General features: G+C 40.9%; 1 protein-coding gene across 3 annotated transcripts; it reads left to right on the plus strand.

Moving 5' to 3' along the window:
- The first annotated feature begins 5,655 nt into the window (after window positions 1-5,655).
- On the plus strand, window positions 5,656-46,255 carry LOC148027304 (uncharacterized). 3 transcript variants are annotated; one of them, XR_015692969.1, is made up of 5 exons: window positions 5,656-5,870; window positions 6,092-6,349; window positions 6,514-6,623; window positions 6,857-7,227; window positions 7,379-8,008. XR_015692969.1 is itself a non-coding variant. In XM_087691874.1 (4 exons), exons 2-4 carry the CDS (start codon window positions 6,226-6,228, stop codon window positions 6,938-6,940), a joined length of 318 nt encoding a protein of 105 aa, XP_087548000.1. In that variant the 5' UTR covers window positions 5,656-5,870; window positions 6,092-6,225; the 3' UTR covers window positions 6,941-8,008. The 3 variants fall into 3 exon arrangements, 2 of the variants coding, with proteins under 2 accessions (XP_087548000.1, XP_087548001.1); XM_087691874.1 differs by having other exon boundaries at window positions 6,857-8,008; XM_087691875.1 differs by lacking the exons at window positions 6,514-6,623; window positions 6,857-7,227; window positions 7,379-8,008 and adding an exon at window positions 46,011-46,255.
- The last annotated feature ends 25,834 nt before the right edge of the window (window positions 46,256-72,089 follow it).

The raw sequence follows: 72,089 nt of genomic DNA on the forward strand, positions 1-72,089 counted from the left end.
CCAAACTTCATTGAAGATGATGATGATATTGATGATACTTCAGATACTTTACCAAGTATGCTAAATCCTCATTCATTATTAACAATGAAATGTTTTGTGCATGGTCAAGAAAAGATTATTTTGCATGATGATGGAAGCACGCATGATTTTATTTTTGTAAAGTTGGTAAAAGAATTGAATTTATCTAGTGTTTCAACTCATTATCGCATAAAGGATGCATTCTTAGGCACTAGATACAATGGTACACAAGAAGTGTATGATCTAGAGATTAAAATCGGTGATTATATTGAGCATAGAAATTTCTTGGTTGTGCCTTTGCAAGCTAGTGATATTATTTTAGGAATGCCTTGGCGTCACAAATATAATCCTGACATAGATTATTTCATACATTCCGTGAAAATTCATTTTAATGGAAACCAAATCACATTACATGGATTGCACACCTTTGATAATTTTCCATTGCTTAGTCAATCAAGATGAGAATGAACATTGTGAATATATATCTTTGGTTTTCAAATTGTTAAAAGAGAATCAATTATATGCTAACCCTGACAAGAGTGAATTTTTCCAAACTCGGGTTGAATACTTGGGTCACATTATTTCTTTTAATGGTATTCATGTTGATCCTAAAAAGATAGAGGCAATTTTGAAATGGCCAATCCCTAAAAATGTGCATGAGTTACATTCTTTCTTAGGCCTTGCCAGCTTTTATAGAAAATTTGTTGAAATTTTTTCATTGCTTGCATTGTCTTTTACAAAATTTTTAAAGAAAGGTGTTGTGTATCAATGGTTTGACAACCAGCAAAAGTCTTTTGATTTGTTGAAACATGCTTTAACACATGCACCTGTCTTGTAATTACCTGATTTTAGTCGACCATTCTTCCTAGTAGTCACTAATGCTAGCGGATCAGGAATAGGAGCTATCCTCGTACAAGATTCGCATCCCATAGCCTATTCTAGTTGCAAACTTAAACCTTCTGAATTAAGATATTCCACCATTGATAGAAAATTGTTAGCTATAGTTCAAGCCTTACGTTAATGGAAATACTACGTGATGGGATCCGAATTTATGATTAAAACTGATACGCAAAGTATTAAACATCTCCTTAGTTAGCCACAAATATCTGACTGCCATATTAAATGGACTACTTTTATTCAAAGTTTTCATCCACTTATCCAATATCAACGAAGAAAAGAAAATATTGTTGTCGATGCCTTGAGTAGAAGACTAAGTATTCCTATGAAGGATACTTATGACCATAACTCCACTTTTCAAGCTGATTTGGAACAAATTAGTTGTTAACAATTGGATTTCAATTTATTATTTATATTATTCTGATGGATTTATGTTTTATGATAAAAGATAATGTGTCACTGTTTAATTTAGATCATTTGTGTTGCACGAAATTCATTGTCCTTCATATCAAACACCATGGTAAGCAATATGGTTTGTTAATGCCTTTACCAATTCCTGACCGTCCATGGGAACATATTTCAATGGATTTTATAACTGGTTTGCCTGATACACAGGCTAATCATGATATGATTTGGACTATAGTAGATCAATTTAGCAAATAAGCATATTTTCTACCATGCAAGAAAACATTAACTGCATCTTAAACTACACAATTGTTTTTAAAGAATGTTTTCACTAATCATGGTTTTCCAAAAGTTATTATTTCTAATCATGATTCTAGATTTTTTAATAATTTTTTTACTACTTTGTTTTCTGATTTGGGTAGTAAGATTGATTTCTCGTCTACATTCCATCCTGAAACCAATGGACAAACAGAAGCTACTTTTGGTACAATTCTAGATCTTTTGCGTGCATACATAGTTTCAAAACCCTAAATATGGGACACACAATTACATCTACTTCAGTTTGTATACAATAATACACCACATACAACTACTCATAAAGTACCTTTTGAAATCGTTTATGAACATAGATTGCCTACACCTATCACATCATTATCGAATAAAGTTAAAGCTGCTCATGATATGCCAATACGCATGCCAGTATTTTTACTCAAGTTAAATATATGATTGCGAAATCCTAGCAATCATACACTAAACAAGCTAATAAGAAAAGACAAGTAACGAGTTTCAATATTGATGATTATGTTTGGTTACGTATTGAAAAGAGAAGATTACAAAGTGTTGAGAAACACCCTGTTGTTAAATTAACACCTAGGTTTTATGGACATTTCAAAATAATTCACAAGATCAATGACAATGCATTTAAATTAGAACTACCCAAACATTGGAAGATCCATAATACTTTTCATATCAGTTTGTTACGACATTTTAGAGGTCAATTACCTATCCACCCTGTCAATCCTCCTTTATTAGAAGAAGAAACTAAAATCCTTGAACCTGAAACTATTCTAGACATTGACTTAATGACCACTAGAACTGGCCGTAGATATTCTAGATATTTGGTTAAGTTTAAAAATCATCTTGTTGAAGAGGCCCAATGGATGCACACTCATGACCTAAGTGCTTACCCCTCACTATTTGCTTTACATTGAGCTAATAACAATTAAGGACAATTGCTATCCCACCCCGGGGGTATGATGCCAGGAGGCATATTCCACAGTGGATTCTGTGATTATATTTATTTGCCAAGGCTCGTATACAAGGTGGATTTCTTGTGCGAGAAGCTGATAGAGATGCCTGTCCTTTTTGGGCGTCAGATTAATTTAATGTGCACGTGGGTGATTCCATAGCGGGTGATTTGGTAAAATACATATTAAATTAATGGAAGTTTATGAGTTTAGAGTGCGCACTCGAACCAAATTAAGGTTAGGACAAAGTTCCAACCTATTTAATTATTTTGTAGTTGAAGATTGCTAGGTATTCACTTTTCTTGGATTTTATTTAATTATTTTCTAACAATTGTGAATGTTTCAGTTGAACTATAGAGTAGGTGGCGGTGGCATTGGGTAGCACTAGGCGATGACGTGAATCCAAATGCCCGAAAAAATTACTATTTTTTATGGGTGCGTGCCTTATCACTAAAGTTATAGCACCGATATTTATCTAAGCACACTTATTTATTAAAACAATTGACAAAACATTTATTATCTTGTATGCGCAAAGATGCTCAGTTGAATATTTTATTATTTGATATTTTTATTTGGGCACATTCCGACTTTTCGACACGTGCCCAAACGCCTTACTCTATATTTGGGCAAAAGCAAACACAAAAGTAAAATCATACTATTTGTAAAGTTGACTATTTTTAAGCTTAAAGATAAATAAATCTATAAATATATGCCTTGTGAAGCACTCACACAAGACATCGGGAGGGATTGAACCCAATTTGTCTTTTTGTCTCATGTCGTGCAAATTTCCTTTTGCTTTTTACTTGAAACTATGAAAGACTGTAGAGTTCTTTGTTCTTGGGAACCTTCCGGCATTCACTATGCATGCATACAACATCCAATCTACGTACCACAATATGTATCTTCTTCTAATTTTATCTCACCCTCTCCTCTATTGTTATCATGTCCTCCTCTCTCTCTCTTTTCCTCGCTTTCTCCATCTTTCACTACTTCAAAAACTCACACACACAACACACACACACACACACACACACACACACTCTCTCTCTCTCTCTACAGAAGGGTGCCATATAAAGGACTTACTTACATATTGAATAGAAAAGGGTTATATTTTATTAAGGGAAATTTCAAAGATAAGGATGTATATAAATAGACCTTGGAGGCATGTGATATAGAAGGTACACATATAGTGAATCCCCCGAGTTTATGATATTTCTCCTCTTGTAGCCTCCTCTCTTGATGATTCACTCACTCACTCTCACTCTCTCTCTCTCTCTCTCTCAAATTTTGTTATGAAATGCTATGCCATTGAATTTTTTTACATTTTTTTACCATAATAATGCAGTGTTATTTGCATCTCAATAATTGTTGGTGTATGACTTGCAATAAGCATCAGTAAGTGAGTCAAAATAAGTATCTGAATAGGCATCGGTATAATACTGACACTTTTAGTGATGCCAAAAGAGAAAGTCACTAGTGTTTTTCGCTATGCTCTATACCCTTGTACTAAGAGAGCAAGTGAAAAACAATTAGATTTATAGCAGTTATATCTAGAATTTGTAAGGCGTATCCATTTGACCTTAAAAAAGTTCCCAACGGAGAGCTAAAGACCAATCCCTAGAATGAAGAGAGGATCCATCTAAAACAACCTAGAGGAGGATACAAGACTGTATAAACAAGAGCTAAAGGCCCCTATCACAATGATACATGGTGATGATATTACATCCTTCACTACTAAAAGTATCACAATAATAATCAATTGAAAAGACCGCAAAACATCAAATTCAACTTGGCAAATCATCAAAACTCTAGGAAAATAAAACCTATCCCTCTTCTAGACAAAATCAACCATTAAGAGAACTAGGTGACCATCTCTTATAGTATAGTCGACATATGAAATATCTACAAGATCAGTTGTTGACATATATGATACCTACACCTCAACATGGAAATTGTATTCCACCCCTTGAAAAGTGTTAAAAGCACCTCCATAAGCCATAATACACATGACACATACAATGTTGAGATACAAGCAAAATAACAACAGTACGAATTCCTCAATAGAGGCTCCATGATTGTAGGATCCCCAAGTGCTAAAGCTCTCTTTTCTCACTCTCCTCCCCCCAATAATCTCACAATTATGCATAGTGATGAAACATGCTTGTGCTAGAAGTGTGTGTGTATATATATATTGAGAGAGAGAGAGAGAGAGAGGTGTACATGTGCACACACACACAAAGGGGAATCGACACAAAGAGAGCTGGTGAAAAATAACCACCTCATGAGTTGCATATTGATTCAAGGAGCAACACCCTAGCTACATAGCCAATAATGAAAGATAAGAAGGGTTCTATGAAAAAATCATAAAGCAACAACGAGAAATGTCTAAGACGGCCAAAAGTCACCTAGAATGGCCAACTTATACAAGTTTAAGCACATGACTAGCATGCCAACAAAGTATACCTCCATGTGTCCAACACTAGAAGCATTAGAACTACACATGATACATAAAATATAATGTTAATCGAACAAAGGGAATACAACTAACTCGTGCTTGGTGTGTGGTCATAGCCAACAAATGTCTTACTACCGGATCCATGTTACATGTAGGTTGTATGCCAATTTCTCGAGAATAGATGTGCTCACCGAGGGATTGGGAAAACATGACGTGCACACAGGGGGCACATGCGAATAATAATTGATGGCATGGGTAGAATATACAAAGAAGAAATCTGGTTCATTCCACACATGCTGAAGCCTGTGCATGATGTGAATCGACAAGTATCCATTTTGGTGAAGGTAGTGCGCACAGTAGCGGACTAGCCATGTCGAATTACTTTAGGGTTGGTAATCAATAAGTAAAACGCACCAGAGAATTATCGAGAGGGACCAAGCTTTTAAAACGCGGCAATTATGCGCATAAACATGTGGGGTTAGTAAATTATGCGCACAAATTAGAAAACACATCAACATATGGCTTTCATAGAGCTAGTGGGCACTACTTCCACTGACTTGGCCAAGACGTGACAGCAGACTACAGCACGCCTGCGTGGCACACACACGACGGCTATATAAGAGCCGACCCACACAACGGTATATTCAGTACGCCGAATAACATCACGAAGCAGCTGGCGAGCAGCAGTCTTGGTAATCATGGGGGAGATATTAAGATCATCGACGACGTCCTTCTCAATGAAGATAGTAACGCTCTTACAGCTACTACTGGTGATTAATCATGTACTTGTGCATGCAACGGTAGCCACTAGGTCGGCGGACGTCGCGGAGAGTCATCAGACTAATCAGGTATGACAAGCGTACGTCGTCGTCACGTACACACGTACTGGATTAATCAACCCCTTGTTGCGATACTATGATCAGGATTCAGAATTCATGAGGTGGAGTGGCAAAAAGGTTATTTACCTGCTTATTATTGCAGTGATCAGATCATCGTCATCAGAACTCTTGCTGTTTTTTGTTTCTGATTAACTTCCTTTTTCATTAATGGTTTGATCTAATTTGTGCAGGCCCAGACAAGTACGGTTCCTTGGCCGATTTAGCGCAGGGGCCCATGGGACGGAGACGGAGGCTCTGAGTTCGACGACTTAAGATCCATACCATCAAGCGCAATCCACGTGCTGGGGATACAGACGATTAAGCTATGGCACGGGGAGAAGTACATCCGTGGCATCCAAGTGCAGTATCAGGTCACGGATGGTTTCCGAGTCTACTCGTACTGGGCACAACTTCACGGCCAGCAGTCCGACGACAACAAGCACGTAGAGGTGCGTATTACTTATACGTCTTCGTATTAAGCACATAGGAGTCGCTTATTTCAATGCCTTATTGTGTGAATACATATAATATTGATCGTCGGTCTACAGATACATTATATGTTTTACGTTTAGCTATAATTGCTTGTACCTTCAATTCGGTGTTTTGCAACCAGATCTGTGGGCTCCCACTATCAGAAACAAGCAGAGAAAGCATGATCGAGAGGTATATCAGAGACAGGGTGCTGAACTTGGAAAAGAGAATAGGCACACAGAATTAGTCGAGGTAGATGATCAATTTATCAAAGTATTGCATACATAAATAGAAACTGCTTTGCATGATATGAAAGGATGTCATGCCTTTTCAGTTCTCGAGGCTTTCAGGTGTATTTACACCAACACCCCCCCTCAGCTGAATGCCGAGAGAGGATTTTATTTCATTACTTTGAGCCTAGTACAAGTGCATGGTTGTGCCTATATGGTATTGAAATGTGCTCTCTTTTTTTTTCTGCTAAATAGCAAAGGTGCGAAAAGAAAAGGATTATAGTCGATAGCTTTATACGAGATAGCTATGACTTTACATCGATTAGCCGGGATCGATAAGAAAATGATGGAATGTTGTGAGTTGTTGTAAGCTCTTCATTTTGAAGTGTGGCTTCATGTCGTATGTGCATGACTTGATGATCATTGTCGAATGTCGAGGTCGAACTTTTGCATTAGCAACATCAGCAAATCTTCCCCCCTTTCGACCTTGACATGAGAAGAATGAATGGCTGCATGTAGAAGAATTCACTTGGGAAGGGTTGTCAAAAGTGATCACCATCAGGGAGAAGATGTATGCCAATTCCACAAGTGGAGTAGCACAACGAACAGCCACTGCTACATGAAAGGTGAGATTGATGAGGGTAGCCACATCAGCAGGAACAAAGACACTGTAATCACGATCAACATCATATATTGGAGAGAAAGAATGTTGTTGTTATTGATTTAGTTCTCCATTGATTGCTTGGTCTACACTGACAAAAAATGAATGTATTGCAGCAAAGATTGCTGATGGCGCTGCTTTGGCTTCTTTGACTTCGACCATATGCTTAGGGTCGGCATCCACCAGACATGTGGTGGGTAGCGGAGGCAAAACATCTATGGATGTGGCTTTATCACATCTGCAAGCTACGAGAGTGGCGACCTCCTGATCAAGTAGCATAATGATTAATTTGAGAGGCAGGATAGCCAAAGCTTCATCTTCTCCTTCTCTTCCTTCGTTTTTTAACCACTCAGAGAAATAAGTTCATGCAGTAAAGAATTCCGGGGCAGGAATAGTATCATCTGCCGAAAAACTTGCCAAGGCCTCATCATCTGCTAGTGCGCGTGCTGTGCCTTTGTTAGGGCGCACAAAATTTGTGTTGTGGGTTCCATTCACTTCTCCCCCTTCACTTGCAGGAGATGCTAGATCATGTGCATCATAGTTGGCATCACCCTTGCTGTGGGTGGGATTGAGAGGAATGACCTCTCTCAACAGAATAGGAAGGGGGATGAGAGTAGGGTTGGGCATGAGAGTCGCGGCCTCTCTGGCTAGAGTGTCATCATGAAAACCATGCTTTAATGCACCAAGAAATGTGTTGATAATCTCCTCATCATCTGTATGATCAAGGGGTATGAGGGCGCCATGACTTGCTGCACGAATTGCATATTCCTCTGCAGGCTTGAATACTTCATCTTCCTCATTGTGGATGTTGGGAAACAGGCCCCAGGCCGTACTGAGGCCTCTGATACCATGTGGGAAGCCAGGAGGCCTCCCACTATCAGAAACAAGCAGAGAAAGCATGATCGAGAGGTATATCAGAGACAGGGTGCTGAACTTGGAAGAGAGAATAGGCACACAGAATTAGTCGAGGTAGATGATCAAATTGTCAAAGTATTGCATACATAAATAGAAACTGCTTTGCATGATATGAAAGGATGTCATGCCTTTTCAGTTCTCGAGGCTTTCAGGTGTATTTACACCAACAAGATCACCTTGCAATATCCAAAAGAGGTCATCAACCAAGTGAGAGGATTCTACGGAAAGCCAGGCCATTACAACGCCCTCACCTCCATAAAGTTCGTGACCAAGCAAGGCACTTATGGTCCCTTCGGAGACCAAGATGGCATCTCATTTACATCCAGTACTACTAAGCCGAATGAATTCATCATCAGCATCTTTGGTAGATCGGGATCGGCCCTCGACAACATGTTACATGGGTGTCTACATAAAAGACAATCTCTTCGATCGCGGTGGGGACTAATACCTGCAGAACTGCACAACAACAACAACATGGAGTGATCACCTAATCATGCTCAAAATCTCTACAATGAGCTGGAAGTGTACTCGCAACAATAATGAGTAGGTAGGTAGGTGTGCAATCGTCGATGATCGCCGCCACCACCACCCCTAGGATCGCATTTCACACACGCTCCATATTGTTATGAATGTAACGGTCAGCCAAGAAAACATGCAGTCGGCCCTTTTCTAATTTCAAATTTCTTAGAAATGTGTCCCCTCTCTCCCTCTCTCTCACATGCTGGCTCATGTTTAGAAAAACCTTCTCAAAATGGTGCGAGAAGCAAAACGCCCTTTTTAAAAGCTACACGGTAATAATTTTGCAAGAGCACCAAAACAAAACTAGTTCAACCGGTGAGAAACCCCCTTACATAGGACGAGAATGATTCTTGTAAGGTTCAATTAAATGTATATATCACACAAGTTGCTCTGATGCACCTGCTTGAGCTAGCATATTACTAACATCTTTATGGCAAAACACTCATGTGCGAGCTAGACACACCTTACTTTCATTAGCTACAAGTACACTCCAAAAGATCCTATCCCTTTATAATGGTACTCAACTGATTCTAACATGATTTGGATATTGGCAAACCTTATCATCTCCTTGAACCATCCGTTTAGCATTGCAAGTAGCAGCTAACACCATATCGGGGAATATGGGAATTTCCCATAAGTTTGGGTCACGTGGTCAAATCTTTGGATTTGTTATAACTTGAACACTATAACTCCAAACTGAGCGCTCTATAGCTCGATAGATTCTGTTTTTTTAGCGCTTTCCAATGATAGGTCACATCATATGGTTTTGAGAAACTTATGGGTATGTTATCCGGGTGCCACCTTTTTAGTATTCAAAAAATGGGAATTGGGAGATTTCCAAACTCACCAATATTGTGTTAGCTCCTGAATGGAAGCCTTAAGTGCCACTCCTCCCTTATTCACATCACGCTTAATGTGTTCCTTCACTATTATAAATAGTAAGTTAGTTCTAGGTCCTCATTCACCGATAGCAAATGATCATCAATATCCTCTTCGACCATGGATGTACTCCTCAAGCATAAGTATATCTAGCACCAAGTATTACCCGTACATGTGATGTCTTGATATATCTACCTATCAAAAGTGTTGCCAAGAAGTACCTACACAAGGGAATGAGTGCCTTCAATGGTTCTCCCTTGTGTGCCCATTGATGGAATGAGTGTCTTGAATGGTTCTCCATTAGTGCGCAGCAGGTTCCTAAGAGTGAATTAGTTTCCATCTTGGATGGAAGGTTGATTAGAAACGTCTTTCCTTTCTGGGTGTGAGACTTGCAAGTGTGAACACGAGGGAGTAAAGTTGTATGTGGGTGATGGCACAATATTCATATCTCAAGTGATAACATTTACGTGATTTGATTATTTAATGAAACTCCAATGATTAGTTGATTTATTATGGCTATTTTTAAAGAAGACTTCTTCATTAAATTATTTTAAATAGATACACCCTTGTTTATTCAAAGGCATGCCTATATCCTCTTTGTAAAAATTCATTGATACTTGAGATTTTTAGAAGATATTTTAGAAATATTTTATGGCTCTCAGCAATTGTGAGTTGTGCAACTGATTGTAACCATCTCTTCACTTAACTCAAACTCTTTTGCAAAAAGGGTGATTGTAAAGAGCCCATCTTTGGGCAAACAAGATTTCTTTTAATATTATAAATACGGCATGGAGGAGATGCCCACTCCATGTTCGGGGGGAAATTGCACCCAATATTGAGTCGCTCAATTTTGCTTTACTCTTCTTTAAGTTTATTTTGAGTTTTATGAGTCGTGCTTTCAATTTTAGTAAGAAAAGAGAGTAAGGGAGAGCTTCTTTTGTTCGCTACATGTAAGACTCGCATCCGGTCTACGCAATAGTTGGTATCAGAGCTCAGCTTACATTTGAGCCTTCCAATAGTCTATCATCTTGTGCGAAGGCGAGCTCTTTGGAGCAATCTGGTTCTATGGTCCACTACGCAACTAGGTTCCAAGGGCCTCAAAATCCCAAACCCCTCTATCTTTGCTCATAAATTTTGTAGCTCAATCAAAGATTGAAAATTTCAACTCTCCTACCATGGCGCCATCATTCTATGTGTTTCAAGCCAAAGAAAGATTAGTAAGAGATTAATTGAGCTTTGTTATTAATCATTGCTTAAGCTTTAAAAATCTTAAATATTATTTTTGCAATTCACGGCACACACGTCAATTTTTTAGGCCACGGTGATTAGTCATGGAATGTTTTTGTCCTAAGAAGCCAAGTTTCTTTTAAACTAAGTCTTAGAGCCTTGATTAATATCTTCCTACTTAACCAATTTAATCTTATTCTACTCCAAGTCACTCGCAAACTATCAATCCAAATTATGATTGGCTTCTAGCCTTGTATTTTGCCAAGAAGTCGCTCTTTATTTTGGTACTTATATGCCAAAATGTTATTATCATAAGCAAAGTGTCTGTTAACTTCAAGGCACCTTTATTATTCAGATATCTTCATCAAGCCATCTGCAATCATAATGTCTTGTGAAGGACTGTCCAGTACTACAAATTTTGATTCCGCGTGGCTATTTCCTAAACCAAGCATGGAGCAATGCATGGATTTATTGGCCATGCAACTAAAAGGAGAGCATCAATGCGGAGTCGAAGCAAGAGTTGTGATCTCTCAAGCGTCCATCCTCCAAAATTTCCTCTATTGCAATGACACTATGGTCCGCACCATCAATGCTAGCAGTTTTTATTCAACATTGCCATTTCTTGAACCAACCATGGAGAAATTCATGGATTTATTGGCTATGTAACTAGAAGAAGAGTGTTAACATCGAGCCCAACTAAAGCAAGAGTTGCAATCTCTCAACCGTCCGTCTTCTTAAATTTCCTCTATAAATGATGCTATGATCTACACCATCAATGCCATCCTTCAAGCACAATCCAACCATGAAGAGACAAAGATAAGTAAACATACATTTAAATTTGAGACTTACGATGGTATTAAAGATAGTCGTAAGGTTCTCTCTTGGGTAAGTTAATTCAACTCATATTTTGATGATGAAAGTTATGTTGAAAATAATAAAATCAAGTGTATTTCATCTTATTTAATAGATAAAGCTTCTTTATAATGGGATATCACATGCAAGGGCATTAATCATCCTCTTACATGGGAAGCATTTCATAAGAAGGTTCTTACAAGTTTCTTCCTACCCAATTCGAACTTTGCGTGCAACAACAATGGAATATCTTTATGCAGCAAGAGCGAGAGACCATTCCTTAGTACACTGAAAGATTTTGGAATACTTTGTTGCAACTTCAAATCGTCGACCCTATAGCTAAATTTACTTTTAAAAGAAAGTATATGTTCGGTCTTCTTCCATTTTTCCAAGTTGAAGTCAACATGTTTAAACCCAATATATTGGATGAGGCTATCTCTTTAGCGCATGACACCAAAAAGAAACAAACTAAAGATCGGTGATCATTTCTAGCTTAGAATTGATGACCGGCAAATCAGTGCAAATAAAGGCACAAAAATGTGCTCACATGGAAACATCCTTTGCAAAATAACACTTTGCTTTTGTACCCCCTTGTCAAAAATCAAATATGAAGCAATGTAAAATGTGTAGTCCAAAAGAGACACTAAAAAAATATTCCTAGGAAAAGGAAAGGTCAAACCCTTTTGTCTCATTCCAAAAATTGAAAGGTCCTTAGACCTTAGCCATGTATGCAAATTTGAATTTTATAATTCAAGAAAGGAAAAGGAGGTGGTTGCAGTCGTGGGATTTGAGGAGGTGGGAGGGTGAGGTGGTTACACCCTCTCTCTTCCTTTATCTTCTTCTCTCACGGTTCATTTCTCCCTCTCTCATTTTGGCACAACTCTCATCTTTCTTGTTCTTGCTTCCCTCTCTTGTGCTTTCATTGCAAGATCTCATGGAGAGTGAGGAAGAGGAAGAGGGTGAGGATGGAAGAATTGTCCAATTTCTTGTGTGTCTTCCTCTTGTGTGTTTGGAGAGCATGGTTCTTGGTGAGAAGAAGGAGAGTTTTCTTGCAGGTTTTGTGGCCAGCAAATGTATTTGCAGCCTCTCTTGGCCGGTTCGTGGTTCTCTTGGTGCCGTGGCAGGGTGCTCTTCATTTGGTGCACTGGCCGGGAAAAGAGGTGGCTATGGAGTTTGCAAGAGAAAGGGTTTGCAGTTGCATTTTGGCTATAGAAGGTTTCCATCATTTCAGTCTTTCAAGGCCTAAGAAGATGAGAAAGAGAGATTTGGTGCTGTTGTGAATTCATGCTATGATGAAGAAGATGATGAATCATGGCTTCGTGGATTGTTGGCTTGCCCTTGGATTCAACCTGCCTTGAAAGAAGAAAATGTTCTACCACTTTAATCCTCATACCCGACACTCTTTCTATCCATGTCCTCTCACCTTCTTTGCCTTACCTCCTATGCTGCCCCTTCCTTCCAAAACAGCGTCCCTGTCCATGCAGAACCTACCATATCTCCTGTTTACTTCCCACGCTATCACATTCTTGATTACCTCCTTCCTCCCTTAACCTCCTAACATATTCACGTTTCGACTTCCCTATCTCACATTGCAGTACCATCACGCGGAAATTTCCTGCAGCCCAAGTGGTAGCATGTAGCTTGGCAGCCAATTCTTTTGACGACGCTGATTCATCAACGATGCTCCTCATTATCCTACACGCAACACGATCAACGGCCTTATTTTTCACACGGCGGCAGTTTCAACACATTATCTTCTCACTTTTCATTCCAGTGGCAACGCGATGAGCAACGTCATCCCTTCTTTCCCTATCCCCATCGGACGTTGCACATACAGATCCAAGAAAGGCTTTAGAATTATTAAAATGAACCTTAATTGTTAATATTTTAACAAATACTATGATGGTTGTTCATATGGATATCTTCTTTTATCCTTAATTCCCTCCTTTTCCCACCAACACTATCCTCCTTAATACCCAATGATTTTAGTTTTGTTCTCTTTGTTTTTTTTTGGTTTTCAATAAAACTTACCTCTCTTTTCCTTTTAAATTGGGTGGAGAGCTCTAATTCAATATCCTTAGTGACGGTTCCTTTATTGTGATATCTTTTCTGGGTTCTCTTTTTTGTGATTAATGAGTGGTTGTCTTTAAGTTCATGCTAAGTGTGAGGTCTTTGTGTTCAAGTTGTTGAAAAGCCCTATTTTGTGTGTGTCATGATGTGGCTTTATTTGGTGTGCCTTATAACCTAGGCTCAACGTCCTAGTTGTGTATTTCTATTTTTTGTGTTATTCCCCTTCTTATCCAATGGAAATTCAAAGATCCAAGAAGAAAATGAAGACCGAAGATGAAGATGAAGATTTATCCAAGAGCTGATCGTGGTTCTTCTTCGAATTTGTTCGCGGGGACGCTTCACACTTAAGCATGGGAGGAAATGATGACCGGCAAATCAGTGCAAATAAAGGCACAAAAATGTGCTCACATGGAAACATCCTTTGCAAAATAACACTTTGCTTTTGTACCCCCTTGTCAAAAATCAAATATGAAGCAATGTAAAATGTGTAGTCCAAAAGAGACACACTAAAAAAATATTCCTAGGAAAAGGAAAGGTCAAACCCTTTTGTCTCATTCCAAAAATTGAAAGGTCCTTAGACCTTAGCCATGTATGAAAATTTGAATTTTATAATTCAAGAAAGGAAAAGGAGGTGGTTGCAGTCGTGGGATTTGAGGAGGTGGGAGGTTGAGGTGGTTACACCCTCTCTCTTCCTTTATCTTCTTCTCTCACGGTTCATTTCTCCCTCTCTCATTTTGGCACAACTCTCATCTTTCTTGTTCTTGCTTCCCTCTCTTGTGCTTTCATTGCAAGATCTCATGGAGAGTGAGGAAGAGGAAGAGGGTGAGGATGGAAGAATTGTCCAATTTCTTGTGTGTCTTCCTCTTGTGTGTTTGGAGAGCATGGTTCTTGGTGAGAAGAAGGAGAGTTTTCTTGCAGGTTTTGTGGCCAGCAAATGTATTTGCAGCCTCTCTTGGCCGGTTCGTGGTTCTCTTGGTGCCGTGGCAGGGTGCTCTTCAAGAATTGACCTTGGGCTCTTTTTGCATAGCCCCTAGTTATATTTCTGCTTTGGAACTTATTATTCCAAGGCTTATTATTTCTTGGTTTGGACTAGAGTTCCTATACAATAGGTCGTGGTCTTATTAATGTATTTTCGAAGTCGGATGGGGATCATCCAATTTGTGGCAAAACTTGGATACTTGTTGCATAATATCCATAAATGGTACATACTTGAGAAGTGTTACAAACTTTGAGTAATAGGCTTCTAGTGTCATTCCCAGTTGCTTTAGATCAAAGAATTCATTCATCTTCTGCGTGTAGTATGCTAGCGGAAGATACCGGCCTCGCACTGCATTCTTTAATATGTCCCAACTAACAAGCGCTTCGGAGATTCCTTGGTCTTTACACCATTATTTCCACCAAATTCGGCCTTCTCTTGTTAGCTTTAACTTGTTGATCATTGATTGATTAGTTGGGGTAATTCCAGCAGTAATAAAATAATCTTCCATGGACTCGACCCATATTTCTACTTCAACCTCGACGTTTTTTCATTGGCCATCAAACTCATGTGGTTTGATTTTCTTAAGCAGGAACTTCTTTTCTTGGATATCAGTAGTATTAAGGGTAGAAACAACTTCCTGTGGTATCGTAAGATTTTCTCTAGTCAGCTCTACGAATGTTATCATACAATTTGCTTGTATCTTTTCAAAAAGAGAAATCATTTCACAAGGATAGAAATACTTTATATTTAAGTTTCAAAGAAGGTTACATCATGATAGAGTTTTTTGAATTAACTTAAGGAATCTAACCATGGATTTTAGATATATCTACCAACTCGTAATTCTTAATTGCTAGAATGGTGACCAATTTCATATTCAATGGATAGACAAAATAATTTCTTTTTTTTTGTGTAGTAAAAAAATACATGGTTTATTTTGGGATGGCTGGTTATTTGGGAGAGAATATTTCTCTAATACAATCTAAGCGTGGCATTTGGATACATCCATTGGGTAATATCAGGCTTTGAAGAATGGATATCTAAAAATCGGTACTTTAAAGGAAGATCAAGAAGTCCATCTTTGATGTAGTTGCAACGTTTAGAGCAATCAACAACTATAATTCGGTCCGCTGGGATGACCTTTGTTGCTTCCTCGTAAGTATATCAATTTAGTTTAACCTCCTGGCCTCTAGTGAATAAAGTTGAATTCACTCTAGCTTCATGGAATAAATAAACCTTCACAACTTTAAGGTTTTCCTTCCATCTTATCCTCTTCAAATTGGTCTGAAGGAAGGAAAGATGGCTAGCATCGATATAACAATATCCACCGCTTATCATCCTACATCTTTCCTAGTATAGTGGAGAAGGATCATAGATGGGATCCAGAATCCGCATTACTTGCATTCTCCATCCATAATCCGTAAAAAATGCATTGCCGATGTAAACATTGCTTGGAAGACTAGCAACTGCTCCCAATCGTCATCTCTTTGCGTAGGATAAAAACACATATTAGCAAGGGAAGGGAAAAACAACTCATATCTCAGGCTACAATTACCAAGTTTGGGATTTCTTTTGGCTTTGATACCAGTTGTAATGTACCCGCTGACGAGTAATGTTTTAGTAGTTGCCCAGAGTTTACCTTCCAGTTGTCACTATCCATACTCTAACCAGACTGATTGGATTTTGTCTGGCTTTATAACCCTAGGTCTACCCCGTAGGGGAAGTGTCCTGTCGTTACCCACTGAGGACCGACTTGAAGATTTCTAATTGACCTAACAGTCACCTATCAATAACTAGCTAACATCCGGAGGTGTCCTTAGAGAGGCTTCTTGTCCGGAAGGAGCGACTGCCATTACCCTTGGTTCATGGAGTACAATGCTTTTTTCCAGTAGATAGCAGACTAAGGATGTAAGCTAGCACAACTGCTATACCTTTCCCCTAAGATAATTTACAATTCGGGTTTTGAGACCAAACCCTTGGTAAGTCAGTGAATCGGTCCTTCCTAGAGTTTCTTCCTATATTTTTTTTTTGGGAAAACCTCTCAACTAACTAAGACCACCCTTCCATAGGATTGGATTCGTCGGGAATCCATACACCCGCTTCCCTCTATGGAAGTTCTTAGTTATCTAATTATCCACCACATTACGTGAAACATATTAAAACATCTTCATTAATTAAAAAGAATCCTTTTATGCACACTTGTTTGTTTGCGTAATTTACTCACAGACATAGAATCATAATAATAATAATTCATTGATTATGTTCCATAATGTGTGTTCACTCGCTAATACATGAGAAAAATTACAATTTCATGTGCTATCTCATTCGGTGCATCTTCACGTCACCAAGATCAAATCCACCTATAGCTAGTGTTTTTAGGTGTCCCAAGTAGAACTTGGGCCATACAAGGGACCAAGTAGTTTCTAGGTGTGTAAAGGATTTACTAGCCAAAGCCCCCCTTGCACCCTAACCACCTCCTACTTAATGCGATCCCTGCTGGGAGACCTCTCACCATCGAAGTCGGTCCATGCTTCCACCGCAATAAAAGCATCCCCTCTTGGTATGGGGATTTAACACTTATCCTTGGGGGAGGTATAGGGCTCCTCAATTTATATATATTCCAATACTTAATTCAATCATGATCTAATCTAGAAAATCACAAACAAGATTGATGTCTTCAGGAAATTATGGCTTCAATCAATCATGCTTCTTTCAAGTGATGATTAATCTAGTAGAAATTGATACTTAAATTTCACATAATGAACTCTTCCCCTTGGAATTTAACTAAGGGTATCTAGATTTTGGGGTCTCTACCTTCCCAGTTTAAGGTTTATTCTTGTAACCAAGTTTCTTAGCCTTAAGTCCATTTCTTCAACTTAGAGATATTTTCGATCTTAAAATATTTTATCAAAGCTTCTAGATTAAACTATATCCAAGGTTGTAGGAATATCAAGACAATAAGATCCTTTTGAAGCCTCAAATGAGAGGCAAAGAGATGCAAGAATCATCACACTCAGGCACAACTTCTTCAAGAAAGATAAACCTTGACCTCTACTTCCATAGAAGGAGGGGTTGCATTGACTTCCATAGAAAGAGCTTCATTTTGCTTCATTAACAACTTTAGTCATCATAAGCAACTATAGTTCTTTTTTAGCAACAAATTCAACAACAACAAGGCATAAAGTTTTTATTTTTCTAACTCAATCTACATTTTACACACTACTTTAGTACACATCTCCCTTCTTTGAAAGTGAGATTTACAATCTATAGTCGGCCTTTTGATCTCTTATATTTCAAAATTCAACTTTGCAAGGTTGCAAACAAGGTTGTTTGACACTATATTTTTTCAAAGAAAAAAGAAGAACAAAACTGAAGAAGACAAGCAAAGAGAACAAATAGCATAGGCACTCACAGGCACTACATCACACCTACGAATTTTGAACTTCAATACATCTAGGGACCTAGGTCAACTAGCTCATGACCTAGGTGAACTGGCTTTGTCACCAAACCCCTAGCCTCTCTTTTCCATTTTCTTCCACATCTACTCATTGCACATCAAGGTTAGGACATATAAAAGGATTCATGACTCTTCTATGGTTAGAAATATCTCCCTAAGGAGTCAGTCGCACAATTTCCTACTTTAGTACATCTAGCAATGACCTAGGTGCACTAGCCCTGTTGCTAACCCCCTAGCATCTCTTTTTGATTCTCTACCACATTTACTTAGTACACATCAAGGTTAGGACATATAAAAGGAGTCTTGAATCTAACAAGCTGTGAAAACATGGATCTAGGACATGGCTATGACAGAAGCTATGGAGGTTGAAAGAGGAAAAATGAACTCATGAAGACATTGACACTGACAATAAAAATTTTCACACAAGTGAATTAGGTTCCAAGATTGAGACTTGGACTAATAAACACAATATTTTGTGTGGACAATGACACAGACACTTTACTGGAAAGAAAAGAGTAATATCATTGCATTAGAAAAGAGAGCAAGTACAATGCTTTATAGGAAATTGGATGGTAGCACTTCTCTTACTATGCATATGGGATTCTAGTCATGAACCCTCACTGCTCCTTATAAAGAGACTAAAGTAGGTGTGATTGCAAACATCTCAACACCCCTCCTCAATCACAACCAGAAGTACAGAGCATATAGAGGCTTTAGTGAAAGCAACACCTACAAAGTGTGGGCACACCATAAACATGGCAAAACACCAGAGACTGTCACAAGAAAGGCTAAGTGTTGGTATCATAAACATGATGGACATCTAGAGGCTATAATAGGGGCCTAACAAAGTGTACAGAGGGTGTAGTGCAAGGTCACAGAGAAGCTTATCTTTCTTGCCTTTGTACTTGTTGCCAACATATAATTCTTGTTCATCTCTAGAGGTGCTTGGTTCTTCCTTAGTTTTTAACTTCTTTTCCTCCTCTAACAGTGATGCCTAGATATCAACAAGCTTAGGGTTTGGCATATTGATTAGAGTTGTTGATACATTATTATATTCAGGAGGAAAACCTTTAAGTAGAACACCAATGCAAACATCTTCTTTCATTTTAATGTTGATTCCTACAAGTTGGGTTAGAAGTCCTTCCATGTAATTTAGATGTGTGGCAAGTGATGTGCTGGACTTCATTTCAAGCCAAAAAAATTCAATCAACAGACCATACTTTGATGACTGTACACCAAACAAGGTGTCAAGTCTCTTCCATGTATCCTGTGAAGTATCACAGTTATCCACATGGTGGATATAGCTATCATCTAGCTCTAGTTTGATAATGGCCTGAGCCTTATCTTCATTCTTTTGCCAAGTGACTGCAAGGTCTGCATCACGAGGCTTCTTTTCTTTTCTAGTGGTAATGGCCCAAAGGCCCTTCTTCATCAAGATGAGTTTGATGCGGGTTTGCTAGGTGTGAAACCTGACTCCTTTGAAGCGAGCAGTTGGAGAGTCTTTGCCCATGTTAGATGGTTGGAGCAATAGTAAATCAGCACCAACATTCTCAGATTTTGAGTATCACAAGAGATAATCTTGAGTGTGCTAACAAGCACAAGTGCCAAAAAACACTAAGTGACTAGTATCACGAGATACTAGTGGATCCAAATGCTTGGTAAATGCTCAATAGGTCTTTTATTCTCCTCCTTGATTTGCTTGCTGAACTGCTTGGCTGGAAACTCAAAGTGGCAGAACCTTGAGTAGGGTAGAAGAATGAGAAGGATGAGATGTAAGAGGTTTGATTTCTTTAAGACTTCAAAGGATCTTCAAGCACTTCCCCTCCTCAATGATTTGATGGCCCAAAGTTTGCTAAGACCTCTGTTTTGAAGCAAATCAGAGTGAAAGATGTTAGTTTTTCCCAATGGGAGTGAAAGAAGAAGTGGAAAATGAGCTTATGATAGAGTGGCTATGGTAGACTGCTTCTAGCGTTTTAGACCCATTTTCATCTTTGTTTGCAGCGAGTTTCAGGAGAAGGCATTTGCCACAAAACGTAGTGGCCAAGGAGCTCAAGCCATGGGCTAAAATTTTCCTATGCTCAGTCGCGAGATTGCGCACTGTAGCTCCGCCACGAGAGGTATATGACAATACAGGGAGCAGATCTATGTTGCGATGGAGAATGTTGCCAATGCTAGACCAAAACAACACCAATGTCAAGATGTGGCATAATAGGATGCCATGCCCTGAGCAAAAGAACACATTCAGAGAAGGAAGCATGATGTATTACAGCCTCTAGAGTGAGAAAAAGAGGCTCCAAGCAAGGTAGGTTCTATAGGCTATGGCTACCATGGAAGGTCAAGTAGAGATAGGGATGGAGATGAAGTTAGATACTCACCCTAAGCTATAGGCTATGGCTACCATGGAAGGTCAAGTAGAGATAGGGATGGAGATGAAGTTAGATACTCACCCTGAGCTTGGACTGAGCTGGAGAGGGACTGAGAGAATAGAGAAGGAGCTATGCCATGCCCACTGATACCATGTGAAAAAATGGATCTAGGACATGGCTATGATAGAAGCTATGGAGGTTGAAAGAGGAAGAATGAACTCATGAAGACATTGACACTGACAACACAAATTGTCACACAAGTGAATTAGGTTTCGAGATTGAGACTAGGAGTAATAAACATAATCTTGTGTGTGGACAATGACACAGACACTTTACTTGAAAGAAAAGAGTACTATCATTTCATTAGAAAAGAGAGCAAGTGCAATGCTTTATAGGAAACTGGATGGTAGCATTTCTCCTACTGTGCATATGGGATTCTAGTCTTGAGCCCTCACTACTCCTTACAAAGAGACAAGTAGGTGTGATTGCAAACATCTCAACCACACCCACTGATACCATATGAAAACATGGATCTATGGCATGGCTATGATAGAAGCTATGGAGGTTGAAAGAGGAAGAATGAACTCATGAAGACATTGACACTAACAAGACAAATTGTCACACAAGTGAATTAGGTTTCGAGATTGAGACTTGGACTAATAAACAAAATCTTGTGTGTGGACAACTCGAAAGAAAAGAGTACTATCATTGCATTAGAAAAGAGAGCAAGTACAATGCTTTATAGGAAACTGGATGGTAGCATTTCTCCTACTGTGCATATGGGATTCTAGTCATGAGCCCTCACTACTCCTTACAAAGAGACTGAAGTAGGTGTGATTGCAAACATCTCAACATAAGCTCATGAAGCCCATGGTGCAATGTATAATTACATTGAATATATACTATCATTGCATGACTCTCTCTCTCTCTCTCTCTCTCTCTCTCTAGATACACATTGAGTAGCTGACTTCAGGGATGTATGACTGATATGGATGAGAGATCATTTGGCCATTTTCTGGGAGAGGCATGGCGCATCAGAGAGCAGAGCACACAGCGGGTCCCAGTCAGAGAGAGGCCTACCCAAACAACTATTACACAGTTCTTTCAGACAGATAGAGTGAGAGCTACTGTACCAGCCTCCAGCCAGACCTCCGGTGTAACGTGTCCACTAGAATCATCTAGGACACGTCTTAGTAGTCCATCGGGAAGAATGTCTAGAAAACTCCGCCCGGCACTCCCTTGGAATGTTACGGGTTTTGCAATCTAGGTCTTCCCGCGTCTACCACGTAGCGGAAGTATCCTGGCCGTTTCCCACTTAGGATCGACCGGAATTAGGGTTTCCCTGTTTGGTCATTAGCTAACAGCAATTAGCGTCAGACCCGAGCGAACTACTTTACGCAGGAACACCAGGTCCGAAGCGGATTCACGCTGCACTTGGTTCAAGGAGAATGGGAAACGAGAGGGATGCAAGGCTCAACCTCTCTGCCATAAAGCATAGTCCCATTCCCTTCCCCTAAAACACCGTAAATCGGGTAGGATGTAACTCTAGGTCATCGTTCTCATTATTAGCTTTGATGATGATGATCATCCCGCTACTCGTCGAGTGATTTTGAGAAAAGTTCCCGGCTAACCGGGACCACCCAACCATAGGACGGGCCCATGGTCCATCCTCCGCACTTTCCTCGGTTTGTTTTAGTTATGTAATTACCTAACACATTAATTTGACATATAACAAACAGCTTCTTTGATTAGCCTTGTTAAGCACTGGTTCCTTCACGTAATATTATCACGTGACATAGAAAAACAATATCAAACAACTTCTTTATTATCATATCATCATTTTATCTTTGAAATACAGAGGGTTCCGCCCGTAGGCTTGTTCATAATCCGCCCGAAGGCTATCAGTGATCCGCTAGGGATCACTATTCCAAGTTTCTACCCGTAGACTAGTATGCGGGCTTCGAGATCCAATCCCGAGTCACGTTAGCCTCTTGTGCAGGACCTGGAAGGCGAGGGATTTACGGCCAGAGCCCCCCCTGGCACCCAAGCGTCCTCCTGCTCCAAGTAGAGCTCAACGGAAAGACCTCACGCGGCGGGTTCGGTCCACGTTCCCGGCGCGGTCAACAACCCCCTTCGTTAGGGTCAGGCAGGCAGTCGGGGGTAACTGAGCTGCCACTCCCTTCAGGCCTTCAACCTGAAGCATTTATATATCTTTCATCCTTTACTTCCTTGAACAAACAATGCAAACAGTGCTTTCTAAACTGTTACAAACACAATCAATTCCAGTGGTCGTTTAGTTGGCAAACTGTTAAGGAGTGAATCCTTCTCTCCGAATGCATCCAGCATTCGATCCGGAATCAGTTGCAACTTGGCAAGATTCCTATTGTCTTTGGGTTAGGGTCATACCCTCTTAACCCAACATAACCAATGCTTTAGGTTTTATTAATAGTAAATCCCGGCGGCCATGTCGCTTTAATTTATTGATTAATCATTTGCGTCCGAGCAATTACTTAACTTCCCTTAACTTGGCAAATTTTTCCTAATGAGGGCGATGTAACAGGATGACTAACCATCCCTTTTGCAAGTTAAACTTGCCCAAGAACCTGCCAACCACATTCCAAGGAATGGCAAAACTTTCTTGCGATCAAACCACAAGGCTATGCGACGTTGCAACTTGTTGCACAAGTGTCGTCTCCATTCCAAGAGATCATTTCACCTATTGAATGGCGTTTTCTGGTCACGGAATTATCTTCAGACGAGATGCAGGGTTTAGGGTGTCTTTTTACCCAACCCATCCCTAAATTTTACTAGATCGACAACGTTTGGTCCTAGGGGTTCCAACTTAATTCGAGTTTCATCATTTTGAACGATTAATCCTTAGGGTGGAAACCCTAGATTATTGTTTGCATGAGCATCCAATTGACTCAACATTTTGGGAATGTGGGTAGGACCATTGGGCATGAAGGTTTCGACTTAGCGATAATTGGAAAACTTGGCCGAGTCCTTAACGTGCTAATCCCTAGTTAGTGTTTGGGGTATCTATCGTGTTGACTGAACCATGCCATACGAATCCCTTGCGTCTAGGTGATTTGGGTAATTCACTATGCTTGTCTCGCGACAAGGATGAATCCTTCCCTAGAGATAATAACTAGATCTAAGGAAGAAAAATAGTTCCGACTATCACCATACATGTAAACATGCGACTCACTCTATCTTTCATTGGTAAAGTAAAAAATACATGATAAGCCGGATACCAACTTTCTTAGGACCTACTAGGACTTACTTCAAATAATCATGTCTACTACCTTGTTATCTACACTTTAGAATCTCATGCTTTGTTTAAACCTTGCAATCCTTCCCAAATGCAACATTTGATGAATGAATTTTATGCACGATGAAGGTGCAACACGCAACCCTTTCATAACTACAATGTAGTTAAATGAGGTTATTGTAGAGTTAGTGTTGGTATATTCTTTCTTGCAAGCACATGCCACATACCAATCCATAGATTCATTTTTGATACACCACCATTACTTTTCGGATAACCTCCTACGGGTGTTAACAACTTTTCCCCAAGAACCATTACAATAAAGATTTTTCCTAAATTGCGACATATGCCTATTCTTTCCATGACTAGTCAAAAATACACTTAATAACTTTAGCCATATAATGATAGGCGGTAGGTGTTCTAGGCTCGCTAATGATAGGCGGTAGGTCTTCTATTCTCCTCCTTGATTTGCTTGCTGAACTGCTTGGCTGGAAACTCAAAGTGGCAGAACCTTGAGTAGGGTAGAAGAATGAGAAGGATGAGATGTAAGAGGTTTGATTTCTTTAAGACTTCAAAGGATCTTCAAGCACTTCCCCTCCTCAATGATTTGATGGCCCAAAGTTTGCTAAGACCTCTATTTTGAAGCAAATCAGAGTGAAAGATGTTAGTTTTTCCCAATGGGAGTGAAAGAAGAAGTGGAAAATGAGCTTATGATAGAGTGGCTATGGTAGACTGCTTCTAGCGTTTTAGACCCATTTTCATCTTTGTTTGCAGCGAGTTTCAGGAGAAGGCATTTGCCACAAAACGTAGTGGCCAAGGAGCTCAAGCCATGGGCTAAAATTTTCCTATGCTCAGTCGCGAGATTGCGCCCTGTAGCTCCGCCACGAGAGCTATATGACCATACAGGGAGCAGATCTATGTTGCGATGGAGAATGTTGCCAATGCTAGACCAAAACAACACCAATGTCAAGATGTGGCATAATAGGATGCCATGCCCTGAGCAAAAGAACACATTCAGAGAAGGAAGCATGATGTATTACAACCTCTAGAGTGAGAAAAAGAGGCTCCAAGTAAGGTAGGTTCTATAGGCTATGGCTACCATGGAAGGTCAAGTAGAGATAGGGATGGAGATGAAGTTAGATACTCACCCTAAGCTATAGGCTATGGCTACCATGGAAGGTCAAGTACAGATAGGGATGGAGATGAAGTTAGATACTCACCCTGAGCTTGGATTGAGCTGGAGAGGGACTGAGAGAATAGAGAAGGAGCTATGCCATGCCCACTGATACCATGTGAAAAAATGGATCTAGGACATGGCTATGATAGAAGCTATGGAGGTTGAAAGAGGAAGAATGAACTCATGAAGACATTGACACTGACAACACAAATTGTCACACAAGTGAATTAGGTTTCGAGATTGAGACTGGGAGTAATAAACATAATCTTGTGTGTGGACAATGACACAGACACTTTACTTGAAAGAAAAGAGTACTATCATTTCATTAGAAAAGAGAGCAAGTGCAATGCTTTATAGGAAACTGGATGGTAGCATTTCTCCTACTGTGCATATGGGATTCTAGTCTTGAGCCCTCACTACTCCTTACAAAGAGACTAAAGTAGGTGTGATTGCAAACATCTCAACCACACCCACTGATACCATATGAAAACATGGATCTATGGCATGGCTATGATAGAAGCTATGGAGGTTGAAAGAGGAAGAATGAACTCATGAAGACATTGACACTAACAAGACAAATTGTCACACAAGTGAATTAGGTTTCGAGATTGAGACTTGGACTAATAAACAAAATCTTGTGTGTGGACAACTCGAAAGAAAAGAGTACTATCATTGCATTAGAAAAGAGAGCAAGTACAATGCTTTATAGGAAACTGGATGGTAGCATTTCTCCTACTGTGCATATGGGATTCTAGTCATGAGCCCTCACTACTCCTTACAAAGAGACTGAAGTAGGTGTGATTGCAAACATCTCAACATAAGCTCATGAAGCCCATGGTGCAATGTATAATTACATTAAATATATACTATCATTGCATGACTCTCTCTCTCTCTCTCTCTCTCTCTCTCTCTAGATACACATTGAGTAGCTGACTTCAGGGATGTATGACTGATATGGATGAGAGATCATTTGGCCATTTTCTGGGAGAGGCATGGCACATCAGAGAGCAGAGCACACAGCGGGTCCCAGTTAGAGAGAGGCCTACCCAAACAACTATTACACAGTTCTTTCAGACAGACAGAGTGAGAGCTACTGTACCAGCCTCCAGCCAGACCTCCGGTGTAACGTGTCCACTAGAATCATCTAGGACACGTCTTAGTAGTCCATCGGGAAGAATGTCTAGAAAACTCCGCCCGGCACTCCCTTGGAATGTTACGGGTTTTGCAATCTAGGTCTTCCCGCGTCTACCACGTAGCGGAAGTATCCTGGCCATTTCCCACTTAGGATCGACCGGAATTAGGGTTTCCCTGTTTGGTCATTAGCTAACAGCAATTAGCGTCAGACCCGAGCGAACTACTTTACGCAGGAACACCAGGTCCGAAGCGGATTCACGCTGCACTTGGTTCAAGGAGAATGGGAAACGAGAGGGATGCAAGGCTCAACCTCTCTGCCATAAAGCATAGTCCCATTCCGTTCCCCTAAAACAGCGTAAATCGGGTAGGATGTAACTCTAGGTCATCGTTCTCATTATTAGCTTTGATTATGATGATCATCCCGCTACTCGTCGAGTGATTTTGAGAAAAGTTCCCGGCTAACCGGGACCACCCAACCATAGGACGGACCCATGGTCCATCCTCCGCACTTTCCTCGGTTTGTTTTAGTTATGTAATTACCTAACACATTAAATTGACATATAACAAACAGCTTCTTTGATTAGCCTTGTTAAGCACTGGTTCCTTCACGTAATCTTATCACGTGACATAGAAAAACAATATCAAACAACTTCTTTATTATCATATCATCATTTTATCTTTGAAATACAGAGGGTTCCGCCCGTAGGCTTGTTCATAATCCGCCCGAAGGCTATCAGTGATCCGCTAGGGATCACTATTCCAAGTTTCTGCCCGTAGACTAGTATGCGGGCTTCGAGATCCAATCCCGAGTCACGTTAGCCTCTTGTGCAGGACCCGGAAGGCAAGGGATTTACGGCCAGAGCCCCCCCTCGCACCCAAGCGTCCTCCTGCTCCAAGTAGAGCTCAACGGAAAGACCTCACGCGGCGGGTTCGGTCCACATTCCCGGCGCGGTCAACAACCCCCTTGGTTAGGGTCAGGCAGGCAGTCGGGGGTGACTGAGCTGCCACTCCCTTCAGGCCTTCAACCTGAAGCATTTATATATCTTTCATCCTTTAGTTCCTTGAACAAACAATGCAAACAGTGCTTTCTAAACTGTTACAAGCACAATCAATTCCAGTGGTCGTTTAGTTGGCAAACTGTTAAGGAGTGAATCCTTCTCTCCGAATGCATCCAGCATTCGATCCGGAATCAGTTGCAACTTGGCAGGATTCCTATTGTCTTTGGGTTAGGGTCATACCCTGTTCACCCAACTTAACCAATGCTTTAGGTTTTATTAATAGTAAATCCCGGCGGCCATGTCGCTTTAATTTATTGATTAATCATTTGCGTCCAAGCAATTACTTAACTTCCCTTAACTTGGCAAATTTTTCCTAATGAGGGCGATGTAACAGGATGACTAACCATCCCTTTTGCAAGTTAAACTTGTGCAAGAACCTGCCAACCACATTCCAAGGAATGGCAAAACTTTCTTGCGATCAAACCACAAGGCTATGCGACGTTGCAACTTGTTGCACAAGTGTCGCCTCCATTCCAAGAGATCATTTCACCTATTGAATGGCGTTTTCTGGTCACGGAATTATCTTCAGACGAGATGCAGGGTTTAGGGTGTCTTTTTACCCAACCCATCCCTAAATTTTACTAGATCGACAATGTTTGGTCCTAGGGGTTCCAACTCAATTCGAGTTTCATCATTTTGAACGATTAATCCTTAGGGTGGAAACCCTAGATTATTGTTTGCATGAGCATCCAATTGACTCAACATTTCGGGAATGTGGGTAGGACCATTGGGCATGAAGGTTTCGACTTAGCGATAATTGGAAAACTTGGCCGAGTCCTTAACGTGCTAATCCCTAGTTAGTGTTTGGGGTATCTATCGTGTTGACTGAACCATGCCATACGAATCCTATGCACCTAGGTGATTTGGGTAATTCACTATGCTTGTCTCGCGACAAGGATGAATCCTTCCCTAGAGATAATAACTAGATCTAAGGAAGAAAAATAGTTCCGACTATCACCATACATGTAAACATGCGACTCACTCTATCTTTCATTGGTAAAGTAAAAAATACATGATAAGCCGGATACCAACTTTCTTAGGACCTACTAGGACTTACTTCAAATAATCATGTCTACTACCTTGTTATCTACACTTTAGAATCTCATGCTTTGTTTAAACCTTGCAATCCTTCCCAAATGCAACATTTGATGAATGAATTTTATGCACGATGAAGGTGCAACACGCAACCCTTTCATAACTACAATGTAGTTAAATGAGGTTATTGTAGAGTTAGTGTTGGTATATCCTTTCTTGCAAGCACATGCCACATACCAATCCATAGATTCATTTTTGATACACCACCATTACTTTTCGGATAACCTCCTACGGGTGTTAACAACTTTTCCCCAAGAACCATTACAATAAAGATTTTTCCTAAATTGCGACATATGACTATTCTTTCCATGACTAGTCAAAAATACACTTAATAACTTCAGCCATATAATGATAGGTGGTAGGTGTTCTAGGCTCGCTAATTTGAAATGCATGATAAGGCAACATAATACTAAGGTCGTACGATGGATAGACAACTCACGTTCATCATATTGAAAATGTTAATAACTCCATTTCATGCCATGAGATAATTCTAGTAATCGATCAATTAGACAAATTTTCCTCAATTGCCTCTTACTTTGGCTTGGTAAATTTGAATATGCATAGATGCTTTCTATTCCGTGAGAGTTATCATACCTAATGCATTACTTTTGCGTAGAATCAAAAATCATAAAAACCTGGGTCTGTGGGCTCGGGGAGATGTCCACTTGAATGCTAGGAGATGAACCTCCCGCAGGCGCGCCTTGCAACTTCTTGGGAGCCATTGTAGACGTGATTACGGACCCCGCAGATTCCCTCTAACCTTTACTCTTGCTCTTCGAGACGGTCAGGAGTCGATACCTTCTCCTCGCGTAAGAATAGGAGCTTAATGCACCCGGTTTTAAATCAGCGGTTTTAAATCGGGGAAGGGCACATAGGGACAAGGCCTAAGGACCTTATCCCTTTAGAATCTTCTTAAAGAAGCTTCTAATAGGCTTTTGACTTTCTGGAAACCACGTGGAAGAGAGGGCGACCAATGATGGAAGGAGGGGATGTCGAAGGAAGGGGAGGTGATTAGGATGATGGCAGGGAAGTACGGCGGCAGCACTTGGCGGCGTTTCTGGTGGCCGCAGCACTTGGCGGCATTTCTGGTGGCGGCAGTACTTGGCGGCGTTTCTGGTGGCGGCAGCACTTCCCAGCGGAATGGGGACTCCCCCCCCTGCAGCCTCCGGCCCACGGCAATGGCAGCAGCCTCGTCTGATCCTTCCCTCAGCACGGCGACGTGTATCCCCCAGCCTCCCCCTCCTTAGCACATATCGGGTGTTTATATAGGCATGGGGGGGGAAAAAAGGCCTCCACCACATGGCCCTTGCATGGGTTTCCCCCCCCTCCCATGCAGGCCCACGACTCATCCTTGACCCATTCCCCCACACTCCCTTTTCTCCAGTCGTGCATCGGCTGGGGAAAAAGGGATTAAAAAAAAAAAATTTGCCTTGAATATTCAAATTGCTCCTCCCAAGAGGGTGTTTATGTGAGACTTGCGGCTTCGAACTTTCCGTTTTGATTTACCAATGCGGAGGACCCCATTTCACGCGTGCAGGTCACACATTGCACCGCCGATAATTTCAATACGAGAGATAACCTCTACACAAGGTTTACGTCGTGTGCGGAAAGTCAATATTCACGGGTGGGAATATTACATTCTCTCCCCCTTAGAAGAACTGAGATGTCCTCATCTCGAGATAAATTGGGGATATTGAAGGTTGAGAGAGCTTTCATCCATCCAGGTAGCATCCTCTTCGGGATAATCCTTCCACTGGACGAGGCATTCTTTCAAGGTTCTAGATCTTAACTGTCTCTCTCTAACATCTAAAATCTTATCCGGTCTTAGTTCAAGGACTCCTTGACTAGGCATTACAATTTGTTGGTCATCAAGTACATGATTACGGTTGGGTACATATTTTTTTAAGAGACTAATATGGAATACATTGTGAACTTTTAGGTTATCCGGAAGTTGCAATTTATAAGCATTGGGTCCCAGGAATTTGAGGATTTTATACGGCCCACAATGCCTTGGACATAGCTTCTTGCATTGTCCTAGAGATAGAGAACTCCTCTTTGGGCGTACACGAATGAAGACCATGTCTCCTTCTCCGAAGATCCTCTCTTGGCGCTTCAAATCCGCATATGCCTTTTGTCTATCTTTGGCTGCTTGTATGTCTTGTCTTATTGACCTTATTTGGTCATCCATGTCTTCCAACATTTGTCTTGAAGCTTCCACTCTTAGGGTAGGATCAGAAAAGTTTAGGGGACTTCGACAATCATGACCATACAATGCCTGGAAAGGAGTCATTTGAATGCTCTGCTGGTAAGAAGCATTGTAGGCAAATTCTACTAACGGCAAGTATTGAATCTACCTCTTCGGCTCTCGACAGCAGTAAGCCCTAAGAATATCCTCAATGATTTGATTTACTCGCTCTGTTTGTCCATCCGTTTGGGGATGGTAGGCAGTGCTAAAACAGAGTTGAGTTCCAATAGCTTCAAAGATAGCTCTCCAGAAGTGTGAAGTGAAGAGAGAGTCTCGATCGCTAATGATCCTTCTAGGTAACCCATGTAGCTTGAATATCTCCTTGATAAACACTCTTGCAATGTTGGAGGCTTTATAGTTTGTCTTTACTGGAATCAGGTGTGCAACCTTAGTAAGCATGTCAACTACAACCATAATGGAGTTGTATCCTCCTTGGACTTGGGGTAAGCCCACCACAAAATCCATACTGATGAATTCCCATTTCATTTGGGGAATGTCAAGTGGTTGCAATTTTCCTGGCATCATGACATGTTCAGCCTTGATACGTTGGCAAGACAAACATTCAGTGACATATTTGAGAACGTCACCTTTGAGCCTCTCCCAATGGTAGCTCTTCCTAACTGCATTAAGAGTTTTTGCATAGCCAGGATGTCCTGCGAAGGGGGAATCATGAGCTTCCCATAATATCTTCTGCTTAAGTGACTGGCTTGTTGGTATACATAGCCTTGTTCTGTAGTAGACAAGTCCATTATCAATGGAAAATTCCCGATACTTAGCTTGTGACTTCAGATTCTGCTCCTTGGTAAATATTTCTTTTATCATGGTTTGGTAGGCCAAATCATGGCATGCTTCCTCTCTAGCTAGTTCGAGTATAGGGTTGCTTGGCATAGATACCTTTGTAGCCAGAGATCTGGCCGTTGATGGATTCTGCAAGATTAGGGAATTTAGGAATGCCTTGCGACTGAGTGCATCGGCAACTACATTCTCTTTCCCTGGTCGATACTTGATTTCAAAGTCATACTCATCCAATACTTCAATCCATCGACGTTGCCTCATGTTGAGCTCGTTCTGGGTAAAAATCCATTTGAGACTCTTATGATCGGTTACTAGAGTAAACTTGTTACCCAACAGGTAGTGTCTCCAAAGCTTTAGAGCATGGATGAGAGCTAATAACTCCAGATCATGCGTGACATAATTCTTTTCATGACTCTTCAATTTCCTTGAAGAATATGCTACTGGATGACCTTCTTGCATAAGTACACACCCCAAGGCAAGAATGCTGGCATCAGTTACTACCTCCAACTCCTTTTTGAGGTTAGGAAGTTTCAGAATAGGTACTGATACCAAACATTGCTTCAATTGGTCGAAGCTATTTTGCTCGGGATTTGACCATGTAATAGAAGTCTGCTTCTTTAGTAAGTCGGTAAGGGGTGCTGCAATCAAAGCATAGTTTTTTATAAAGACCCTATACCATCCTGTCAAGCCAAGAAAACTGCGTATTTCTTTGACGGATACTGGTATTGGCCATTCAAGCACATCTCAGACTTTGGATGGATCTACTGATATTCCTTCTGATGATACTATGAATCCTAGATATTCAATCTGTCGTTTGAAAAATGCACACTTCTTCATTTTTGCATATAGCTTATGAGACCTCATTGTCTCAAGGACAATCCGAAGTTGAGGTTCATGATCTTCTTCCTGTTTAGAATAGACTAAAGTGTCATCGAAGAAGACAAGCACGAAATCATCAAGATATGGCCTAAAAATATCCTGCATTAATCTATTGAAGGTGGCAGGTGCATTTGTAAGCCCGAATGACATAACCAAAAATTCAAAGTGCCCATATCTTGTATTGAAGGCCGTTTTTGGAATATCTTCATCCTTGATCCTGATTTGATAGTAACTTGACCTGAGATCAATTTTGGAGAAGATCTTTGCACCTTGAAGGTGATCAAGAAGCTCATCTATTCTAGGAATAGGATACTTATTCTTGATTGTTGATTGATTCAGCCCCCGGTAATCAATACATAGTCGAAGTGTCCCATCTTTCTTTTTCTGAAATAGTACTGGAGCTCCCCATGGAGAGTTGCTAGGCCGGATGTAACCCTAATCTAACAGTTGCTTGAGTTGTTCCTTCAACTCAATAGCTTCCGGAATGGACATTCTATAAGGTCTCTTTGCAATTGGCGCAGCTCCAGGCATTAACCTTATTTCATGATCAACTTCCCTTGGAGGTGGAAGTTCAGTTAATTCCTCAGGGAATACGTCAGCGTATTCCTTTAGCCAAGAGGGTCCCTCATGAGACTTTTGGCTTTGATCTAATTTGTTGAGTTTGATCAGGTACACAGGTAATCCTTTTCTAGCCCCTTTTATGATCCGCGATACTTTGGCTAACTGGATTCTTGGCACTCCCGCTTCACCTTGAGTCGTAACAAACTCTTTTTCAGAGTTCCGAAAGGAAACTTGACCCTTCCCACAGTGGATGTGAGCGTCATTAGGCTTAAGCCAATCCATCCCGAGTAGACACTCATGGATACCTAAATTCATGACTCTGAATTTGACTGAGGTTTTCTTTCCTCCCAGATAGAACTCCTCCTTAGCAGTTTGCCTGGTACAAGTTACCTCACGACCATTTGCCAATTCCACAAGCAGGGTAGGAGCTTTTACTGTGGCTATCCCTAATCTTTTAGCACACGCTGGTGAGATAAAGGAATGTGTACTGCCACAATCAATCAAGGTTTTGAAACCTTTAACTTGATAGTCCGACGGTGTTTGAATCACCGAGAACTGGCGATTCGGCCCCTTCTTGTGTAAAGCGGCATGGACTGTCGCTCTTTCGAATTCCGCTTCCATAGTCGGATCTTCCTCTTCTTCTGCTTCACATCTTTGCCTATTGGTAATGCAGGCAGTTCTTCCTCTTCCACGGGTGGCGGCTTCCTGACCGCGGCCTGCACCTTGACGGTGTCCCTCGTTGAGCTTGGGACATTGCCTTTTGAAGTGACCGAGTTCATTGCAGTGGAAACATCAGAGGTTTCGGCCATTATTGTGAGTAGGAACAAAGTTATTGACGTTATTTGTCCTTGCTTTCTTCCTTTGTCCCTGATTGTGGCCTTGAACTCTCTTAACTTGGGGTTTGAATGCCCCTCTGTTCGGGTCGCTATAAGACCAATTTTTGTTACCCCTCGGTCTAGCTTGTACTTCCTGAATTATAGGTTCTGCTCGAATGAGTGCATCCTGAAGATCTGATGGTTGCATAGATTCGAGACGAGTATTTACAGGTGGGTTTAAGCCCACGCAAAATTTGGACACCTGCTGCGTCGTGTCCATTTGTGGCGCATACTTTAAGAGTGAGACAAACTTAGAGTGGTAAGCGTCAAGGGTGAGTCCTAACTGTTTTAGCTCATAGAACTCATTCATTTTCTGTGTACGATATGCAGGTGGCAAATATCTCCCCTGCACGGCTTGCTTTAACTTCTCCCAGGTAACGGACCCCTCTGAAGGCCCTTGATCCCTGCACCATTGTTTCCACCATAGTCTAGCTTCACCGGTGAGTTTTAATTTGGCGAGCATGGCCTGATTGGTAGGTGCAATACCAGCTGCTTCGAAGTAATCCTCCATAGATTCAATCCAAATTTCAGCATCAGACTGGACGAATCTGCCTTTCCCGTCAAACTCGGGTGGCTTTATCTGTTTGAGGAGGAACTTCTTCTCCTGGATCACAACGGTACTTGATGTAGGGGGCGAATTTGGAACCTGTACCTGGGGTTGTGCCTGGATAAAAGTTTTCTTAACATTATTGTATGATAATTGACATTAGCTTATCTTTAGTTCAGCTATCTCGTAAATCATGAAGCTACTTAGCTTTTCGTAACAACCCTGATGCACAATCGGATATTGATAAAAGAAGTCCTTATTTATATTTACATGGGCGTAGCCTTATACAACATCTCGCGCGATGATAATCCAATCATTACATTTAGTTTGGGGAGAACAACATTGTATTGGATTTGTCTACAGGAATTGTGTAATAGTAGGGTTTTGGGTCATGGATCTTCAGGAATCGATACTTCATTGGAAGTTCAGGATATCCTTTCCGTTGAAATCCATACTTCCCATGGCGGCCCAACACCTTAATCCTGTCGGCTGGGATTACACGGGTTACTTCCTCATATACATATGAGTTCAATTCAACCCTCCGACCTTGAATATGCAGAGTCGAATTTACGTGAGCTTTCACAAAAATGAACAGCTTCACGATTTTCAAATCTTCCAACCACTTGATCCTCTTTAGGTTGGTTTGTAGATACGCGAACCGGTGGGCAGCTATGTAGTAGATTCCTGAAGACCCGGTCCATCTTCGTTCTATAAATAAAGGTGATGGATTATAAATTTGCTCCAAGATGTTCATCATTTCAATTCTCTGCCTATAATGCGGAGAATGCATTGCAGTCATAAATATGATCCGGAACACCAAAAACTTGTTCCACGCTTCATAGTTCTGCAAGACAGTATTATAGATGAGGAAATGTTTGGACAACAACAATTTCTTTACTTCATTTTATTGAGATCTCACGAAAACAATTCCGTTGTTGGTCTGCTCTGATACCAACTGTAACATGTCCACTAGAATCATCTAGGACACGTCTTAGTAGTCCATCGGGAAGAATGTCTAGAAAACTCCGCCCGGCACTCCCTTGGAATGTTACGGGTTTTGCAATCTAGGTCTTCCCGCGTCTACCACGTAGCGGAAGTATCCTGGCCGTTTCCCACTTAGGATCGACCGGAATTAGGGTTTCCCTGTTTGGTCATTAGCTAACAGCAACTAGCGTCAGACCCGAGCGAACTACTTTACGCAGGAACACCAGGTCCGAAGCGGATTCACGCTGCACTTGGTTCAAGGAGAATGGGAAACGAGAGGGATGCAAGGCTCAACCTCTCTGCCATAAAGCATAGTCCCATTCCGTTCCCCTAAAACAGCGTAAATCGGGTAGGATGTAACTCTAGGTCATCGTTCTCATTATTAGCTTTGATGATGATGATCATCCCGCTACTCGTCGAGTGATTTTGAGAAAAATTCCCGGCTAACCGAGACCACCCAACCATAGGACGGACCCATGGTCCATCCTCCGCACTTTCCTCGGTTTGTTTTAGTTATGTAATTACCTAACACATTAATTTGACATATAACAAACAGCTTCTTTGATTAGCCTTGTTAAGCACTGGTTCCTTCACGTAATATTATCACGTGACATAGAAAAACAATATCAAACAACTTCTTTATTATCATATCATCATTTTATCTTTGAAATACAGAGGGTTCCGCCCGTAGGCTTGTTCATAATCCGCCCGAAGGCTATCAGTGATCCGCTAGGGATCACTATTCCAAGTTTCTGCCCGTAGACTAGTATGCAGGCTTCGAGATCCAATCCCGAGTCACGTTAGCCTCTTGTGCAGGACCCGGAAGGCGAGGGATTTACGGCCAGAGCCCCCCCTGGCACCCAAGCGTCCTCCTGCTCCAAGTAGAGCTCAACGGAAAGACCTCACGCGGCGGGTTCGGTCCACGTTCCCGGCGCGGTCAACAACCCCCTTGGTTAGGGTCAGGCAAGCAGTCGGGGGTAACTGAGCTGCCACTCCCTTCAGGCCTTCAACCTGAAGCATTTATATATCTTTCATCCTTTAGTTCCTTGAACAAACAATGCAAACAGTGCTTTCTAAACTGTTACAAACACAATCAATTCCAGTGGTCGTTTAGTTGGCAAACTGTTAAGGAGTGAATCCTTCTCTCCGAATGCATCCAGCATTCGATCCGGAATCAGTTGCAACTTGGCAAGATTCCTATTGTCTTTGGATTAGGGTCATACCCTGTTAATCCAACTTAACCAATGCTTTAGGTTTTATTAATAGTAAATCCCGGCGGCCATGTCGCTTTAATTTATTGATTAATCATTTGCATCCGAGCAATTACTTAACTTCCCTTAACTTGGCAAATTTTTCCTAATGAGGGCGATGTAACAGGATGACTAACCATCCCTTTTGCAAGTTAAACTTGCGCAAGAACCTGCCAACCACATTCCAAGGAATGACAAAACTTTCTTGCGATCAGACCACAAGGCTATGCGACGTTGCAACTTGTTGCACAAGTGTCGCCTCTATTCCAAGAGATCATTTCACCTATTGAATGGCGTTTTCTGGTCACGGAATTATCTTCAGACGAGATGCAGGGTTTAGGGTGTCTTTTTACCCAACCCATCCCTAAATTTTACTAGATCAACAACGTTTGGTCCTAGGGGTTCCAACTCAATTCGAGTTTCATCATTTTGAACGATTAATCCTTAGGGTGGATGGTGCGCAGATCGGACGCAGGTAGCTCACGTAGTGAATTCCCAAAGGTCCCCAAGAACAAAGCACTCTACTTTTTAGCACAAAAACCAATGTAAAAACAAGCACGACATGAGACAAGAGACAAATTGGGTTGAATCTCCCCCATGCCTTGTGTGAGCGCTTCACAAAGCATATATTTAATATATATTTCCAATCTTTTTTCTCAAAAATAGCCCAATTACAAAAATATGACAAGCTTTTAGCTTTTGAGTTTGCTTTCTACCAAAAATAGGAAAATAAAGCTAATGGACGGTGCCCATAGTGTCTGGCACGTCCAATCTCAATGTCCAAATAGAAATAACATATCCAGGCGCATAAGCGCATACAAAATAATAATAAATAATCGATGTCTCTATAGACATAACAAAATATAGGCGTGGCGCCTATCAAAATATAGTCCAAAGATCGAAAACTCGCTAGACTCCAATGCTTTCCTCCACCACTGCTGCTATCTCTACACATCAACTGAAGCATTCACAATCGTTAGTAAAATAACACAATTAAACCGACAAAAGTGAATACCTAGCAGTCTTCAGCTACATAAATAAATCAACTGGTTAGAAATAAATCCTAACCTTAATTTATTACGAGTGCGCACTCTAAACTCATAAACGTTTATTAATTTAATATGCATTTTGCGGAATCACCCGCTATGGAATCACCCATGTACACACTAAATTAATGAAACGCCCGAAAAGGACAGGCGTCCCCATCAACTTCTCGCACAAAGAATCCTCTTTGCGTATGAGCCCCGGTCATCTAAGTTTACGGGATCCACCGTAAAACCTCACGGAATCCACCGTGGAATATGCCTCCTAGCATCATACCCCCGGGGTGGGATAGCAATTGACCTCAATTGCTATTAGCTCAATGTGGAGCTAACAGAGTGGGGAAAGCATTTAGGTCTCTAGCGTGCATCCATTGTTCTTCCTCTACAGGATGGTTCTTAAATTTTACTAGATATCTAGAATACCTTCGGCCAGTTCTAGTGGTCATGTAGTCAGTGTCTATGATGGCTTCTGGTTCAAGTATTTCAGTCTCTTCTTCTAGTAAAGGTGGGTTTTCATATACAGGGTGGATAGGTAATTGTCCTCTAAATGGTCTCAATAAACTAATATGAAATGTATTATGAATTTTCCAATGAGATGGAAATTCCAACTTGAATGCATTGTCATTAATCTTATGAATGATTCTAAATGGTCCGTAGAATCTAGGGGCTAATTTGACAATTGGATGTCTATCCACACTTTGCAGTCTACGCTTTTCTATTCTAAGCCAGACATAATCATCAAGTTTGAAATTCATGGCTTGTCTTTTCTTGTTGGCTTGTTTGGTATATGATTGTTGGGCTTTAGCAATCATATCCTTTACTTCATCAAAAATAGTGTTATGCATAACAGCAATATCATCGGCACTTTGTATTCTATTAGACAAAGATGCAACAGGTGTAGATAATCTATGTCCATAAATAACTTTAAAAGGTGCTTTCTTTGTAGATGTGTGCGGTGTATTGTTATATGCAAACTGTAATAAATGTAAATGAGTATCCCATGTCTGAGGTTTAGAGATAGTGTATGCACGTAAAAGATCTAAAATAGTGCTATTTGTGGCTTCTGTTTGTCCATTTGTTTCTGGATGAAATGCAGATGAAAAATCAATCTTTGTGCCTAGATTTGCAAACAGTGTAATCCAGAAATTATTACAAAATCTAGAATCTCTATCTGAAATAATCACTTTCGGCAATCCATGGTTAGTAAAAACAGTTTTTAAAAATAACTGTGCTGCTTGTGACGCTGTTAAAGTTTTCTTACATGCAATGAAATATGCTTGCTTACTAAATCTATCTACAATTGTCCAAATCATGTCATGGTTAGATTTAGTATTTGGTAAGCCAGTAATGAAATCCATAGATATATGTTCCCAAGGTTTAGATGGAATAGATAAAGGCATTAATAACCCATACTGTTTACCATGATGTCTTTTTATTCTTTGACAAATCAGACATTCAGAAACAAAATTAGACACATCTGCATCCATATGCGGCCAATAAAAATCTTCAGTTAACATACGTAATGTAGAAATGATACCTCTATGACCTTGATATGGGGGACAATGAATTTCATTCAAAACAAAAGATCAGAATGGAATAGTAACACACAGTCTCTTTTCAAAGAACATGAATCCATCATTATATGACAATGAATCAACGGGAATGAAATTATTTTGAACTAATTTTTGCCAATCAGAATGAAAAGTAATATCCTGGTGATATGTGTCTTTCATAGCAATCAAAGAATCAAAAGATATTATAGAAATATTATGAATTGCAGGTCTTCTACTCAATGCATCGGCAACTACATTTTCTTTTCCAGGTTGGTATTGAATGATAGGATGGAAACTTTGAATGAATGAAGCCCATTTAATATGGCGGTCAGAAATTTGGGGTTGGCTAAGTAGATGTCTAATGCTTTGCTGGTCGGTCTTTATCATGAATTCTGAACCCATTAAATAATGCTTCCATTGTTTTAATGCTTGTACAACTGCTAAGAGTTCCTTGTCATAAGTGGAATATTTGAGCTCAGAGGGTTTCAGCTTAGAACTAGAATATGCTATTGGATGGTTATCTTGCATAAGCACGGCTCCTATTCCTGATCCGCTAGCATCAGTCACAACTAGAAAGAATGGTCTGTTAAAGTCAGGCAATTGTAGAACAGGGGCATTGGTCAATGCACGTTTGAGTAAATCAAAGGATTTCTGCTGGTTTTCAGTCCATTGATAAACAATGCCTTTCTTAAGAAGTTTGGTCAATGGTAAAGCAAGTAATGAGAAATTACGTACAAACTTCCTATAGAAACTAGCAAGACCAAGGAATGAACGTAATTCATGTACATTTTTAGGAACAGGCCAATGCAATATTGCATCAATTTTCTTAGGATCAACTTTTATTCCTTCTTCTGATACAATATGACCTAGATATTCTATTTCTGTCTTAAAGAATTCACTCTTGTCAGGATTTGCAAACAATTGATTTTCTTTCAGTAATTGAAAAACTAATGATAAATGCTCATAATGCTCTTTTTCACTTTGACTGAACACTAAAATATCATCAAAGAAAACAATCACACAATATTGATATTTTAGAAAAATACGATTCATCATTCTACTGAAAGTAGCAGGTGCATTAGTTAATCCGAATGGCATGACTAAGAATTCGTAATGGCCAAACTGTGTCCTGAATGCAGTCTTAAATATGTCGGATCTATCTAACCTCACCTGATGATATCCAAACTTAAGGTCAATTTTACTAAATATAGAAGATCCTTGCAGTTTGTCCATAAGGTCATCAACTCTAGGTATAGGATACCTATTCTTTACAGTGATCTTGTTTAATGCTCGGTAGTCAATACACATCCGATAAGTATTATTCTTTTTCTTGACTAAGAGCACAGGTGCACCGAATGGAGAACTGCTAGGTCGAATTAAACCTCTATTTAGTAATTCTTCTACTTGACTCTGGATTTCTTTTTGCTCTATTTGATTGTGCCTATATGGGGCTTTGCAAGGTGGTTGTGTGCCAGGTATTAGGTCAATCTTATGGTCTTCTGGACGTGATGGAGGTAAACCTGGTGGTAGGTCTTCTGCAAAACAATCCTTAAAATATGCAAGAAATTCCTTATGCCTAGGGTGCATATGAGTTTCTTTTGCGTGCAATTCATTCACCCAAATGAGATATGATTTAGTATTCTTGCGTAGTGCACGTTTTGCTTGAGTATGCGAAAGCAATGGAAACATATGAGATGCATGCATACCAAATAATGTAATAGATTTTCCTTGAAAATTAAGATTCATTGTGTGTGTGGAATAATCTATATTGGGATTATGTTGGTGTCTCCATGGCATTCCTAGAATAATGTCGCTAGACTGTAATGGGACAACTAAGAAATTTCTTCTTTCAATATATGGACCAATTTGAATTTCTAAATTTTGGACTTCTTGTGTGCCATTGTACCTAGTGCCTAAAAATGCAGCTTTTATGCGATAGTGCGTAGGTACAGTATGCAATTTCAATTCCTTTACCAATTTTGCTTAAATAAAATCATGCGTACTACCGTCATCATGCAATACAGTTCTTTCTTTTCCATGCACCATACATTTCATAGTCAACAATGAATGTAAAGTAGGCATACCTGGTAAAGTGTCGGAAGTAGTAGTAGGATCATCTTCTTCTTCAGTGAAATCTGGCATATCCTCATGCTCGTCTTCGTCCATAGCTCCAAGGTAGTTGATATGTGCTGATGGCTTCTTTGAATGACAATTTGCTGCGAGATGGCCTGGCTGGTGACACTTGTAGCATACGATGGGCTTGGCTTTGGTCACATTATTTGCAATGGCTGGGAGTCTGGGTATATTTGGATTTGCTTGTTGGATAGGCTTAGGATTTGGATTGACAGTGGATGGTAATGCGGGTGGTTTAGGCCAATTCTTGCGGAAAGATGGTGATGAAAAACGACCTGGATTAAACCTTCTGAAATTTGAATTGAATTGTTTAGATCCATAATTACCGTTTGCTTGGAATGGCTGTGGTCGTCGATCTCTTCCGCGTAACTTATCTTCGGTGTCATGAGCGAAGGAGATGGCATCTTCAAGGGTAGCAGGCTTGAACATATTCACCTCAGCGTAGTAATGTCCAAGAAGTCCAGACATGTACTTCCGCTTATGTGTCGTCTCTGGTACGTCTTCAAGCATGCGTAGCTGTAAAAGTGCATTCCAAAAACGCTCTGTATACTGTGGTATAGGCTCACGGTCGCGTTGTTGAAGTAAATCCCATTGCTTGATAGCCTTCTCATGAAATTGCGGTGGAAGGAAATTTTGCATGTACTTCTTCTTGAAATCTTCCCATGTCGCAGGACATTCTATGCTCTTGCGGACGACAGTCCACCAAAGTGATGCTCTATCTATCAGATGATTAGTAACACACTTGATTTTATCTTTCTCAGGATAAGTTTCCTCATGGAAATAGTCATCAAACTGGCTAATGAATGATAAAACAGTCTTTCCTTCTCTTATGCCATTGAAAGTACGAAACTTGAAACTTCGTTTACTTATCTTGGATTCCTTGCGAATGGTTTGTGCTTCAAGAGTGGCGTCGATGGTACGGCGAATCAAATCTTCAGCTTGAGGTTCTTCTTTATCAGTGGACGCTCCTTGTAGCTTTGTCAATTGCGCTTGCAAGGCTTGCCTAGCTCTTCGCTCTTCGTCCAATTGTAGCATGATAAGATCCAGCTTTTGTTCCATGGTAGGCTCGGGTAGATCGTCTTCAGTCATAGGATCATCCATATGTGGGGTAGTCATCCTGTAAAACTCAACAAACCTTTCTCACTCAAAATCAGTTAGCGGGATGAGCGTAGCTCAAATTTGGGGTTACAAGGCTATGTATTTTTTGGTATTTTCTTCTTCAATTTTCAGAAATTCTGAAATATTTCTGTCTCCGTTTGCTGAAAGTACTTCAACGAACTTGCAGATAGGTAGAACAGCTTGCTGCGAACAACTTTCCAGTTCTGAGTTTTTGCAAACGAACAAGTCTTCTAGGAGTTTTAAGCAATAGTCAGTTCTGATTTAGTCTGACTTGCAGAGTTGCAGACTTAACAGACTTGCAGGGTTGTTGACTTGCTGAACTTAGCCGACTTGCAGAACTTGTAGGACTTGATTAGTGTCGACTTGCGAAACTTGACTTCTGATGCGCAGGACCCAGAGTTTACAGACTTCTCTGCCTTGTCTGCCTTGAGAATAGCTTGATGATTTAAGCTTAATTTATTAAGCTTAAGCTTAATAATAATAAGAAGGCCGCCGTTTTTTCTGATCGTGGGGGGGGGGCCGTTTTTTGCCCGCGCGGATTTTTCGGGCTGCTCCTCCTCTTGCCACGATTTGACGTTTTGAAGCTAATAAGCTTCTTAAGCTTAAAACTAAGCTTTGTTAATGAAGAAGATTAGAAATTTCTCACTGTTCTATCACGACTTGTTCATGGAGTTGAGGGAGTGGTCCTCCGCCGACAGAGAGTGGTCCTTCGCGATCTGAGAGTGAAAACAGGGGTTCTTGATCGCCAGAAGTCTGCCTGTATCGACGGTTCGCGACGAGATTGACTGTAGAGGCCGTTTGTTCCTGGAGCTCCGCCTTCGCCCGAGATTGGTAGCGATTGGAAGCCCTTGATCTCTGCTCCGCTCTGATACCACTGGTGCGCAGATCGGACGCAGGTAGCTCACGTAGTGAATTCCCAAAGGTCCCCAAGAACAAAGCACTCTACTTTTTAGCACAAAAACCAATGTAAAAACAAGCACGACATGAGACAAGAGACAAATTGGGTTGAATCTCCCCCATGCCTTGTGTGAGCGCTTCACAAAGCATGTATTTAATATATATTTCCAATCTTTTTGCTCAAAAATAGCCCAATTACAAAAATATGACAAGCTTTTAGCTTTTGAGTTTGCTTTCTACCAAAAATAGGAAAATAAAGCTAATGGACGGTGCCCATAGTGTCTGGCACGTCCAATCTCAATGTCCAAATAGAAATAACATATCCAGGCGCATAAGCGCATACAAAATAATAATAAATAATCGATGTCTCTATAGACATAACAAAATATAGGCGTGGCGCCTATCAAAATATAGTCCAAAGATCGAAAACTCGCTAGACTCCAATGCTTTCCTCTGCCACTGCTGCTATCTCTACACATCAACTGAAGCATTCACAATCGTTAGTAAAATAACACAATTAAACCGACAAAAGTGAATACCTAGCAGTCTTCAGCTACATAAATAAATCAACTGGTTAGAAATAAATCCTAACCTTAATTTATTACGAGTGCGCACTCTAAACTCATAAACGTTTATTAATTTAATATGCATTTTGCGGAATCACCCGCTATGGAATCACCCATGTACACACTAAATTAATGAAACACCCGAAAAGGACAGGCGTCCCCATCAACTTCTCGCACAAAGAATCCTCTTTGCGTATGAGCCCCGGTTATCTAAGTTTACGGGATCCACCGTAAAACCTCACGGAATCCACCGTGGAATATGCCTCCTGGCATCAGTGGAAACCCTAGATTATTGTTTGCATGAGCATCCAATTGACTCAACATTTCGGGAATGTGGGTAGGACCATTGGGCATGAAGGTTTCGGCATGAAGGTTCCCAACGGAGAGCTAAAGACCAATCCCTAGAATGAAGAGAGGATCCATCTAAAACAACCTAGAGGAGGATACAAGACTGTATAAACAAGAGCTAAAGGCCCCTATCACAATGATACATGGTGATGATATTACATCCTTCACTACTAAAAGTATCACAATAATAATCAATTGAAAAGACCGCAAAACATCAAATTCAACTTGGCAAATCATCAAAACTCTAGGAAACTAAAACCTATCCCTCTTCTAGACAAAATCAACCATTAAGAGAACTAGGTGACCATCTCTTATAGTATAGTCGACATATGAAATATCTACAAGATCAGTTGTTGACATATATGATACCTACACCTCAACATGGAAATTGTATTCCACCCCTTGAAAAGTGTTAAAAGCACCTCCATAAGCCATAATACACATGACACATACAATGTTGAGATACAAGCAAAATAACAACAGTACGAATTCCTCAATAGAGGCTCCATGATTGTAGGATCCCCAAGTGCTAAAGCTCTCTTTTCTCACTCTCCTCCCCCCAATAATCTCACAATTATGCATAGTGATGAAACATGCTTGTGCTAGAAGTGTGTGTGTATATATATATTGAGAGAGAGAGAGAGAGAGAGGTGTACATGTGCACGCACACACAAAGGGGAATCGACACAAAGAGAGCTGGTGAAAAATAACCACCTCATGAGTTGCATATTGATTCAAGGAGCAACACCCTAGCTACATAGCCAATAATGAAAGATAAGAAGGGTTCTATGAAAAAATCATAAAGCAACAACGAGAAATGTCTAAGACGGCCAAAAGTCACCTACAATGGCCAACTTATACAAGTTTAAGCACATGACTAGCATGCCAACAAAGTAAACCTCCATGTGTCCAACACTAGAAGCATTAGAACTACACATGATACATAAAATATAATGTTAATCGAACGAAGGGAATACAACTAACTCGTGCTTGGTGTGTGGTCATAGCCAACAAATGTCTTACTACCGGATCCATGTTACATGTAGGTTGTATGCCAATTTCTCGAGAATAGATGTGCTCACCGAGGGATTGGGAAAACATGGCGTGCACACAGGGGCCACATGCGAATAATAATTGATGGCATGGGTAGAATATACAAAGAAGAAATCTGGTTCATTCCACACATGCTGAAGCCTGTGCATGATGTGAATCGACAAGTATCCATTTTGGTGAAGGTAGTGCGCACAGTAGCGGACTAGCCATGTCGAATTACTTTAGGGTTGGTAATCAATAAGTAAAACGCACCAGAGAATTATCGAGAGGGACCAAGCTTTTAAAACGCGGCAATTATGCGCATAAACATGTGGGGTTAGTAAATTATGCGCACAAATTAGAAAACACATCAACATATGGCTTTCATAGAGCTAGTGGGCACTACTTCCACTGACTTGGCCAAGACGTGACAGCAGACTACAGCACGCCTGCGTGGCACACACACGACGGCTATATAAGAGCCGACCCACACAACGGTATATTCAGTACGCCGAATAACATCACGAAGCAGCTGGCGAGCAGCAGTCTTGGTAATCATGGGGGAGATATTAAGATCATCGACGACGTCCTTCTCAATGAAGATAGTAACGCTCTTACAGCTACTACTGGTGATTAATCATGTACTTGTGCATGCAACGGTAGCCACTAGGTCGGCGGACGTCGCGGAGAGTCATCAGACTAATCAGGTATGACAAGCGTACGTCGTCGTCACGTACACACGTACTGGATTAATCAACCCCTTGTTGCGATACTATGATCAGGATTCAGAATTCATGAGGTGGAGTGGCAAAAAGGTTATTTACCTGCTTATTATTGCAGTGATCAGATCATCGTCATCAGAACTCTTGCTGTTTTTTGTTTCTGATTAACTTCCTTTTTCATTAATGGTTTGATCTAATTTGTGCAGGCCCAGACAAGTACGGTTCCTTGGCCGATTTAGCGCAGGGGCCCATGGGACGGAGACGGAGGCTCTGAGTTCGACGACTTAAGATCCATACCATCAAGCGCAATCCACGTGCTGGGGATACAGACGATTAAGCTATGGCACGGGGAGAAGTACATCCGTGGCATCCAAGTGCAGTATCAGGTCACGGATGGTTTCCGAGTCTACCCGTACTGGGCACAACTTCACGGCCAGCAGTCCGACGACAACAAGCACGTAGAGGTGCGTATTACTTATACGTCTTCGTATTAAGCACATAGGAGTCGCTTATTTCAATGCCTTATTGTGTGAATACATATAATATTGATCGTCGGTCTAAAGATACATTATATGTTTTACGTTTAGCTATAATTGCTTGTACCTTCAATTCGGTGTTTTGCAACCAGATCTGTGGGCTCCCACTATCAGAAACAAGCAGAGAAAGCATGATCGAGAGGTATATCAGAGACAGGGTGCTGAACTTGGAAGAGAGAATAGGCACACAGAATTAGTCGAGGTAGATGATCAATTTATTAAAGTATTGCATACATAAATAGAAACTGCTTTGCATGATATGAAAGGATGTCATGCCTTTTCAGTTCTCGAGGCTTTCAGGTGTATTTACACCAACACCCCCCCTCAGCTGAATGCCGAGAGAGGATTTTATTTCATTACTTTGAACCTAGTACAAGTGCATGGTTGTGCCTATGTGGTATTGAAATGTGCTCTCTTTTTTTTTCTGCTAAATAGCAAAGGTGCGAAAAGAAAAGGATTATAGTCGATAGCTTTATACGAGATAGCTATGACTTTACATCGATTAGCCGGGATCGATAAGAAAATGATGGAATGTTGTGAGTTGTTGTAAGCTCTTCATTTTGAAGTGTGGCTTCATGTCGTATGCGCATGACTTGATGATCATTGTCGAATGTCGAGGTCGAACTTTTGCATTAGCAACATCAGCAAATCTTCCCCCCTTTCGACCTTGGCATGAGAAGAATGAATGGCTGCATGTAGAAGAATTCACTTGGGAAGGGTTGTCAAAAGTGATCACCATCAGGGAGAAGATGTATGCCAATTCCACAAGTGGAGTAGCACAACGAACAGCCACTGCTACATGAAAGGTGAGATTGATGAGGGTAGCCACATCAGCAGGAACAAAGACACTGTAATCACGATCAACATCAGATATTGGAGAGAAAGAATGTTGTTGTTCTTGATTTAGTTCTCCATTGATTGCTTGGTCTACACTGACAGAAAATGAATGTATTGCAGCAAAGATTGCTGATGGCGCTGCTTTGGCTTCTTTGACTTCGACCATATGCTTAGGGTCGGCATCCACCAGACATGTGGTGGGTAGCGGAGGCAAAACATCTATGGATGTGGCTTTATCACATCTGCAAGCTACAAGAGTGGCGACCTCCTGATCAAGTAGCATAATTATTAATTTGAGAGGCAGGATAGCCAAAGCTTCATCTTCTCCTTCTCTTCCTTCGTTTTTTAACCACTCAGAGAAATAAGTTCCTGCAGTAAAGAATTCCGGGGCAGGAATAGTATCATCTGCCGAAAAACTTGCCAAGGCCTCATCATCTGCTAGTGTGCGTGGTGTGCCTTTGTCAGGGCGCACAAAATTTGTGTTGTGGGTTCCATTCAGTTCTCCCCCTTCACTTGCAGGAGATGCTAGATCATGTGCATCATAGTTGGCATCACCCTTGCTGTGGGTGGGATTGAGAGGAATGACCTCTCTCAACAGAATAGGAAGGGGCATGAGAGTAGGGTTGGGCATGAGAGTCGCGGCCTCTCTGGCTAGAGTGTCATCATGAAAACCATGCTTTAATGCACCAAGAAATGTGTTGATAATCTCCTCATCATCTGTATGATCAAGGGGTATGAGGGCGCCATGACTTGCTGCAGGAATTGCATATTCCTCTGCAGGCTTGAATACTTCATCTTCCTCATTGTGGATGTTGGGAAACAGGCCCCAGGCCGTACTGAGGCCTCTGATACCATGTGGGAAGCCAGGAGGCCTCCCATTATCAGAAACAAGCAAAGAAAGCATGATCGAGAGGTATATCAGAGACAGGGTGCTGAACTTGGAAGAGAGAATAGGCACACAGAATTAGTCGAGGTAGATGATCAATTTGTCAAAGTATTGCATACATAAATAGAAACTGCTTTGCATGATATGAAAGGATGTCATGCCTTTTCAGTTCTCGAGGCTTTCAGGTGTATTTACACCAACACCCCCCCTCAGCTGAATGCCGAGAGAGGATTTTATTTCATTACTTTGAGCCTAGTACAAGTGCATGGTTGTGCCTATATGGTATTGAAATGTGCTCTCTTTTTTTTTCTGCTAAATAGCAAAGGTGCGAAAAGAAAAGGATTATAGTCGATAGCTTTATACGAGATAGCTATGACTTTACATCGATTAGCCGGGATCGATAAGAAAATGATGGAATGTTGTGAGTTGTTGTAAGCTCTTCATTTTGAAGTGTGGCTTCATGTCGTATGCGCATGACTTGATGATCATTGTCGAATGTCGAGGTCGAACTTTTGCATTAGCAACATCAGCAAATCTTCCCCCCTTTCGACCTTGACATGAGAAGAATGAATGGCTGCATGTAGAAGAATTCACTTGGGAAGGGTTGTCAAAAGTGATCACCATCAGGGAGAAGATGTATGCCAATTCCACAAGTGGAGTAGCACAACGAACAGCCACTGCTACATGAAAGGTGAGATTGATGAGGGTAGCCACATCAGCAGGAACAAAGACACTGTAATCACGATCAACATCAGATATTGGAGACAAAGAATGTTGTTGTTCTTGATTTAGTTCTCCATTGATTGCTTGGTCTACACTGACAGAAAATGAATGTATTGCAGCAAAGATTGCTGATGGCGCTGCTTTGGCTTCTTTGACTTCGACCATATGCTTAGGGTCGGCATCCACCAGACATGTGGTGGGTAGCGGAGGCAAAACATCTATGGATGTGGCTTTATCACATCTGCAAGCTACGAGAGTGGTGACCTCCTGATCAAGTAGCATAATGATTAATTTGAGAGGCAGGATAGCCAAAGCTTCATCTTCTCCTTCTCTTCCTTCATTTTTTAACCACTCAGAGAAATAAGTTCCTGCAGTAAAGAATTCCGGGGCAGGAATAGTATCATCTGCCGAAAAACTTGCCAAGGCCTCATCATCTGCTAGTGTGCGTGCTGTGCCTTTGTCAGGGCGCACAAAATTTGTGTTGTGGGTTCCATTCACTTCTCCCCCTTCACTTGCAGGAGATGCTAGATCATGTGCATCATAGTTGGCATCACCCTTGCTGTGGGTGGGATTGAGAGGAATGACCTCTCTCAACAGAATAGGAAGGGGCATGAGAGTAGGGTTGGGCATGAGAGTCGCGGCCTCTCTGGCTAGAGTGTCATCATGAAAACCATGCTTTAATGCACCAAGAAATGTGTTGATAATCTCCTCATCATCTGTATGATCAAGGGGTATGAGGGCGCCATGACTTGCTGCAGGAATTGCATATTCCTCTGCAGGCTTGAATACTTCATCTTCCTCATTGTGGATGTTGGGAAACAGGCCCCAGGCCGTACTGAGGCCTCTGATACCATGTGGGAAGCCAGGAGGCCTCCCATTATCAGAAACAAGCAAAGAAAGCATGATCGAGAGGTATATCAGAGACAGGGTGCTGAACTTGGAAGAGAGAATAGGCACACAGAATTAGTCGAGGTAGATGATCAATTTGTCAAAGTATTGCATACATAAATAGAAACTGCTTTGCATGATATGAAAGGATGTCATGCCTTTTCAGTTCTCGAGGCTTTCAGGTGTATTTACACCAACACCCCCCCTCAGCTGAATGCCGAGAGAGGATTTTATTTCATTACTTTGAGCCTAGTACAAGTGCATGGTTGTGCCTATATGGTATTGAAATGTGCTCTCTTTTTTTTTCTGCTAAATAGCAAAGGTGCGAAAAGAAAAGGATTATAGTCGATAGCTTTATACGAGATAGCTATGACTTTACATCGATTAGCCGGGATCGATAAGAAAATGATGGAATGTTGTGAGTTGTTGTAAGCTCTTCATTTTGAAGTGTGGCTTCATGTCGTATGCGCATGACTTGATGATCATTGTCGAATGTCGAGGTCGAACTTTTGCATTAGCAACATCAGCAAATCTTCCCCCCTTTCGACCTTGACATGAGAAGAATGAATGGCTGCATGTAGAAGAATTCACTTGGGAAGGGTTGTCAAAAGTGATCACCATCAGGGAGAAGATGTATGCCAATTCCACAAGTGGAGTAGCACAACGAACAGCCACTGCTACATGAAAGGTGAGATTGATGAGGGTAGCCACATCAGCAGGAACAAAGACACTGTAATCACGATCAACATCAGATATTGGAGACAAAGAATGTTGTTGTTCTTGATTTAGTTCTCCATTGATTGCTTGGTCTACACTGACAGAAAATGAATGTATTGCAGCAAAGATTGCTGATGGCGCTGCTTTGGCTTCTTTGACTTCGACCATATGCTTAGGGTCGGCATCCACCAGACATGTGGTGGGTAGCGGAGGCAAAACATCTATGGATGTGGCTTTATCACATCTGCAAGCTACGAGAGTGGTGACCTCCTGATCAAGTAGCATAATGATTAATTTGAGAGGCAGGATAGCCAAAGCTTCATCTTCTCCTTCTCTTCCTTCATTTTTTAACCACTCAGAGAAATAAGTTCCTGCAGTAAAGAATTCCGGGGCAGGAATAGTATCATCTGCCGAAAAACTTGCCAAGGCCTCATCATCTGCTAGTGTGCGTGCTGTGCCTTTGTCAGGGCGCACAAAATTTGTGTTGTGGGTTCCATTCACTTCTCCCCCTTCACTTGCAGGAGATGCTAGATCATGTGCATCATAGTTGGCATCACCCTTGCTGTGGGTGGGATTGAGAGGAATGACCTCTCTCAACAGAATAGGAAGGGGCATGAGAGTAGGGTTGGGCATGAGAGTCGCGGCCTCTCTGGCTAGAGTGTCATCATGAAAACCATGCTTTAATGCACCAAGAAATGTGTTGATAATCTCCTCATCATCTGTATGATCAAGGGGTATGAGGGCGCCATGACTTGCTGCAGGAATTGCATATTCCTCTGCAGGCTTGAATACTTCATCTTCCTCATTGTGGATGTTGGGAAACAGGCCCCAGGCCGTACTGAGGCCTCTGATACCATGTGGGAAGCCAGGAGGCCTCCCACTATCAGAAACAAGCAGAGAAAGCATGATCGAGAGGTATATCAGAGACAGGGTGCTGAACTTGGAAGAGAGAATAGGCACACAGAATTAGTCGAGGTAGATGATCAAATTGTCAAAGTATTGCATACATAAATAGAAACTGCTTTGCATGATATGAAAGGATGTCATGCCTTTTCAGTTCTCGAGGCTTTCAGGTGTATTTACACCAACAAGATCACCTTGCAATATCCAAAAGAGCTCATCAACCAAGTGAGAGGATTCTACGGAAAGCCAGGCCATTACAACGCCCTCACCTCCATAAAGTTCGTGACCAAGCAAGGCACTTATGGTCCCTTCGGAGACCAAGATGGCATCTCGTTTACATCCGGTACTACTAAGCCGAATGAATTCATCATCAGCATCTTTGGTAGATCGGGATCGGCCCTCGACAACATGTTACATGGGTGTCTACATAAAAGACAATCTCTTCGATCGCGGTGGGGACTAATACCTGCAGAACTGCACAACAACAACAACATGGAGTGATCACCTAATCATGCTCAAAATCTCTACAATGAGCTGCAAGTGTACTCGCAACAATAATGACTAGGTAGGTAGGTGTGCAATCGTCGATGATCGCCGCTACCACCACCCCTAGGATCGCATTTCACACACGCTCCATATTGTTATGAATGTAACGGTCAGCCAAGAAAACATGCAGTCAGCCCTTTTCTAATTTCAAATTTCTTAGAAATGTGTCCCCTCTCTCCCTCTCTCTCACATGCTGGCTCATGTTTAGAAAAACCTTCTCAAAATGGTGCGAGAAGCAAAACGCCCTTTTTAAAAGCTACACGGTAATAATTTTGCAAGAGCACCAAAACAAAACTAGTTCAACCGGTGAGAAACCCCCTTACATAGGACGAGAATGATTCTTGTAAGGTTCAATTAAATGTATATATCACACAAGTTGCTCTGATGCACCTGCTTGAGCTAGCATATTACTAACATCTTTATGGCAAAACACTCATGTGCGAGCTAGACACACCTTACTTTCATTAGCTACAAGTACGCTCCAAAAGATCCTATCCCTTTATAATGGTACTCAACTGATTCTAACATGATTTGCATATTGGCAAACCTTATCATCTCCTTGAACCATCCGTTTAGCATTGCAAGTAGCAGCTAACACCATATCGGGGAATATGGGAATTTCCCATAAGTTTGGGTCACGTGGTCAAATCTTTGGATTTGTTATAACTTGAACACTATAACTCCAAACTAAGCGCTCTATAGCTCGATAGATTCTATTTTTTTAGCGCTTTCCAATGATAGGTCACATCATATGGTTTTGAGAAACTTATGGGTATGTTATCCGGGTGCCACCTTTTTAGTATTCAAAAAATGGGAATTGGGAGATTTCCAAACTCACCAATATTGTGTTAGCTCGTGAATGGAAGCCTTAAGTGCCACTCCTCCCTTATTCACATCACGCTTAATGTGTTCCTTCACTATTATAAATAATATGTTAGTTCTAGGTCCTCATTCACCGATAGAAAATGATCATCAATATCCTCTTCGACCATGGATGTACTCCTCAAGCATAAGTATATCTAGCACCAAGTATTACCCATACATGTGATGTCTTGATATATCTACCTATCAAAAGTGTTGCCAAGAAGTACCTACACAAGGGAATGAGTGCCTTCAATGGTTCTCCCTTGTGTGCCCATTGATGGAATGAGTGTCTTGAATGGTTCTCCATTAGTGCGCAGCAGGTTCCTAAGAGTGAATTAGTTTCCATCTTGGATGGAAGGTTGATTAGAAACGTCTTTCCTTTCTGGGTGTGAGACTTGCAAGTGTGAACACGAGGGAGTAAAGTTGTATGTGGGTGATGGCACAATATTCATATCTCAAGTGATAACATTTACGTGATTTGATTATTTAATGAAACTCCAATGATTAGTTGATTTATTATGGCTATTTTTAAAGAAGACTTCTTCATTAAATTATTTTAAATAGATACACCATTGTTTATTCAAAGGCATGCCTATATCCTCTTTGTAAAAATTCATTGATACTTGAGATTTTTAGAAGATATTTTAGAAATATTTTATGGCTCTCAGCAATTGTGAGTTGTGCAACTGATTGTAACCATCTCTTCACTTAACTCAAACTCTTTTGCAAAAAGGGTGATTGTAAAGAGCCCATCTTTGGGCAAACAAGATTTCTTTTAATATTATAAATACGGCATGCAGGAGATGCCCACTCCGTGTTCGGGGGGAAATTGCACCCAATATTGAGTCGCTCAATTTTGCTTTACTCTTCTTTAAGTTTATTTTGAGTTTTATGAGTCGTGCTTTCAATTTTAGTAAGAAAAGAGAGTAAGGGAGAGCTTCTTTTGTTCGCTACATGTAAGACTCGCATCCGGTCTACGCAATAGTTGGTATCAGAGCTCAGCTTACATTTGAGCCTTCCAATAGTCTATCATCTTGTGCGAAGGCGAGCTCTTTGGAGCAATCTGGTTCTATGGTCCACTACGCAACTAGGTTCCAAGGGCCTCAAAATCCCAAACCCCTCTATCTTTGCTCATAAATTTTGCAGCTCAATCAAAGATTAAAAATTTCAACTCTCCTACCATGGCGCCATCATTCTATGTGTTTCAAGCCAAAGAAAGATTAGTAAGAGATTAATTGAGCTTTGTTATTAATCATTGCTTAAGCTTTAAAAATCTTAAATATTATTTTTGCAATTCATGGCACACACGTCAATTTTTTAGGCCACGGTGATTAGTCATGGAATGTTTTTGTCCTAAAAAGCCAAGTTTCTTTTAAACTAAGTCTTAGAGCCTTGATTAATATCTTCCTACTTAACCAATTTAATCTTATTCTACTCCAAGTCACTCGCAAACTATCAATCCAAATCATGATTGGCTTCTAGCCTTGTATTTTGCCAAGAAGTCGCTCTTTATTTTGGTACTTATATGCCAAAATGTTATTATCATAAGCAAAGTGTCTGTTAACTTCAAGGCACCTTTATTATTCAGATATCTTCATCAAGCCATCTGCAATCATAATGTCTTGTGAAGGACTGTCCAGTACTACAAATTTTGATTCCGCGTGGCTATTTCCTAAACCAAGCATGGAGCAATGCATGGATTTATTGGCCATGCAACTAAAAGGAGAGCATCAATGCGGAGTCGAAGCAAGAGTTGTGATCTCTCAAGCGTCCATCCTCCAAAATTTCCTCTATTGCAATGACACTATGGTCCGCACCATCAATGCTAGCAGTTTTTATTCAACATTGCCATTTCTTGAACCAACCATGGAGAAATTCATGGATTTATTGGCTATGTAACTAGAAGAAGAGTGTTAACATCGAGCCCAACTAAAGCAAGAGTTGCAATCTCTCAACCGTCCGTCTTCTTAAATTTCCTCTATAAATGATGCTATGATCTACACCATCAATGCCATCCTTCAAGCACAATCCAACCATGAAGAGACAAAGATAAGTAAACATACATTTAAATTTGAGACTTACGATGGTATTAAAGATAGTCGTAAGGTTCTCTCTTGGGTAAGTTAATTCAACTCATATTTTGATGATGAAAGTTATGTTGAAAATAATAAAATCAAGTGTATTTCATCTTATTTAATAGATAAAGCTTCTTTATAATGGGATATCACATGCAAGGGCATTAATCATCCTCTTACATGGGAAGCATTTCATAAGAAGGTTCTTACAAGTTTCTTCCTACCCAATTCGAACTTTGCGTGCAACAACAATGGAATATCTTTATGCAGCAAGAGCGAGAGACCATTCCTTAGTACACTGAAAGATTTTGGAATACTTTGTTGCAACTTCAAATCGTCGAGCCTATAGCTAAATTTACTTTTAAAAGAAAGTATATGTTTGGTCTTCTTCCATTTTTCCAAGTTGAAGTCAACATGTTTAAACCCAATATATTGGATGAGGCTATCTCTTTAGCGCATGACACCAAAAAGAAACAAACTAAAGATCGGTGATCATTTCTAGCTTAGAATTGATGACCGGCAAATCAGTGCAAATAAAGGCACAAAAATGTGCTCACATGGAAACATCCTTTGCAAAATAACACTTTGCTTTTGTACCCCCTTGTCAAAAATCAAATATGAAGCAATGTAAAATGTGTAGTCCAAAAGAGACACACTAAAAAAATATTCCTAGGAAAAGGAAAGGTCAAACCCTTTTGTCTCATTCCAAAAATTGAAAGGTCCTTAGACCTTAGCCATGTATGCAAATTTGAATTTTATAATTCAAGAAAGGAAAAGGAGGTGGTTGCAGTCGTGGGATTTGAGGAGGTGGGAGGGTGAGGTGGTTACACCCTCTCTCTTCCTTTATCTTCTTCTCTCACGGTTCATTTCTCCCTCTCTCATTTTGGCACAACTCTCATCTTTCTTGTTCTTGCTTCCCTCTCTTGTGCTTTCATTACAAGATCTCATGGAGAGTGAGGAAGAGGAAGAGGGTGAGGATGGAAGAATTGTCCAATTTCTTGTGTGTCTTCCTCTTGTGTGTTTGGAGAGCATGGTTCTTGGTGAGAAGAAGGAGAGTTTTCTTGCAGGTTTTGTGGCCAGCAAATGTATTTGCAGCCTCTCTTGGCCGGTTCGTGGTTCTCTTGGTGCCGTGGCAGGGTGCTCTTCATTTGGTGCACTGGCCGGGAAAAGAGGTGGCTATGGAGTTTGCAAGAGAAAGGGTTTGCAGTTGCATTTTGGCTATAGAAGGTTTCCATCATTTCAGTCTTTCAAGGCCTAAGAAGATGAGAAAGAGAGATTTGGTGCTGTTGTGAATTCATGCTATGATGAAGAAGATGATGAATCATGGCTTCGTGGATTGTTGGCTTGCCCTTGGATTCAACCTGCCTTGAAAGAAGAAAATGTTCTACCACTTTAATCCTCATACCCGACACTCTTTCTATCCATGTCCTCTCACCTTCTTTGCCTTACCTCCTATGCTGCCCCTTCCTTCCAAAACAGCGTCCCTGTCCATGCAGAACCTACCATATCTCCTGTTTACTTCCCACGCTATCACATTCTTGATTACCTCCTTCCTCCCTTAACCTCCTAACATCTTCACGTTTCGACTTCCCTATCTCACATTGCAGTACCATCACGCGGAAATTTCCTGCAGCCCAAGTGGTAGCATGTAGCTTGGCAGCCAATTCTTTTGACGACGCTGATTCATCAACGATGCTCCTCATTATCCTACACGCAACACGATCAACGGCCTTATTTTTCACACGGCGGCAGTTTCAGCACATTATCTTCTCACTTTTCATTCCAGTGGCAACGCGATGAGCAACGTCATCCCTTCTTTCCCTATCCCCATCGGACGTTGCACATACAGATCCAAGAAAGGCTTTAGAATTATTAAAATGAACCTTAATTGTTAATATTTTAACAAATACTATGATGGTTGTTCATATGGATATCTTCTTTTATCCTTAATTCCCTCCTTTTCCCACCAACACTATCCTCCTTAATACCCAATGATTTTAGTTTTGTTCTCTTTGTTTTTTTTTGGTTTTCAATAAAACTTACCTCTCTTTTCCTTTTAAATTGGGTGGAGAGCTCTAATTCAATATCCTTAGTGACGGTTCCTTTATTGTGATATCTTTTCTGGGTTCTCTTTTTTGTGATTAATGAGTGGTTGTCTTTAAGTTCATGCTAAGTGTGAGGTCTTTGTGTTCAAGTTGTTGAAAAGCCCTATTTTGTGTGTGTCATGATGTGGCTTTATTTGGTGTGCCTTATAACCTAGGCTCAACGTCCTAGTTGTGTATTTCTATTTTTTGTGTTATTCCCCTTCTTATCCAATGGAAATTCAAAGATCCAAGAAGAAAATGAAGACCGAAGATGAAGATGAAGATTTATCCAAGAGCTGATCGTGGTTCTTCTTCGAATTTGTTCGCGGGGACGCTTCACACTTAAGCATGGGAGGAAATGATGACCGGCAAATCAGTGCAAATAAAGGCACAAAAATGTGCTCACATGGAAACATCCTTTGCAAAATAACACTTTTCTTTTGTACCCCCTTGTCAAAAATCAAATATGAAGCAATGTAAAATGTGTAGTCCAAAAGAGACACACTAAAAAAATATTCCTAGGAAAAGGAAAGGTCAAACCCTTTTGTCTCATTCCAAAAATTGAAAGGTCCTTAGACCTTAGCCATGTATGCAAATTTGAATTTTATAATTCAAGAAAGGAAAAGGAGGCGGTTGCAGTCGTGGGATTTGAGGAGGTGGGAGGTTGAGGTGGTTACACCCTCTCTCTTCCTTTATCTTCTTCTCTCACGGTTCATTTCTCCCTCTCTCATTTTGGCACAACTCTCATCTTTCTTGTTCTTGCTTCCCTCTCTTGTGCTTTCATTGCAAGATCTCATGGAGAGTGAGGAAGAGGAAGAGGGTGAGGATGGAAGAATTGTCCAATTTCTTGTGTGTTTGGAGAGCATGGTTCTTGGTGAGAAGAAGGAGAGTTTTCTTGCAGGTTTTGTGGCCAGCAAATGTATTTGCAGCCTCTCTTGGCCGGTTCGTGGTTCTCTTGGTGCCGTGGCAGGGTGCTCTTCAAGAATTGACCTTGGGCTCTTTTTGCATAGCCCCTAGTTATATTTCTGCTTTGGAACTTATTATTCCAAGGCTTATTATTTCTTGGTTTGGACTAGAGTTCCTATACAATAGGTCGTGGTCTTATTAATGTATCTTCGAAGTCGGATGGGGATCATCCAATTTGTGGCAAAACTTGGATACTTGTTGCATAATATCCATAAATGGTACATACTTGAGAAGTGTTACAAACTTTGAGTAATAGGCTTCTAGTGTCATTCCCAGTTGCTTTAGATCAAAGAATTCATTCATCTTCTGCATGTAGTATGCTAGCGGAAGATACCGGCCTCGCACTGCATTCTTTAATATGTCCCAACTAACAAGCGCTTCGGAGATTCCTTGGTCTTTACACCATTATTTCCACCAAATTCGGCCTTCTCTTGTTAGCTTTAACTTGTTGATCATTGATTGATTAGTTGGGGTAATTCCAGCAGTAATAAAATAATCTTCCATGGACTCGACCCATATTTCTACTTCAACCTCGACGTTTTTTCATTGGCCATCAAACTCATGTGGTTTGATTTTCTTAAGCAGGAACTTCTTTTCTTGGATATCAGTAGTATTAAGGGTAGAAACAACTTCCTGTGGTATCGTAAGATTTTCTCTAGTCAGCTCTACGAATGTTATCATACAATTTGCTTGTATATTTTCAAAAAGAGAAATCATTTCACAAGGATAGAAATACTTTATATTTAAGTTTCAAAGAAGGTTACATCATGATAGAGTTTTTTGAATTAACTTAAGGAATCTAACCATGGATTTTAGATATATCTACCAACTCGTAATTCTTAATTGCTAGAATGGTGACCAATTTCATATTCAATGGATAGACAAAATAATTTCTTTTTTTTTGTGTAGTAAAAAAATACATGGTTTATTTTGGGATGGCTGGTTATTTGGGAGAGAATATTTCTCTAATACAATCTAAGCGTGGCATTTGGATACATCCATTGGGTAATATCAGGCTTTGAAGAATGGATATCTAAAAATCGGTACTTTAAAGGAAGATCAAGAAGTCCATCTTTGATGTAGTTGCAACGTTTAGAGCAATCAACAACTATAATTCGGTCCGCTGGGATGACCTTTGTTGCTTCCTCATAAGTATATCAATTTAGTTTAACCTCCTGGCCTCTAGTGAATAAAGTTGAATTCACTCTAGCTTCATGGAATAAATAAACCTTCACAACTTTAAGGTTTTCCTTCCATCTTATCCTCTTCAAATTGGTCTGAAGGAATGAAAGATGGCTAGCATCGATATAACAATATCCACCGCTTATCATCCTACATCTTTCCTAGTATAGTGGAGAAGGATCATAGATGGGATCCAGAATCCGCATTACTTGCATTCTCCATCCATAATCCGTAAAAAATGGATTGCCGATGTAAACATTGCTCGGAAGACTAGCAACTGCTCCCAATCGTCATCTCTTTGCGTAGGATAAAAACACATATTAGCAAGGGAAGGGAAAAACAACTCATATCTCAGGCTACAATTACCAAGTTTGGGATTTCTTTTGGCTTTGATACCAGTTGTAATGTACCCGCTGACGAGTAATGTTTTAGTAGTTGCCCAGAGTTTACCTTCCAATTGTCACTATCCATACTCTAACCAGACTGATTGGATTTTGTCTGGCTTTATAACCCTAGGTCTACCCCGTAGGGGAAGTGTCCTGTCGTTACCCACAGAGGACCGACTTGAAGATTTCTAATTGACCTAACAGTCACCTATCAATAACTAGCTAACATCCGGAGGTGTCCTTAGAGAGGCTTCTTGTCCGGAAGGAGCGACTGCCATTACCCTTGGTTCATGGAGTACAATGCTTTTTTCCAGTAGATAGCAGACTAAGGATGTAAGCTAGCACAACTGCTATACCTTTCCCCTAAGATAATTTACAATTCGGGTTTTGAGACCAAACCCTTGGTAAGTCAGTGAATCGGTCCTTCCTAGAGTTTCTTCCTATATTTTTTTTTTGGGAAAACCTCTCAACTAACTAAGACCACCCTTCCATAGGATTGGATTCGTCGGGAATCCATACACCCGCTTCCCTCTATGGAAGTTCTTAGTTATCTAATTATCCACCACATTACGTGAAACATATTAAAACATCTTCATTAATTAAAAAGAATCCTTTTATGCACACTTGTTTGTTTGCGTAATTTACTCACAGACATAGAATCATAATAATAATAATTCATTGATTATGTTCCATAATGTGTGTTCACTCGCTAATACATGAGAAAAATTACAATTTCATGTGCTATCTCATTCGGTGCATCTTCACGTCACCAAGATCAAATCCACCTATAGCTAGTGTTTTTAGGTGTCCCAAGTAGAACTTGGGCCATACAAGGGACCAAGTAGTTTCTAGGTGTGTAAAGGATTTACTAGCCAAAGCCCCCCTTGCACCCTAACCACCTCCTACTTAATGCGATCCCTGCTGGGAGACCTCTCACCATCGAAGTCGGTCCATGCTTCCACCGCAATAAAAGCATCCCCTCTTGGTATGGGGATTTAACACCTATCCTTGGGGGAGGTATAGGGCTCCTCAATTTATATATATTCCAATACTTAATTCAATCATGATCTAATCTAGAAAATCACAAACAAGATTGATGTCTTCAGGAAATTATGGCTTCAATCAATCATGCTTCTTTCAAGTGATGATTAATCTAGTAGAAATTGATACTTAAATTTCACATAATGAACTCTTCCCCTTGGAATTTAACTAAGGGTATCTAGATTTTGGGGTCTCTACCTTCCCAGTTTAAGGTTTATTCTTGTAACCAAGTTTCTTAGCCTTAAGTCCATTTCTTCAACTTAGAGATATTTTCGATCTTAAAATATTTTATCAAAGCTTCTAGATTAAACTATATCCAAGGTTGTAGGAATATCAAGAAAACAAGATCCTTTTGAAGCCTCAAATGAGAGGCAAAGAGATGCAAGAATCATCACACTCAGGCACAACTTCTTCAAGAAAGATAAACCTTGACCTCTACTTCCATAGAAGGAGGGGTTGCATTGACTTCCATAGAAAGAGCTTCATTTTGCTTCATTAACAACTTTAGTCATCATAAGCAACTATAGTTCTTTTTTAGCAACAAATTCAACAACAACAAGGCATAAAGTTTTTATTTTTCTAACTCAATCTACATTTTACACACTACTTTAGTACACATCTCCCTTCTTTGAAAGTGAGATTTACAATCTATAGTCGGCCTTTTGATCTCTTATATTTCAAAATTCAACTTTGCAAGGTTGCAAACAAGGTTGTTTGACACTATATTTTTTCAAAGAAAAAAGAAGAACAAAACTGAAGAAGACAAGCAAAGAGAACAAATAGCATAGGCACTCACAGGCACTACATCACACCTACGAATTTTGAACTTCAATACATCTAGGGACCTAGGTCAACTAGCTCATGACCTAGGTGAACTGGCTTTGTCACCAAACCCCTAGCCTCTCTTTTCCATTTTCTTCCACATCTACTCATTGCACATCAAGGTTAGGACATATAAAAGGATTCATGACTCTTCTATGGTTAGAAATATCTCCCTAAGGAGTCAGTCGCACAATTTCCTACTTTAGTACATCTAGCAATGACCTAGGTGCACTAGCCCTGTTGCTAACCCCCTAGCATCTCTTTTTGATTCTCTACCACATTTACTTAGTACACATCAAGGTTAGGACATATAAAAGGAGTCTTGAATCTAACAAGCTGTGAAAACATGGATCTAGGACATGGCTATGACAGAAGCTATGGAGGTTGAAAGAGGAAAAATGAACTCATGAAGACATTGACACTGACAATAAAAATTTTCACACAAGTGAATTAGGTTCCAAGATTGAGACTTGGACTAATAAACACAATATTTTGTGTGGACAATGACACAGACACTTTACTGGAAAGAAAAGAGTAATATCATTGCATTAGAAAAGAGAGCAAGTACAATGCTTTATAGGAAATTGGATGGTAGCACTTCTCTTACTATGCATATGGGATTCTAGTCATGAACCCTCACTGCTCCTTATAAAGAGACTAAAGTAGGTGTGATTGCAAACATCTCAACACCCCTCCTCAATCACAACCAGAAGTACAGAGCATATAGAGGCTTTAGTGAAAGCAACACCTACAAAGTGTGGGCACACCATAAACATGGCAAAACACCAGAGACTGTCACAAGAAAGGCTAAGTGTTGGTATCATAAACATGATGGACATCTAGAGGCTATAATAGGGGCCTAACAAAGTGTACAGAGGGTGTAGTGCAAGGTCACAGAGAAGCTTATCTTTCTTGCCTTTGTACTTGTTGCCAACATATAATGCTTGTTCATCTCTAGAGGTGCTTGGTTCTTCCTTAGTTTTTAACTTCTTTTCCTCCTCTAACAGTGATGCCTAGATATCAACAAGCTTAGGGTTTGGCATATTGATTAGAGTTGTTGATACATTATTATATTCAGGAGGAAAACCTTTAAGTAGAACACCAATGCAAACATCTTCTTTCATTTTAATGTTGATTCCTACAAGTTGGGTTAGAAGTCCTTCCATGTAATTTAGATGTGTGGCAAGTGATGTGCTGGACTTCATTTCAAGCCAAAAAAATTCAATCAACAGACCATACTTTGATGACTGTACACCAAACAAGGTGTCAAGTCTCTTCCATGTATCCTGTGAAGTATCACAGTTATCCACATGGTGGATATAGCTATCATCTAGCTCTAGTTTGATAATGGCCTGAGCCTTATCTTCATTCTTTTGCCAAGTGACTGCAAGGTCTGCATCACGAGGCTTCTTTTCTTTTCTAGTGGTAATGGCCCAAAGGCCCTTCTTCATCAAGATGAGTTTGATGCGGGTTTGCTAGGTGTGAAACCTGACTCCTTTGAAGCGAGCAGTTGGAGAGTCTTTGCCCATGTTAGATGGTTGGAGCAATAGTAAATCAGCACCAACATTCTCAGATTTTGAGTATCACAAGAGATAATCTTGAGTGTGCTAACAAGCACAAGTGCCAAAAAACACTAAGTGACTAGTATCAAGAGATACTAGTGGGTCCAAATGCTTGGTAAATGCTCAATAGGTCTTTTATTCTCCTCCTTGATTTGCTTGCTGAACTGCTTGGCTGGAAACTCAAAGTGGCAGAACCTTGAGTAGGGTAGAAGAATGAGAAGGATGAGATGTAAGAGGTTTGATTTCTTTAAGACTTCAAAGGATCTTCAAGCACTTCCCCTCCTCAATGATTTGATGGCCCAAAGTTTGCTAAGACCTCTGTTTTGAAGCAAATCAGAGTGAAAGATGTTAGTTTTTCCCAATGGGAGTGAAAGAAGAAGTGGAAAATGAGCTTATGATAGAGTGGCTATGGTAGACTGCTTCTAGCGTTTTAGACCCATTTTCATCTTTGTTTGCAGCGAGTTTCAGGAGAAGGCATTTGCCACAAAACGTAGTGGCCAAGGAGCTCAAGCCATGGGCTAAAATTTTCCTATGCTCAGTCGCGAGATTGCGCCCTGTAGCTCCGCCACGAGAGGTATATGACAATATAGGGAGCAGATCTATGTTGCGATGGAGAATGTTGCCAATGCTAGACCAAAACAACACCAATGTCAAGATGTGGCATAATAGGATGCCATGCCCTGAGCAAAAGAACACATTCAGAGAAGGAAGCATGATGTATTACAGCCTCTAGAGTGAGAAAAAGAGGCTCCAAGCAAGGTAGGTTCTATAGGCTATGGCTACCATGGAAGGTCAAGTAGAGATAGGGATGGAGATGAAGTTAGATACTCACCCTAAGCTATAGGCTATGGCTACCATGGAAGGTCAAGTAGAGATAGGGATGGAGATGAGGTTAGATACTCACCCTGAGCTTGGACTGAGCTGGAGAGGGACTGAGAGAATAGAGAAGGAGCTATGCCATGCCCACTGATACCATGTGAAAAAATGGATCTAGGACATGGCTATGATAGAAGCTATGGAGGTTGAAAGAGGAAGAATGAACTCATAAAGACATTGACACTGACAACACAAATTGTCACACAAGTGAATTAGGTTTCGAGATTGAGACTGGGACTAATAAACATAATCTTGTGTGTGGACAATGACACAGACACTTTACTTGAAAGAAAAGAGTACTATCATTTCATTAGAAAAGAGAGCAAGTGCAATGCTTTATAGGAAACTGGATGGTAGCATTTCTCCTACTGTGCATATGGGATTCTAGTCTTGAGCCCTCACTACTCCTTACAAAGAGACTAAAGTAGGTGTGATTGCAAACATCTCAACCACACCCACTGATACCATATGAAAACATGGATCTATGGCATGGCTATGATAGAAGCTATGGAGGTTGAAAGAGGAAGAATGAACTCATGAAGACATTGACACTGACAAGACAAATTGTCACACAAGTGAATTAGGTTTCGAGATTGAGACTTGGACTAATAAACAAAATCTTGTGTGTGGACAACTGGAAAGAAAAGAGTACTATCATTGCATTAGAAAAGAGAGCAAGTACAATGCTTTATAGGAAACTGGATGGTAGCATTTCTCCTACTGTGCATATGGGATTCTAGTCATGAGCCCTCACTACTCCTTACAAAGAGACTGAAGTAGGTGTGATTGCAAACATCTCAACATAAGCTCATGAAGCCCATGGTGCAATGTATAATTACATTAAATATATACTATCATTGCATGACTCTCTCTCTCTCTCTCTCTCTCTCTCTCTCTAGATACACATTGAGTAGCTGACTTCAGGGATGTATGACTGATATGGATGAGAGATCATTTGGCCATTTTCTGGGAGAGGCATGGCACATCAGAGAGCAGAGCACACAGCGGGTCCCAGTTAGAGAGAGGCCTACCCAAACAACTATTACACAGTTCTTTCAGACAGACAGAGTGAGAGCTACTGTACCAGCCTCCAGCCAGACCTCCGGTGTAACGTGTCCACTAGAATCATCTAGGACACGTCTTAGTAGTCCATCGGGAAGAATGTCTAGAAAACTCCGCCCGGCACTCCCTTGGAATGTTACGGGTTTTGCAATCTAGGTCTTCCCGCGTCTACCACGTAGCGGAAGTATCCTGGCCATTTCCCACTTAGGATCGACCGGAATTAGGGTTTCCCTGTTTGGTCATTAGCTAACAGCAATTAGCGTCAGACCCGAGCGAACTACTTTACGCAGGAACACCAGGTCCGAAGCGGATTCACGTTGCACTTGGTTCAAGGAGAATGGGAAACGAGAGGGATGCAAGGCTCAACCTCTCTGCCATAAAGCATAGTCCCATTCCGTTCCCCTAAAACAGCGTAAATCGGGTAGGATGTAACTCTAGGTCATCGTTCTCATTATTAGCTTTGATGATGATGATCATCCCGCTACTCGTCGAGTGATTTTGAGAAAGGTTCCCGGCTAACCGGGACCACCCAACCATAGGACGGACCCATGGTCCATCCTCCGCACTTTCCTCGGTTTGTTTTAGTTATGTAATTACCTAACACATTAAATTGACATATAACAAACAGCTTCTTTGATTAGCCTTGTTAAGCACTGGTTCCTTCACGTAATATTATCACGTGACATAGAAAAACAATATCAAACAACTTCTTTATTATCATATCATCATTTTATCTTTGAAATACAGAGGGTTCCGCCCGTAGGCTTGTTCATAATCCGCCCGAAGGCTATCAGTGATCCGCTAGGGATCACTATTCCAAGTTTCTGCCCGTAGACTAGTATGCGGGCTTCGAGATCCAATCCCGAGTCACGTTAGCCTCTTGTGCAGGACCCGGAAGGCGAGGGATTTACGGCCAGAGCCCCCCCTGGCACCCAAGCGTCCTCCTGCTCCAAGTAGAGCTCAACGGAAAGACCTCACGCGGCGGGTTCGGTCCACGTTCCCGGCGCAGTCAACAACCCCCTTGGTTAGGGTCAGGCAGGCAGTCGGGGGTAACTGAGCTGCCACTCCCTTCAGGCCTTCAACCTGAAGCATTTATATATCTTTCATCCTTTAGTTCCTTGAACAAACAATGCAAACAGTGCTTTCTAAACTGTTACAAACACAATCAATTCCAGTGGTCGTTTAGTTGGCAAACTGTTAAGGAGTGAATCCTTCTCTCCGAATGCATCCAGCATTCGATCCGGAATCAGTTGCAACTTGGCAAGATTCCTATTGTCTTTGGGTTAGGGTCATACCCTGTTAACCCAACATAACCAATGCTTTCGGTTTTATTAATAGTAAATCCCGGCGGCCATGTCGCTTTAATTTATTGATTAATCATTTGCGTCCGAGCAATTACTTAACTTCCCTTAACTTGGCAAATTTTTCCTAATGAGGGCGATGTAACAGGATGACTAACCATCCCTTTTGCAAGTTAAACTTGCCCAAGAACCTGCCAACCACATTCCAAGGAATGGCAAAACTTTCTTGCGATCAAACCACAAGGCTATGCGACGTTGCAACTTGTTGCACAAGTGTCGTCTCCATTCCAAGAGATCATTTCACCTATTGAATGGCGTTTTCTGGTCACGGAATTATCTTCAGACGAGATGCAGGGTTTAGGGTGTCTTTTTACCCAACCCATCCCTAAATTTTACTAGATCGACAATGTTTGGTCCTAGGGGTTCCAACTCAATTCGAGTTTCATCATTTTGAACGATTAATCCTTAGGGTGGAAACCCTAGATTATTGTTTGCATGAGCATCCAATTGACTCAACATTTCGGGAATGTGGGTAGGACCATTGGGCATGAAGGTTTCGACTTAGCGATAATTGGAAAACTTGGCCGAGTCCTTAACGTGCTAATCCCTAGTTAGTGTTTGGGGTATCTATCGTGTTGACTGAACCATGCCATACGAATCCCTTGCGTCTAGGTGATTTGGGTAATTCACTATGCTTGTCTCGCGACAAGGATGAATCCTTCCCTAGAGATAATAACTAGATCTAAGGAAGAAAAATAGTTCCGACTATCACCATACATGTAAACATGCGACTCACTCTATCTTTCATTGGTAAAGTAAAAAATACATGATAAGCCGGATACCAACTTTCTTAGGACCTACTAGGACTTACTTCAAATAATCATGTCTACTACCTTGTTATCTACACTTTAGAATCTCATGCTTTGTTTAAACCCTGCAATCCTTCCCAAATGCAACATTTGATGAATGAATTTTATGCACGATGAAGGTGCAACACGCAACCCTTTCATAACTACAATGTAGTTAAATGAGGTTATTGTAGAGTTAGTGTTGGTATATTCTTTCTTGCAAGCACATGCCACATACCAATCCATAGATTCATTTTTGATACACCACCATTACTTTTCGGATAACCTCCTACGGGTGTTAACAACTTTTCCCCAAGAACCATTACAATAAAGATTTTTCCTAAATTGCGACATATGCCTATTCTTTCCATGACTAGTCAAAAATACACTTAATAACTTTAGCCATATAATGATAGGCGGTAGGTGTTCTAGGCTCGCTAATGATAGGCGGTAGGTCTTCTATTCTCCTCCTTGATTTGCTTGCTGAACTGCTTGGCTGGAAACTCAAAGTGGCAGAACCTTGAGTAGGGTAGAAGAATGAGAAGGATGAGATGTAAGAGGTTTGATTTCTTTAAGACTTCAAAGGATCTTCAAGCACTTCCCCTCCTCAATGATTTGATGGCCCAAAGTTTGCTAAGACCTCTATTTTGAAGCAAATCAGAGTGAAAGATGTTAGTTTTTCCCAATGGGAGTGAAAGAAGAAGTGGAAAATGAGCTTATGATAGAGTGGCTATGGTAGACTGCTTCTAGCGTTTTAGACCCATTTTCATCTTTGTTTGTAGCGAGTTTCAGGAGAAGGCATTTGCCACAAAACGTAGTGGCCAAGGAGCTCAAGCCATGGGCTAAAATTTTCCTATGCTCAGTCGCGAGATTGCGCCCTGTAGGTCCGCCACGAGAGCTATATGACCATACAGGGAGCAGATCTATGTTGCGATGGAGAATGTTGCCAATGCTAGACCAAAACAACACCAATGTCAAGATGTGGCATAATAGGATGCCATGCCCTGAGCAAAAGAACACATTCAGAGAAGGAAGCATGATGTATTACAACCTCTAGAGTGAGAAAAAGAGGCTCCAAGTAAGGTAGGTTCTATAGGCTATGGCTACCATGGAAGGTCAAGTAGAGATAGGGATGGAGATGAAGTTAGATACTCACCCTAAGCTATAGGCTATGGCTACCATGGAAGGTCAAGTAGAGATAGGGATGGAGATGAAGTTAGATACTCACCCTGAGCTTGGACTGAGCTGGAGAGGGACTGAGAGAATAGAGAAGGAGCTATGCCATGCCCACTGATACCATGTGAAAAAATGGATCTAGGACATGGCTATGATAAAAGCTATGGAGGTTGAAAGAGGAAGAATGAACTCATGAAGACATTGACACTGACAACACAAATTGTCACACAAGTGAATTAGGTTTCGAGATTGAGACTGGGACTAATAAACATAATCTTGTGTGTGGACAATGACACAGACACTTTACTTGAAAGAAAAGAGTACTATCATTTCATTAGAAAAGAGAGCAAGTGCAATGCTTTATAGGAAACTGGATGGTAGCATTTCTCCTACTGTGCATATGGGATTCTAGTCTTGAGCCCTCACTACTCCTTACAAAGAGACTAAAGTAGGTGTGATTGCAAACATCTCAACCACACCCACTGATACCATATGAAAACATGGATCTATGGCATGGCTATGATAGAAGCTATGGAGGTTGAAAGAGGAAGAATGAACTCATGAAGACATTGACACTGACAAGACAAATTGTCACACAAGTGAATTAGGTTTCGAGATTGAGACTTGGACTAATAAACAAAATCTTGTGTGTGGACAACTGGAAAGAAAAGAGTACTATCATTGCATTAGAAAAGAGAGCAAGTACAATGCTTTATAGGAAACTGGATGGTAGCATTTCTCCTACTGTGCATATGGGATTCTAGTCATGAGCCCTCACTACTCCTTACAAAGAGACTGAAGTAGGTGTGATTGCAAACATCTCAACATAAGCTCATGAAGCCCATGGTGCAATGTATAATTACATTAAATATATACTATCATTGCATGACTCTCTCTCTCTCTCTCTCTCTCTCTCTCTCTCTCTAGATACACATTGAGTAGCTGACTTCAGGGATGTATGACTGATATGGATGAGAGATCATTTGGCCATTTTCTGGGAGAGGCATGGCACATCAGAGAGCAGAGCACACAGCGGGTCCCAGTTAGAGAGAGGCCTACCCAAACAACTATTACACAGTTCTTTCAGACAGACAGAGTGAGAGCTACTGTACCAGCCTCCAGCCAGACCTCCGGTGTAACGTGTCCACTAGAATCATCTAGGACACGTCTTAGTAGTCCATCGGGAAGAATGTCTAGAAAACTCCGCCCGGCACTCCCTTGGAATGTTACGGGTTTTGCAATCTAGGTCTTCCCGCGTCTACCACGTAGCGGAAGTATCCTGGCCATTTCCCACTTAGGATCGACCGGAATTAGGGTTTCCCTGTTTGGTCATTAGCTAACAGCAATTAGCGTCAGACCCGAGCGAACTACTTTACGCAGGAACACCAGGTCCGAAGCGGATTCACGCTGCACTTGGTTCAAGGAGAATGGGAAACGAGAGGGATGCAAGGCTCAACCTCTCTGCCATAAAGCATAGTCCCATTCCGTTCCCCTAAAACAGCGTAAATCAGGTAGGATGTAACTCTAGGTCATCGTTCTCATTATTAGCTTTGATTATGATGATCATCCCGCTACTCGTCGAGTGATTTTGAGAAAAGTTCCCGTCTAACCGGGACCACCCAACCATAGGACGGACCCATGGTCCATCCTCCGCACTTTCCTCGGTTTGTTTTAGTTATGTAATTACCTAACACATTAAATTGACATATAACAAACAGCTTCTTTGATTAGCCTTGTTAAGCACTGGTTCCTTCATGTAATCTTATCACGTGACATAGAAAAACAATATCAAACAACTTCTTTATTATCATATCATCATTTTATCTTTGAAATACAGAGGGTTCCGCCCGTAGGCTTGTTCATAATCCGCCCGAAGGCTATCAGTGATCCGCTAGGGATCACTATTCCAAGTTTCTGCCCGTAGACTAGTATGCGGGCTTCGAGATCCAATCCCGAGTCACGTTAGCCTCTTGTGCAGGACCCGGAAGGCGAGGGATTTACGGCCAGAGCCCCCCCTGGCACCCAAGCGTCCTCCTGCTCCAAGTAGAGCTCAACGGAAAGACCTCACGCGGCAGGTTCGGTCCACATTCCCGGCGCGGTCAACAACCCCCTTGGTTAGGGTCAGGCAGGCAGTCGGGGGTGACTGAGCTGCCACTCCCTTCAGGCCTTCAACCTGAAGCATTTATATATCTTTCATCCTTTAGTTCCTTGAACAAACAATGCAAACAGTGCTTTCTAAACTGTTACAAACACAATCAATTCCAGTGGTCGTTTAGTTGGCAAACTGTTAAGGAGTGAATCCTTCTCTCCGAATGCATCCAGCATTCGATCCGGAATCAGTTGCAACTTGGCAGGATTCCTATTGTCTTTGGGTTAGGGTCATACCCTGTTAACCCAACTTAACCAATGCTTTAGGTTTTATTAATAGTAAATCCCGGCGGCCATGTCGCTTTAATTTATTGATTAATCATTTGCGTCCGAGCAATTACTTAACTTCCCTTAACTTGGCAAATTTTTCCTAATGAGGGCGATGTAACAGGATGACTAAGCATCCCTTTTGCAAGTTAAACTTGCGCAAGAACCTGCCAACCACATTCCAAGGAATGGCAAAACTTTCTTGCGATCAAACCACAAGGCTATGCGACGTTGCAACTTGTTGCACAAGTGTCGCCTCCATTCCAAGAGATCATTTCACCTATTGAATGGCGTTTTCTGGTCACGGAATTATCTTCAGACGAGATGCAGGGTTTAGGGTGTCTTTTTACCCAACCCATCCCTAAATTTTACTAGATCGACAACGTTTGGTCCTAGGGGTTCCAACTCAATTCGAGTTTCATCATTTTGAACGATTAATCCTTAGGGTGGAAACCCTAGATTATTGTTTGCATGAGCATCCAATTGACTCAACATTTCGGGAATGTGGGTAGGACCATTGGGCATGAAGGTTTCGACTTAGCGATAATTGGAAAACTTGGCCGAGTCCTTAACGTGCTAATCCCTAGTTAGTGTTTGGGGTATCTATCGTGTTGACTGAACCATGCCATACGAATCCCTTGCGTCTAGGTGATTTGGGTAATTCACTATGCTTGTCTCGCGACAAGGATGAATCCTTCCCTAGAGATAATAACTAGATCTAAGGAAGAAAAATAGTTCCGACTATCACCATACATGTAAACATGCGACTCACTCTATCTTTCATTGGTAAAGTAAAAAATACATGATAAGCCGGATACCAACTTTCTTAGGACCTACTAGGACTTACTTCAAATAATCATGTCTACTACCTTGTTATCTACACTTTAGAATCTCATGCTTTGTTTAAACCCTGCAATCCTTCCCAAATGCAACATTTGATGAATGAATTTTATGCACGATGAAGGTGCAACACGCAACCCTTTCATAACTACAATGTAGTTAAATGAGGTTATTGTAGAGTTAGTGTTGGTATATTCTTTCTTGCAAGCACATGCCACATACCAATCCATAGATTCATTTTTGATACACCACCATTACTTTTCGGATAACCTCCTACGGGTGTTAACAACTTTTCCCCAAGAACCATTACAATAAAGATTTTTCCTAAATTGCGACATATGCCTATTCTTTCCATGACTAGTCAAAAATACACTTAATAACTTTAGCCATATAATGATAGGCGGTAGGTGTTCTAGGCTCGCTAATGATAGGCGGTAGGTCTTCTATTCTCCTCCTTGATTTGCTTGCTGAACTGCTTGGCTGGAAACTCAAAGTGGCAGAACCTTGAGTAGGGTAGAAGAATGAGAAGGATGAGATGTAAGAGGTTTGATTTCTTTAAGACTTCAAAGGATCTTCAAGCACTTCCCCTCCTCAATGATTTGATGGCCCAAAGTTTGCTAAGACCTCTATTTTGAAGCAAATCAGAGTGAAAGATGTTAGTTTTTCCCAATGGGAGTGAAAGAAGAAGTGGAAAATGAGCTTATGATAGAGTGGCTATGGTAGACTGCTTCTAGCGTTTTAGACCCATT

Source organism: Lygodium microphyllum, chromosome 13 (assembly GCF_053477565.2).
Source record: "Lygodium microphyllum isolate KBCC chromosome 13, Lygodium_microphyllum_v1.1.10, whole genome shotgun sequence".
Lineage (NCBI taxonomy): Eukaryota > Viridiplantae > Streptophyta > Polypodiopsida > Schizaeales > Lygodiaceae > Lygodium > Lygodium microphyllum.

Excerpts from the sequence above, each read along its gene's own strand:
- LOC148027304 (XM_087691874.1), top strand. The coding sequence starts at position 6,226 with ATGGCACGGGGAGAAGTACATCCGTGGCATCCAAGTGCAGTATCAGGT. Across the intron at positions 6,350-6,513 it reads ACGACAACAAGCACGTAGAG|ATCTGTGGGCTCCCACTATC; the intron begins GTGCGTATTACT and ends TTTTGCAACCAG. Across the intron at positions 6,624-6,856 it reads GGCACACAGAATTAGTCGAG|CAAAGGTGCGAAAAGAAAAG; the intron begins GTAGATGATCAA and ends TCTGCTAAATAG.